At 46.2% G+C, this 72,089-nt stretch overlaps 1 protein-coding gene across 1 annotated transcript; it reads left to right on the plus strand.

Moving 5' to 3' along the window:
* The first annotated feature begins 30,642 nt into the window (after positions 1–30,642).
* Positions 30,643–42,179, plus strand: LOC144894317 (uncharacterized). The gene is made up of 2 exons (XM_078786918.1): positions 30,643–32,065; positions 42,106–42,179. The coding sequence occupies exons 1-2, from the start codon at positions 30,643–30,645 to the stop codon at positions 42,177–42,179; spliced, it is 1,497 nt and encodes a 498-aa protein (XP_078643044.1).
* Positions 42,180–72,089: the final 29,910 nt, after the last annotated feature.

The raw sequence follows: 72,089 nt of genomic DNA on the forward strand, positions 1-72,089 counted from the left end.
CGGCTCAGCTCTTGAAAGACAGTATCATAGAACCTAGCCGGTCGCCGTGGCGAGCCCAGGTCTTGGTGGTGCGAAGCGATGCACACCGCAGACGCATGGTAATCGACTATTCCCAAACGATTAACCGCTTTACACAGCTGGATGCCTACCCCCTTCCGGGGATGGACGCGCTGGTGCGACAGGTGGCCCAGTACTCGGTCTACAGCACTCTCGATCTCCATAGTGCGTACCATCAGATCCCCATCTCTAGGGCAGATCATCCTCGAAAGTGATGCCTCGGATTAGGCCATCGCGGCGACCCTCTCCCAAGGAGGGCGTCCAGTGGCTTTCTTTCCACGGACTCTTACCTCCGCTGAGCGGCGACATTCGTCTGTCGAAAAGGAAGCGTATGCGATCGTCGAGTCTATTCAGCGATGGCGCCCGTACTTACTCGGGCGATGTTTCCAAATCATCACGGACCAGCAAAGTGTTGCGTTCATGTACGACACATTACACGCCCAGCGCATTAAGAATGAGAAAATCACTCGCTGGCGAATAGAGCTTGCCGACTTTTGCTACACTATCAAATACCGCCTGGGGAAGGATAACCAGGCCGCCGACGCCTTATCGAGACCGGCTACCTGCGCGGGTATTGCCACTTTGGAGGGCCTACGCGTGCTGCATGCCACTGCAGGGCATCCGGGCATAACGTGTTTCGCTCATTTTGTGCTGCGTGGCAATCTACCATACTCGATTGACGATATCCACCATATCTGTCGCGACTGCGCTATATGCGCGGAAATCAAACCGCGTTTCTATAAGCCACCCATGGGGACTCTGGTTAGGGCTACGAGGCCGTGGGAATGCTTGGCGATGGATTTCAAGGGCCCATTGCCGGTGTCGAGTAACTCTCGCTATCTGCTCACTATCATCGATGAGTACTCGCGATTCCCCTTCGCTTATACGTGCATGGACATGACTGCTGCCACGGTAATGCGATGCTTACAGAACTTGTTCGCTATGTTCGGGTACCCGGCCTATGTGCATACCGACCGGGGTGCGGTCTTCTTGTCTCAGGAGGTGCAAAGCTGTCTGCTCCAAAATAACATCGCTTCTAGTTACACCACACCGTACAGACCCTAGGCGAATGGGCAGATCGAACGCTTCAACAGGATTATATGGAGGGCCGTGATGCTCCACCTCCGAACCCTCGGCCGGGGCCTCGATAAATGGGCTTGGTCGCTACCTGCGGCATTGAACTCGATCAGGGCTCTCCTGTGCATGGCCACCAACCAGACTCCCCACGAGCGACTTTTCCACCACCCCAGGAGCACGTGGTGTATACGGTCTTTACCCAGTTGGCTTGCTGAGCCCGGGCCAGCCTACCTCAAATGGGCGGTTCGCACGAGCAAGTACGACCCCTTAGTGGATAAAGTGCAGATACTCCAGGCTACTCCTGAGCATGCTCGTGTGATGACGGCTGATGGACGTGAGACCACTATTTCCGTACGTCATCTTGCCCCATGTGGGATCGCCGACCCTTGTAGAGAATCAGACGAACCGATCGAACCAATCTATGAGACTATGGACTCTTCTGACGCTCCCATCGCTGAAAGTCTGCCGACCCTCCCCTCGCCGCATCTACCCGTGCCCGAAAGCTTGGCGGTACCCCCTTCATCACCTGACTCTGGTAGCTCTTCCGACGCCGGGGTCTCTGGGATACGTGATGCCGTACCCGGGGAATTTCGGATGCATGCTGGCAGAGAAATTCGCCGCCCGGACCGGTACGGTTGGGTCGACTGATATCATGTTCCACACCCTGTTAATGCTGACGCTCGCTCGATTCTAGCCGCCCTGCAGTGTAATTCTAATGGTGGGGAGAATGTAGTGAAATCGTATTCGTACTAATGCTGAACCCAGGTGATGATCGTTGCTCGCTGACACCGCTAGGGGCACGGCTATAAGACCCGCTGCGGTCGTTGCTCAGGGGGACTTCTCCTGTGACATGTTACTCTAGTGGACTCTTTAACGGTACGCCTGCATAGAATATTAAACTTGCTTGCATTGAATGTTATGGATGAACACATGTGATGCCAAACCTTATTCCTATTGCATTTCGTGTATTACAGAATGATGTCATGGTCTTAATGGAATTAAACCACCAGATGGACTAAAGTTGTGGACCCGACTGGTTTTTCACAACAACAACAACATGCATTTTAAGGCCATTTTCCCTGCTAGAGCGGGGGTTAGCCTTGCGGTCCCCATGACAATCTTCTCCATTTTGCCCTATTTTCTGCATCTCCCCTGGTTAACAACCTTGCCCGCATTTCTTCTTCGACCATCTTCAGCCAAGTCTTTCTCTGTCTTCCCCGTCCTCTACTTCCTTCTACATTCATTTCCATCAATCTTCTCATCCAATCACTTTCATCCTTCCTCAACACATGACCAACCCATCTCAACCTGTTCCTCTTCACAACATCAATCACAGGCGCTATTCCCATCATCTTTCACAATTCATCATTTGTCTTCTTCTCTCTCAACGATACTCCACACATCCACCGAACCATTCACATTTCCACCCTTTCCAGCCTTCATTGCTGCTCTACGTTTATTACCCATGTCTTGCTCCCATAAATCATAACACTTCTCACACATGCAGCATACACCTTTCCCTTCAGCTTCAACGACACTCCCCTCCTCATCAGCACGCCACTCAGTTCCCGAAACTTCTTCCATGCACATCTCACTCTAGCAACCGTTGCCGAGTCTGATCCACCTTCTCCATTCAGCATGTCTCCGAGGTAGCAAAATGTTTTCACACCTTCCAGCTTCACGCCGTCTCCAAGATCCAACTCAACATTTCCTCCATCTGCAGCTCCCTCTGTGCACACCTTACATTTGAATGTAGCTGCCACACTGGTTAATGACCCTCTCAGACCACTGCATTTTTGATGAACCCACTCAGCGCACATTGTACATTGAAGGGAGTTCACTCCGACACACTTCCTGCACACAGCACATGGCCACTTCCCAGTTCTTTACACCTCACCACATGCTTTACCACTTTCCATCACCTTCATCTTCCCGATATTCACCTTCAGACCTTTTGTCTCCATACATTCCTTCCACTTGTTCATCTTTTCCTTCAGTCCATCCATACTTTTCGCAATCAACTTTACGTGCAACACCAACAGGTGAAAGCTGCTGATTTGCATGTCATAACCAGCTGTACCTAGGAGTGTCGCCAGAGGGAGCCTAAGGTGTGCTGAAAGTAGTTCGGAGGACAGAGAGATTGACGAGTGGACGCAGCGAACCATCTTAGGCAAGCAAGGATCACGTGCTGGGAGAGGAAGCATCTCCACATGTAGATCAGGGCTTTGGCCTCAGGTTCAGCATTGGTGAAGCTGTGTTGTCCAGGGAAGCGGTATAAAACAATATGGACACTGCTAGGACTATACTAGGATACTAGGACACAAACACATGGACACTGCGAGGACTTCCAGGAGACAAGTTGGTATTTGAAAAAACTGGATCTGGGGTGATTTATCGGGGGTAGAAAAGATCAAGGTTTTGGATGGGGGAAGATAAGAGATGGTGGTGAACAGCTGTTTTAAAGACCTGGAGGGATGAGTGGGATTGAAGAGATTGAGGGAGTTTGTTCCAGAGGCGGGAGAAAAGAGGAATGAAGGAGTGAAGGTGAGCAGAGAGCCTAGATTTTGCCAGTTTCACCAGAAGAGGGTTGCTGGCAGATCTTGTGCGACCTGTAGGAATATTTGGGGGACAGAGCACAGAGAGAGCTGGGGGAGCAAGGCCGGAGAGGAGTCGGTAGAAGACAGAAAGACTACCAACCTGCCTGCGGTGAGTGAGTGAAAAACATTCACAATCAGCTTCATCACGGGAGATTCCAATGATTCTGAAAGCTTTGGTTTCAACAGCGTGAAGGCGAGCTAGGTGTGAGGCAGGAGCACCGGCCCAGAGGGGGCAACAGTATTCCATAGAGCTGCGGATGAAAGCCTTGTTTGTGGTGAGGAGCTCAGGTGTGCCAAGGGAACAAGTTTTAATGATTGTTCAGAACAATTTGGGCCAAAGAGGAAGTACCTAATGCGTGGAAACGTGGATTATTCGTCAAAATACCAAAGAAAGGCAATCTTAGGGAATGTGGAAATTGGAGAGGAATTACTTCAACATCTGTTCCAAGTAAAGTATTTGTAAGAGTGCTGATAGACAGAATAAGAGATGGAGTTGACAACAAGTTGCGGGATGAGCAAGCAGACTTTAGGAGAGGTAGAGGCAGAGTGGAGCAAATCTTTATTCTGCGCAACATGATTGAACAGGTCGCAGAGTGGCAGGCAACCCTATACATTACTTTCGTGGACATTGAAAAAGCCTTTGACTCCGTGCATTGAGAAAGCCTTTGGAAGGCCATGGCTAATTATTGAATCCCTCGCAAAATTATCAGAATGGTACAGATCTTGTATGAGGATAGTGAGTGTGTAGCGCTGGAAGAGGGTGAGGAATCAGAGTGGTTCATGGTCAAAACAGGAGTGAATCAAGGAGATGTAATATCCGGTTTTATATTTTGCTCTTCGTAGACTAGATAATGAGAAAGACAACAGAAGGAAATAACACAGGGATAAAGTGGTAGGGGACAACCAACCTGGAGGACATGGACTTTTCTGATGGCGTTGCGCTTTTATCATCAAACTACCAACATATGCAAACGAAAGTAACAAAAATGAATCAATTCGCATCAAAAACAGGACTCAAAATAAACAAGAAGAAAACTGAGGTTTTGAGGATAAATAATAATAATAACAACAGAATTCAAATTGGAGACCAACATCTAAATTAAGTCGATAAGTACACTACCTAGGGGCCATCGTCAACAAACAAGGAGGAGGGAAAGAAGATATTGGGAAAACAATATTATGGTGGCGGCCATCTTGGAATTTGACGTGTCGAACCAATTTTCAAAAGCTTTCTTCCTTATGCCGAGAGACACTCACATACCAGATTAGAAGTTGGTACTTCGCTTATTTTCAAGATATTCAGCTCATAAGGTTCAGACATACATGGCATCAGACATACATGGCATCAGACATACATGGCGGCGGCCATCTTGGATTTTGACGTGGGTTGCACCCACACACCAAATTTGAATGCGGTCTTTCGCTTACGCACGCACGCCCGCACACACGCCCGCATGCACGCCCGCACACACACACACACACACACACACACACACACACACACACACACACACACACACACACACACACACACACACACGTAACTACACAAACAAACGGTAATTTTGGATGTCGAACCTAGCTAACCATTATTAATATTAAGCCCCCAAACCTCCTCCCTCCACCCCCCCAAATGGAGAGGTCAAACTATGCCTATGGTTGCCACACAACAACCGTTCGCTGGAGCAAAGGCTACCTTCGTGATCACCATCACATGTACTACTGAGTAGTTTTCCCCGACAAGCAGGGGCAGTATGACCGGACGTCAGGCACTTGTAGAATCAAGGGAGCCAGAATGTAAACACAAACTGGGAAGACAAATATTCCCAAAGAAATGTTCGACGGGATGGAAGGGCAGCTGAAGGACAGAACCACCGAGGAGGGACAACCTTAACCCCATCCCTGACCGTGGTAAGAAGCTGAGGGTCGACAACTCCACTGTCCGCTAAGTAGTTCTTAATTTCATCAATTTCCATGGACGGATCCACGTCATAGATTACTTCCAGGCTCACCCTCATCTACCTAGGAATTTGACACAAAAGCCTCGTCTCGCCAATGTGTGACCCTCTCAACACCTCGTCCAGACCCTCTCACCACCCCGTCCTGACCCTCTCAACACCCCCATCCCGACCCTCTCAACACCCCGTCCCGATCCTCTCAACACCTCGTACCCACCCTCTCAACACCCCGTCCCGACCCTCTGAACACATCGTACCCACCCTCTCAACATCTCGTCCCGACCCTCTAAACACCTTGTGCCGCAGAGCGCCGATTTGCATTAATTTCATAGATCGCCAGATCTCAACTTTTTAGTGCTCGAAATGTCACCGAATTTTTTTTTGATAAGTTCTGCCAACTTGAGAATAAGAAATGATTTGATTTTGGTGAAGATCTGGAGCCGGATCTGGATCTGGATCTGGATTTGAGCATTTTTCAGAGATTCTTCACCATTGAGAGATCGGACAAAAACCGATATGTAAAACGAGATGTGAGAAACTTGTGGACGGATTATAACAAAACTTGGTTCATGAGTTGGAGAAGAGATAAGAACAAGCGATTCGGTTTTGGTTCAAGTGGGATCCAGATCGGAGCTATTCGTGTCCGATCTAACAAATCAGAAACTGTTCACCTGGTGCAGGTGTGCTCTCTACCGAGTGCTGTTCTAATTGAGCTATGTTTCGCGTTTCATCTCCGCTCGGGTAGTTTTGTTACATCATCATCCTCGGGTAGTTTCGGTGCATCATCATCCTCGGGTAGTTTGGGTGCATCATCATCCTCGGGTAGCTGTTTGCATCATCATCCTCGGGACAGGAGTTCTGATTTTAAAAACCGTAACGTTCCGCCGAATTCACGGGTTATTCCATTTCCTAATGAACCTTCTTCTGTCATTGTACAATATATTATTATGTGCATTTGATAAACAATATCAATATGTATTAATAATAGCAATTATTGAATTTTAATGTGATTATTGTTGCATTTGTATACATTCAATGAGTTATTCATTATTCCACTTAACCTGCTTTTTTACCAATACCAACATCACCCCTTCATTTTATAATCGTCTCGTCCAGTTAAACATTAGTGAAAAACGTTTTTCAAATCGATTAATCACGTGACAATGCTTTCTTTCCTCGAGATTGAGCATTCCCTTTCGGCTGTGTTTATCACCACTCACAAGGTGATATTTTGTCGGTAAAGTGAGACTGAATTGAATTTGTGGGTAAATTCAATGACGTCATGCAATCAATGCACCCTCGGTCTCATCTCGAAACATTGTGGACAACGATCGGTCTCGCGATATCTCTAATCTCTCGTGATCTCGGGTTGCATTGGTTGCATGACGTCATTGAATTTGGGTCACCTTGGGCACGTGACCATTATGCACGTGCGACGTGCGTTAATCCGCCATTGCGGACCGAGCAGTGCTCATTCGCACGTGGTTCAATCCTAACACGGAAGCCGTCCCTGGTTCTTCTTTATCTTTACATTTTATTTTCGCACTTTAATATGGCGACGCATACAAATTGCTGACGTCACAAACAATCTTCTTACAAAGAGGAAGAAGACGATGTGCGTAAAGCGGAAGTATTCAATAACGATGAAGAACCTCTGGGTGATCTTGCAAACCTCGGAATGCAACTGTGATGAAGGTTCACGTGATCGGATCTCATCTGAAGAGGTTTGTTCGAAGATTATCATTTTATTATTAATACTGAGTGTAACGGCTGCCGACCACATTCGTTCGTGGCAGTCTAATTTTTGGGGGGTTTTGCCGTATCGGTGTTTGTGGCGGTGTAGCGGCTGTGTGTAGTTTTGTTATCGGTGGTTCACATCGTGCTTTTCATAACAGCAATTTGTATCTCGGTTTTGTAACGTCCACCACCACCATTAGGCTTCATAGTTAGTTATATCTTTTATCCTTTAACTAGCGAAGTCTTTAGGACATTTCATGTTGTGTCGAGCTGGAGCGCGCGCAATGGTCGAGCACATGAAACGGTGTGAAGACTGAAGAGGTTAAACATTGAAATCTGAAAAAGATTAACTGAGGATCCAAAGTTGGTATGTTATTTAAATTGTTTCTTTGATACATAATACATTCGCTGCTTAAACTGTAAGAAATTGATTTGGTGTGCATTTGCTGCTTTGTGAGGGAAATGCTTTGCAAACGGTTTGTATTTCGCCATTGCTGATTTATCGTGCAGAACGACAAACTGCTGCATGATTGTTTGTATTGAAGCCGAATGTCTGAACTGCAATTATGGAGATTAGTTAGTAATTTGCTGTTTCTTTCTCATGTTGTAGTTTCACGAAGCCAACGAATAAAACGCCTTCTGCACGAGACCCAAGGTTTCCTATAATCCTATTTGCACGGTGTTCCTCTTCTTCACAATTTCGAGCCCTCGCGGCTCCTCTTCTTCATAAGCTGAACCCCAGCGGTTGCACTCAGTGTGACGGTCGGTAGGTCACACAGACATTGTTATGGAACTGGACACTGCAGCGTCATGCTCCATATTTCAGAAAATATTTCATGATAAGTTGTCTGAATTTTGATTGTGCAATAACATAACTTTTCGTAGTTGTACGGTGTAATTGGTTATTTTTGTTGGTTGTACCACGTTACCAGTTACGGCATCGGGATAACTAGGCTTCCTGTGAGGTTCGCACTGGAAGCCTATTGTTTAGGGATGTTACAAAAAAAATTGTTATGAAAAAAACAAACTTGGAAATGTTAAATCCAGATAAAGTATGAAAATACCTTTAATACGGTACCAAAACCACATCCATATGTTAAAAATTAAGGAAACACTTCATATTCGGAAATTTGACACCACCTGTATTGATTAGCTATTAGACTAAAACAAAAGCTGTGATCAATGATTGCAAATTTTATGACTAAGTAATCATGGTTTCTTTAAAAATGAAGGTAATCAAATGAATTTTTCAGAAAATGTGAACTGAGGTTCGGCGAAGAGGGTAAGAAAAAATATATTCGGACAGACCAAAAATTTGCGTTTAATCGATCCAGAGTTATTGCCATTGAATCAACGAGAATATGTTGAAAATACCTTATAAATACCATGGAGGCCACAGTTTTGATGAGATATCCATGAAACTTGGCATGATTAGTTATGATGATAAGATCTTGGTGAGTTTTAAATTTTGACAATTGTTGCCGTACCATTCGAGTTATTGCCCTTGATTTAACAAAAATGCATCAAATATAGCCTTTAAACACTATAAAATCAACAGTTTTTCTTGGATTTTGATGAAACTTGGTATGATTAGATATGATAATAAGATCTTTGTGGAGTTTAAATTTTAGTAATCCTTGACATATGGTTCTGGAGTTATTGCCCTTTATTTGAAAAACAAAATGCATCCAATTCATACCTTTTTAACGCTGTGAAAGCAACAATACTGATGTCATTTTTATGAAACTTGGCATCATTATAATTTTTTTGCCATAAAAACAACAAGAGTTATTGCCCTTGACTTTTAACCAAACTTCAGTAGATTGTGGGTGCGATAAAGAACAAAAGCAACATTTTTGTTTTCGATTTTGATGAAACTTGCCTTTGTAACATTTCTTGACAGAATATCGGCTACTGTGAAAGTAAAAACTGCCAAAATTGAAATTGTAACAAAATGTACAGTTTATGGCTCACACTTGACTTTACTCGTTTCAGATATATACACAAATATATATTTGTCAGAACACAGAGTGAGATGTGCATAGAAGAAGTTTCGGGAACTGAGTGTTGTGCTGATGAGGAGGGGAGTGTCGTTGAAGCTGAAAGGAAAGGTGTATGCTGCATGTGTGAGAAGTGTTATGATTTATGGGAGCGAGACATGGGTAATGAACATAGAGCAGCAACGAAGGTTGGAAAGGGTGGAAATGCGAATTGTGCGGAGTATTGTTGAGAGAGAGGAAGACAAATGATGAATTGCGAAAAATGATGGGAATAGAGCCTGTGATTGATGTTGTGAAGAGGAACAGGTTGAGATGGTTTGGTCATGTGTTGAGGAAGGATGAAAGTGACTGGTTGAGAAGAGTGATGGAAATGAATGTAGAAGGAAGTAGAGGACGGGGAAGACCGAGAAAGACTTGGCTAAAGATGGTGGAAGAAGAAATGTGGGCAAGGGGGTTAACAAGGAGAGATGCAGAAAATAGGGCAAAATGGAGAAGATTGTCATGGGGACCGCAAGGCTAACCCCCGCTCTAACAGGGAAAATGGCCTTAAAATGCATGTTGTTGTTGTTGTTGTATTCTTAGCAAAACACTATGTCTTTAATGTGGTTATTTGTATGAGAGATGAATTAATACATATAAATAAGAATACAAAGAATATTATTATTAGTGGGGCGGCTTAGCCAAAATATTCAAAAGAATTGTGCATTTTGTGAAACAAGCACCAAATTTGGCAGAAATGTACATTAATATGTTGCGAACATTTTCAGATATTGGGCCACTTGAAATTCCGTAATTTTTTTTTTCAAGTTTTTTCAAATTTCGTTATTTCAAATTTTTCGGGTGACACCATCACAAATTCGGTCTTCGAGGCCGGCCGATAGGCAAAGTGTGACCGGAAGGGACGAGGTTCTCCTGACCACGTGGCCCTCGATCTGGGAAGCGAGAGGCGTTCCATTAGTGGACGCGCCCCTCACGCCCGACTTTTGGGCGGCCCCTGCAGGCCGTTTGTTTTGACGTTCCGTGACAGGCCCCGCACCCCCACCTCCAGGCCGACCGGAAGCTTGTGCTGAGTACATCATACCTGAACAACTCAGTGAGGCAGAACACAGCAGTGCACACCAGGGTGACCCCTTCAGTGCATAAACCAATTAACCTGTCCACTGCAGGGCATATAGAAATGAAGTTATTTTCTGCATATAATAATAATATAAGTTCAGTTCTATATAACAATTTCTGTTATCACCACTACCACTACAACTACCACTACTACAAGCTTTGTCTGGAATTTTGTGGGCTAACAGACAAACAGACATACAGACAAGCTGGGATCAAAACATTACCTCCTTCCACCATTGAGTGTAGAGGTAAACATCATGGAAATTATATCATGCCCTAGATTTAATTCATGCTTACCCGTGTATTTGCTTCACTGGTTCACAAGGTCTTTTGCATACATGTAATTCAGACTCTCGTCTTCATTGCTGACCACACAATGTTCGCAACATATTAATGTACATTTGTGCCAAATTTGGTGCTTGTATCACAAAATGCACAATTCTTTTGAATATTTGGGCTAAGCCGCCCCACTATATCGGCCGGCCTCGAAGACCGAAATTGTGACGGTGTCACCCGAAAAATTTGAAATTACGAAATTTGAAAAAATTGGAAAAAAAAAATTACGGAATTTCAAGTGGCCCAATATCTGAAAATGTTCGCAACATATTAATGTACATTTGTGCCAAATTTGGTGCTTGTATCACAAAATGCACAACAGGTTTGCTATGCTGCTACACTATATGAATTTAGACACACAGAATGGTTCTCATTGGGTTTGTATTCATAATAGTCAGGATAAATATTTTTTTGATAGTTATGGTATGCCACCACCTGTTGAGGTAATACAATTCTTACAGAATGGTGTTTATCAAACATTTCAAGTTCAAGAAATTAATTCTAAATGTTGTGGTCAATTATGTTTATATGTATTATTTCAACTCAATAATAATGAAAATTTTTATGATGTCATTTTTTATCTAATATAAATGACTTATGTTGGAAAAGATGGTTCTATCATTGGAGAATCCTTTCAGGATATTGATTTATCAAATTATTATACAAAGGCACAGGCTGAACGACAAAAATATAGTATAAGTAAAAATATTAATATGAAGAATACTTATAAATTAATCAATTATCCAAACCCTACAGATGCGAATGACTTAATTAGATTCAGTGATTTATCACAATATATATTTTTAAAGAAAACAGCACGTTTTGTTAAACAAGTAAAATTTACAACCACAACACCTGGTTATACTGACCATACACCTTTCCTCATTAAATTTAACTATCTGCTTACAATTGACTTGTATAAAGAAGGACATATAGTTAATATGCGAATTAATAAATTGACCCTGATTTAGGGTATAATTGTTCCTTTTCAATAAACTTAGAAGACCTACATGATTTTATTCAGTCTCGTAAAGAAGAATATTATCCGCTTGGCGAGGATAAGGATTTATGTGGAAGTACAATTAGTAAACAACAAATACATGATTTTAAGAAAAGAAAAATATATGATAGTATAGCGATGGTTAGCATGACAAAGAAGGAAGGTAATGAAATAAGGATAGAAAGCCGAGGAATACAAACCGATTTGGTAGTGGGAAGACGGGGTGGTATTACCTGTCATAATATTAATCTCACATATATTTCTGATACATAAATGGCAGGAAAAAGACTACAAGAGAATTATAATTTTTGTATTCAAGGATACCTACAAGAAAAGGGTGCTCGGTATTACATACCTTATGATTTGGAACATATACATGGGAATTTTGTCATAAAAAACTGGCCTTATACTGATATTGCTAAACCCACAAATAGAGACTTGTTTAAAATATTAAATAAAAATGAACTTCTCAAAGTTATGAAATATAAAACTCTTTTAGAAATCATCAACAAATCTTATTGGTATCCTATTATGAGAAAAATAATTATAGATGCAAGAATATCTCAAAATCCAGATGAGTATATGTATAATATTCTTTGGGGCTCAAACTCAAGGGTAGCAAGGGATGAGGAAGGAGTTGAAGAAGAGAAGGAGGAAAGAGAGAAAAAGGAGAAGGAGGAAAGGGAGAAAAAGGAGGAGGAAAGGGAGAAAAAGGAGAAGGAGGAAAGGGAGAAAAAGGAGAAGGGGGAAAGGGAGAAAAAGGAGAAGGAGGAGAGGGAGAAAAAGGAGAAGGAGGAGAGGGAGAAAAAGGAGAAGGAAGAGAGGGAGGAAAAATATAAAAAGATGGAAATCAGTGAGATTCGTAAAAGATTGAGTGTATTACAGCAAATAAATCAATCTCAATGCACCGAAGAGGAAAATAAAGAATTAACAACTCTTACTAAGATAATGATTTTAAAAATGGTTGAGATGAGTTCAGCGAGGAGATTTAAACGAGAAAGTGGGGATAAAGAAGAAGAAGAAGAAGACAAAGGTTATATAGTTGATGATGTTGGTGTTATTGACTTTAGTTAGTTTTATTTGTAAATAAATGGAGGAGAGAGTGAAGGCATTCCTTAGGATTCTTTATGTTTTAAAAATTAAGATAGAAATGTATATGTTAAAAACCAAAAAAGTTTTGATACTTTGTCGGAATTTTTCTGATAAATAAATATGAGTTATTGTCTCAAATGTAAAAAGAAAACTAAATCTAAAAATATCTCTTATGTTAAAGCTAAAAATAATAGAGTTTATCAAAAAGGAATATGTGAAGTGTGTGGCTCTAAAAAGTGCCAATTCATCTCTCCTAAAAGAGGAGGAGACATACAAAAGTTTCTGTCAGGAAGTAAATTCACAACAATTGGAATTCCTGGGGAACTACATCTACCTGGATATTCTTTCTGTGGTCCTGGAACAAACTTGGATAAAAGATTAGATGAGGCTGACAATCCTAAACCTTGGTCTAAACCTATAAATAGGGTGGATGAAGTGTGTATGAAGCATGATATTGCTTATGGTAATACCACTACATTGGATGAAAAACATGAAGCAGACAGAGAAATGTTATATAATTTGTCTGATACAAAATCCTACGTTGAGAGAGAAAGTTGATAGGTTTATTGTGAAAAAAATGATAAGTGCTAAATTGAAACTTGGTCTTGGTTATTCACCCTAAAAAAACTATTAGGCTCTAATGATGTCATCAAGACTGAGGAGCTTTTGGCTAATGAATTACACAAACCTATAATCACAAAGTTTAAAAGAAGGAAAGTTTATTCTAAATACACCGACCACATATGGTCCACTGATTTAATCGAACTAAATAATGATAAGGGATTCAGGTATGCTTTAACCGTTATTGACTTGAGGAGTAGATTTGCCTGGGTTGTTCCGTTGAAAAACAAAAAGTGTAATACTCTTATGTTAGCTTTCAGTGAAATATTTAGTAAAAGTAAAAGAAAACCAAAGAAGTTATGGACTGACGAGGGAACAGAGTTGTATAACAAAATATTTATGAAATTTCTGAAGGGGGAGGGTATTAAATTATACAGCACCTTTAATGAAGGAAAGGCAGTTGTTATTGAGCGTTTTAATCGTACTTTGAAAGAGAAATTATAGAAACAATTCACACAACTCGGTTCTCAACAATGGGTGTATTTAATCCAGAATATTGTTGATAATTACAATAATACAGTTCATTCATCAACAAAATCAAAACCATCGGAAACATTTACAAAATTAGAATATGAAAAGGAGATTAATTTGAGAAAACCCAAGTTCAAAGTTGGCGATATTGTCAGAATATACAGATGGAAAAGCCATTTTGAGAAAGGTTATACAAAAAAATGGACTAATGAATTATTCAAAATCGTTGATGTAATGGATACAGTCCCTTGGACTTACAAATTATATGATATTGTTGCGAATATGGAATTTGGCCTCCATATCCGCTTGTAAATATTCCCCTATTTTCTCCAATACTCCCCAACTTTCCCCAATCCCCCATTCCCTAGTCCCATTGCATGTAAATAACAATCAGTAGAGCCGACCTTCCCCTTATTCCCCCATTAAATGTCGTGCCCAGGTCCACCGCACCACACGTAGACAACTTTCGGACATCTTCCTAGTTATTCTTATTCTATGTCAGTTAAGGCCTCGTTTCCATTAATTATGACTCTTCGTTGCACCAGAATGTGATTATATGGCATCAGTAGTGAGTTTAGGACCTTTCCCATACCTCCTCCCATCTTCTTCCCCAAACAACAACAATAACAACAACTACAACAACAATTACAACAACAACAGAGGGGATGGCGGCGGAGCGGGGGAGGATGCGTCCTCACACCGGCTCGATTAGCTCCAGACCATGCGCTCCACGGGGTTACCCCGAAGGGGCTGGCTGTCAGCTCCTCGTCGGGGGCGGAGCCAGTAACCCCCCCCGCACGCACCCAATGAGAAGCAACGTGCCGATTCCACGAGGCGGAGCTAACGAGCCGAGGGCGTGTCACTCCCCGCCGGATATACGCGGCCACGCGCCGGATGTGACGTCGGATTCGCCCCCAGCTGGAGAAAGACGGACCTGCGAGCGCTGAAACAGATGCGCCTGAGTTTGGAGAGGCCTGAGAAAGAACGTCACCTCTGAGCGCTGCGACGAGACCTCCCCGCATCTCTGGACCGAACCGTGTACCCTGCTTTGAGCCAAGAGTGCACCTTGAGCCATCGCTATCTGCCTTTCCTAGCCATCAAACCCCGTGTGAGTCAGCGTTGTCCCGTTTATCTGTCGTCTGTCTAGGGTTAATATAAGAGTGTGTCTAAGTGCCTGTCTTTCTATGCTGTCCCTCTTGTAGTTGTAATCTAACCTTCCGCCTTAATATAACCTCCTCCGGAGGTCTTGAGAACTGAACCCCTGGTGTCGTATTGTGTCATTATAACCCAGCCAGGTGTCTTCTTTTTCTAATTGAGCCAGCGTAGCGCGACTTCGTCAACGTCGAGTATAGTCGGGTAATTTGTGCGGACACGACGGCCATTCCGCTCGGCCCACCTTAACATCAAAGTCGTGTCTGTAACAATTGGTGTCGAGGAGTGGAATTCGAACCCGGGACTAAATTTATTAGGCCCAAATTTTGGGAGGGAAAATCGATTCGGAGCGCGTACTGCGCTCGACGAAATTATAACGAAAAAAAAAATTGGATTTGTTTTACGAAACTCGAATTTTGCAAGTCGCGCTATGGCGGATCAAGACAGCTGGGGTCCGGTAAAGGAGAGTGAGGTAGGGTCGATCCAGGACCAAAATGAGGGACAGGAGGAGAGCGAAGCAGTGAGGGCGGCAGGTTCGCAAAATAGCGCCGTCACGCACGAAGAAGCGGGCGCGCAAAATGGCGCCTCGCTGGTCACCGTGCCCGCGACCGAAGTAGCGCCGCTGGGAAGATTGGAACTTTTTTTTATACAAATGACGGCCCTTATGGAAAAGAATAGTGAGCGATTGGAAAACCAAATGGGGGTAATGGGGAACCGGATGGATGCTCAGAGTGAGCAATTGGGGGTAATGAGGGACGAAGCGAGGGCTCAGAGTGAGCAAATGGGGGTAATGAGGGACGAAGCGAGGGGTACCAGTGAGGGGTTAGACAATAATTTTGAGGAGTTAGACAAGAAATTTGGGAAGATAGACAATAATTTTGAGGGGTTAGACAACGGGATAAAAGAGGTGAAACATGGGTTAACGGGGGTAGAAAATAGAATGGCTGCCCAGGAGAATCAGATAGAGGGAGTGAAAAATGGGTTAGAGGGGTTAGAAAACAGTATGGAAGGCAAATTGAGGGACATGAGGGACCAAGCGGAAAGGGAAGTTAAACAAATGGAGCAGCAGATAGAGGGGGTCAGAATGGGGGTAGAAACCAAACTGGATGCTCACAGGGAGGAAATGGAGCAGATGAGGGTGGCATCTGGGCAGGAGATGCAAGTGATGGGAGAGCAGATCAGAAGAGGAGTGAGTGAGGAGGTCGGAGGAGTGCGCGAGGAGGTGAGGCACTGTAAGGAGCACATGGAGAAGGAGGTGAGAAAGGGGACTGTAAAGTTACAAGGGGGCATAGAGGTCCTGACGCAGGAGGTGGAACAGCTGACGGAGGGACAAAAAGGACTAACGGAGCAGGTTCAAAGGAACACTGCGGTATTAGGAGGGTTGAAAGCGACACAAAACGACATAAAAAACGACTTAATAGCGACGAAGAGGGAATGTCAGATGGTACGTGAGGGACTGACAACGAGGTTGGACGAGGTGATAGAGGTAATGGAGACGAAGGACCGGCAGGTGAGGACGCACATGGAAACGGTCAAGGTAGCCTTGGAGGACGAGCTTGAGGAGACGTACCGGGGAATAAAAGAGGTGAAGCACAAATTAGAAGAAGTGGAAGAAGGGATGAGCGAAATTAAGAAGCGACGGAGAGGGGATAAGAAAGAGATAAAAGAGGAGATAAAAGAATTGGTCCAAAGTCTGTGTTTGGATCGTGATGATGTGCTCATTAACCGGATGAGGGATTCGCAGGTGATGGAGGAGAAGCGAAGAGGAAGAGGACCCGGTGTAAGTGGTGACCAATATGGTCGTGCGTATGATGCGCCAGGGGATTTAAGAAGCTTGGGGATTGGTTTGGATCCGGGTGTTCGTGAGAGGCCGTTGGTGAAGTGTGCGACAGGTCTGGTGTGCGAAAATGGAGGTGTGCAAGAAAGTCCGACTCTGGGGTGTGTGAGGAAAAAGTGCGTGCCAAGGAGTGAGTGTGCTGGCGAGAGTGAGTCGGTCATAGCGCGTGTGCGAGGGAGCACATGGAAGCGTGGTGTGGTGAGTGTTACAGAGGGTGTGACGGGAGAGTGTGCGCAGGAGTGTGCGCGAGAAAGGTGTGTGACGGACAGGTGCATGAGGAAAGAGTGCGCTGTCAGAAGTAAGGAAGAGTGTCCACCTGTGGTGAGTGTTACAGAGGGTGTGACAGGAGAGTGTGCGCGAGAAAGGTGTGTGACGGACAGGTGCATGAGGAAAGAGTGCGCTGTCAGAAGTAAGGAAGAGTGTCCACCTGTGGTGAGTGTTACAGAGGGTGTAACGGGAGAGTGTGCGCGAGAAAGGTGTGTGACGGACAGGTGCACGAGGAAAGAGTGCGCTGTCAAGAGTAAGGGTGAGTGCGCTGTCAGGAATGGAGGTGAAAGTAGTGAGAGTGACATGGAGCGTGAGTTAGTTGTGACAGGTGAGCGAGGATGTACACCTGGGATGGAAGGATGCACACCTGGAATGGTAGAGCGTGAGTGGGAATGCACGCTGGAGTTGGTGATGAGGCACGTGGTTGGGTGTGCGAATGAGGGCACACCTGTGATTGTCACAGAGGAGGTGACAGAGGAGGGGGTGCGAAGCGGTGTATTGGTGAGGTGTGCGAGCAACGAATGTGTGCCAAAGTGTTCGGTGGTCAGGTGTGTGACCAAGGCTGTGAGTGGAATGAGGGTACCTGGGTGTGTAAGGAAAGGTACGAGGAGCATGGGCACGGCTGGATGTGTGAGCAAGGAACGGGCTGCGGGATGTAAGCGTCCAGGTGAAGCATCGACGTTAGACGGGATAGAGTTTAGAGCGACTTTTAGCCGAAGCGGGCCCTCGGTGCGTGCTGGGCCTCGCTTTGAACGGCCGCGTCCGTGCTCCACTAGGCGGAGCGGGCAGCCCGATAGAAAGGGTCGTCATGGCGACCACCTTTTGTTGAGGCAGTCCGGCAGGTCGAGATCGGGACATGGGATGGCTCCACGCCGAGGTGGTGCGTGGGATCTCGGCCCGGGTAAGCCCCCGTCCCTGTCCCGAATGCCGGACGCATCCAGCCGCAGGCACAAAACAACCAGCATCCATTGCTTGGCTTTACGAAGCCGGGCTTTGGACAGGAATTGGCGCACCGAGAGGCAGTAGTGAGTAGACTGGGTGATGAGGTTAGTGTTTTGGACCCAAAATTAGAGAAAAACAAAATTTGATGATTGGCAAGGGATTGGCAGTAGTGATTGGCAGATGATGGGCAGTGATTGGCAAATTTTTAATTTGTTGAAATTTGATGTGCAAAATTGGTAGTGAGAGACCCCCGATGTGGTGGGATGGCATCCCTGCCACCCTTCCCATGGTGGGGCAAAGGAGCACTAGATTATGGGGTGTATGGCAGTGAAAACTAGCCCGGGTGGGTTAGGATATGGTGTGTAGGGATCTAGCGAAGATTGACATTAGGTGACTTTAAGTTTAGTTAGTGACTGATACCTGTAGTGGGGACGCAGGTAGATTAGTATGGATGATAATGACGTGGGAGCGCAATAGTTTAAAGGGACGACTGGGAAGCGCAAGTTTCAGAAGGGAGTAGTTAGCTGAGATGATGCTGTGTGTGTGAGGATTGAACAGGTGTGATTGCACAGGTGTGCAATTGGACAGGTGTGTGGAGCAGTGTATGAGTAGTGAGTGTTGTGGATCAGCGCGAATGCGCTTGGGGAGAGAAGGGTGCAGGTGGCACCAGGTGTGAGAGCACAGGTGTGCAGGTACAGGTGTGTGGAGAGAGTTGGAGTGAGTGGTACGGAGTGGTGTGCATGGTGCGAAGGTGTGGATGGGGGAAGAGTGGACCCCTTTCACGAGTACCCGGGGCGGGTAGTGTAAGTGTTAGGTAGAGGGTGCAGGTAAATTGTGGTTGGATATTGGCATTTGTGGTGCGGTTGCAGAATGGTGTTGTGAATGGGTGCATTAGTGTTGTGGAAATGGCTGGGCGTGTAGCCTGTTCGTGTGTGTAGTTGGTTGGGCACTCCACCACTGTGAGGATGTCGGCCAGGTGAGGCCGCAGGTGGGCTCTGGGAGCCGGTAGTTGTGAGTGGGTGCCTGAGGATCCCGGGTGTGGATCGGGCAGCCCAGGGCCAGAGAGGGCACGGAGTGGGGAGAGAGCCAGAGGGCCTTCCCCAGGTAGTTAGGTTAGGGTGAGGAGCAGGTAAGCTCGGAGGCAACTGCAGTGGTGGAGGTGTGCAGGTGGGTAGACCCACTGGGAGAGGTACACGCCACAGCCCAGAAATTGTACGAGGGCACCGGGAGATGAATCGGGGGAGTGAGACCCCAAATTGAAGAGCACCACAGTTTGGCCAATGGGAATTGGTTTTTAGAACCCATAGTGTAAGAGGGCCAATGGTTTGGCCGGAGAAAGACCCCGGGTAGTGTAAAGTTGTTAAAGTCATTTAGGAAATAGTTAGGATTGATGAGCCTGTCGCACCATACGCAGCCACTTACCTGTGGTGATGATGATGACTCCACACCTGTGTTTTCTTTGTTTTGTGCAGGAAATGAGATTGCTGTGGATTTGTGAGACGCATCACGACGTGGATGAGACATTGGGGTGATTCCATCTCTCCCTCCTTAGGAGGGACTGATGATGAATTGGTGATGGCAAATTTTGATGTGCAGTTGGAGATGGCAAATTTTGATGAGAGTTGAAAATGGCAAATTTGATTGGTTAGGAGGGAGAGAAGACGAATTTGGTTTATGGGAGGAACGGGGAAGACAGTAGGGATGTTTGTCGATTTGTAAAGTAGATGTTTATGGGTAGTGTTGTGTTTTGTGGATGCAGTAAGGGGTAAGGGAGGGGCCATGTAGGTTACCTGGTGGGGGGGGGGCGTACGATAGGAACGTACCTATCTCACCTGGTTCCCATGTGCCCCCAGTGTGCATCACCTTACATTGCGTGCACTTTTGCGCCCTTACCACCTTACTCACTTGTTTCTTCTTTTGTCTCCCACCTCCGAGGATCTGGCTTTGGGGTAGAGAGAGAGGAGAGAGAGGTGCTGGCTGCGCAGTTGTGGGCCTGCACTTTCGCTGTTTGCTGCCGGGATCGATACACCATATGGACCGCAATGTTTGTGGCCACCCACAATGGACCGCAGTTCGTTTGCGGCCAAGCACCACCCGGGGATGGACCTATGGGTCAACGTGGCACCTATGCCATAAAGGTGAACCACTGTTAATTAACACCAAGTGCACCACAAGAAGAGCAAGAGACACCTGCAGGGTTAGGGGTTGTCGCATTTATTTTTAATCATTGAACAATGGTGACTGCACCGATTGGTGGTGGGGTGGTGCTTTTGATGCTGGAAAAGGGTGCTCTGCACGTTATTAAAGGCCGTCGGCCACAGAGCACTCGTGGGTTGGTGTATCGATGTTGGCAAGCGCGCTCTCTCTCTATGCATAACATCTGCATGTGTCCCTCCAAAAACAGGTCCTGGATCGTAGTGTAAATAGCAGCGTAGTCTTGTAAATAATGCTCCCTACCGGCTGTATGTTTAGTTTGCGAATTCTTTCCGGATTCGGTTATCCTGTGGGTGTGTTTCTGTGAGGAGAAGGGTGCAACGTCGCAGGGGGACATATTTACTCATTTGTGAATATCTGTAAAACTGTCGCACTCAGGGTAGAGTTAATAGTAGAGGGAACTACATTGCGTGCCACACTAAAGTAGGTAAAAATTTATCGGGTCGGGACGCCCCGAGGGTAGAGAAGGGTGCAATGTTGCGAATATGGAATTTGGCCTCCATATCCGCTTGTAAATATTCCCCTATTTTCTCCAATACTCCCCAACTTTCCCCAATCCCCCATTCCCTAGTCCCATTGCATGTAAATAACAATCAGTAGAGCCGACCTTCCCCTTATTCCCCCATTAAATGTCGTGCCCAGGTCCACCGCACCACACGTAGACAACTTTCGGACATCTTCCTAGTTATTCTTATTCTATGTCAGTTAAGGCCTCGTTTCCATTAATTATGACTCTTCGTTGCACCAGAATGTGATTATATGGCATCAGTAGTGAGTTTAGGACCTTTCCCATACCTCCTCCCATCTTCTTCCCCAAACAACAACAATAACAACAACTACAACAACAATTACAACAACAACAGAGGGGATGGCGGCGGAGCGGGGGAGGATGCGTCCTCACACCGGCTCGATTAGCTCCAGACCATGCGCTCCACGGGGTTACCCCGAAGGGGCTGGCTGTCAGCTCCTCGTCGGGGGCGGAGCCAGTAACCCCCCCCGCACGCACCCAATGAGAAGCAACGTGCCGATTCCACGAGGCGGAGCTAACGAGCCGAGGGCGTGTCACTCCCCGCCGGATATACGCGGCCACGCGCCGGATGTGACGTCAGATTCGCCCCCAGCTGGAGAAAGACGGACCTGCGAGCGCTGAAACAGATGCGCCTGAGTTTGGAGAGGCCTGAGAAAGAACGTCACCTCTGAGCGCTGCGACGAGACCTCCCCGCATCTCTGGACCGAACCGTGTACCCTGCTTTGAGCCAAGAGTGCACCTTGAGCCATCGCTATCTGCCTTTCCTAGCCATCAAACCCCGTGTGAGTCAGCGTTGTCCCGTTTATCTGTCGTCTGTCTAGGGTTAATATAAGAGTGTGTCTAAGTGCCTGTCTTTCTATGCTGTCCCTCTTGTAGTTGTAATCTAACCTTCCGCCTTAATATAACCTCCTCCGGAGGTCTTGAGAACTGAACCCCTGGTGTCGTATTGTGTCATTATAACCCAGCCGGGTGTCTTCTTTTTCTAATTGAGCCAGCGTAGCGCGACTTCGTCAACGTCGAGTATAGTCGGGTAATTTGTGCGGACACGACGGCCATTCCGCTCGGCCCACCTTAACATCAAAGTCGTGTCTGTAACAATATGAATGGGGAAGAAATCTTGGGTTCATTTTACTCACAAGAATAGCAAAAAACACAAGTAAGCAGATAATACCCTTGAAAATAATAAATAAATAAATAAAATGTAATGGGGTTAGGGCTTTTAAGGGGCTACCGCCGCCTTTTTAATGAATATATAAATGATAGAACCAAGTATCAACCAGACTAAAGAGTGGAGGTGTAATCAACCTTGGTATATAAATGGAAAACATAATGAGTGTGAGAAATATCAGATCCGAGAGGTTGAGAGGATCACTGTTCAGAAGGTCCTCAAGACTGATAAACATATTAATTTGTTAAGTGGGATAATGGAGGGTGGGAAGAAAAATATTTTTGAGTGGAGTGAGAACTTTGATGGTTATCAACCGGATAATAAATATTATAATTTTAAAATGGTATGTGGATCGGGAGGAGGACAGACCAGGTCCCTCCGTGAAACATATCATTTTATAAACACACAGAGAAAGGTACTTAATGTAAAGTTTATCAATATCCTAGATGGGAATGAGTTCCATAAGAGAATGGAATTGTTTAAAAAGTTAGAAAATGATAACATATTTATAGGATCAATGAGGGATTTTGAATGTTGCGTGGTCCTTGGAGGTTAAGTAAGGACTCCCCCATTCACTTACATGTAAAAGGAGAAAGGGGTGTCGTGGTAATCAGGGGAAAAATGGACAGTTTGGGGAAAAGTCCCATCTAAATACATGGGTGTCCTGGAAGCCCCATTATCTCCCTACTGGTGTGTGATGAAGGTTGTGGTCAAGCTTCATTGAAATAGTGTCTGTAGTTTCAGAGGAAAAAGCAAATTACTATTTTGGGGGATCAAACCTGGATCCACTTTGACCCCTGGAAGACCTTAGACCTTGATTTATTTTTAATGCGGTGAACAAATGCGAAATTTGCATTTATGTTTATTTAAATGATACAATGGACTACAAAATGTAAATGTTTCATGATATTTGTTATATTATATCACCTTAATCAGTCAATATTGTTGAAATGAGATCAAATAGCTGTATGTTGAAATATGTTGAAAAAGTCAAAACTTTAGATGGGGTGTACTTACTTTTTCACGTGACTGTACATCCATAGCATTATCTCGACATTTGGAAATGTAGCAGCAACTTTCTTGTCCATCAACTGTTTGTAAAGGAAATGTTCTCTCCCTATGTTATCATCTTCGTATTCCAGTAAATGAGTGAAGAAGGCTGAAAACTGCACAAGGTCAACACCTAGTGTTTGATCAAGATCATCCTTGTACTCAGCAACCAATTTTGCTGCAGCTGCTTCGATTTCATCGCAGTCCAGTGAGTCCAGTCTATGCAAGAAACCGAAAAGAGAACAGGTGTTTTCATCAGCTTCCAATCGTTGCTCCAATGAACTAAAAAACTGATCAATTACTGGAAGAAAATTCTGAACTCGAAATTGTCAGACAGTGAGAGTGCAGCTTCTTCTGATCATCCATATGTGGAGGCCCCCTGGTTGTGGAGGCCCCCTGGTTGTGGAGGCCCCCTGGTTGTGGAGGCCCCTGGGCAACTGCCCAGCTTGCCCATTCATAAATCCGGCCCAGTCTCTATCTCTTTGCTGATGACTCCACTCTCTACCGCTCCATATCTCAACCCTGAGATCGCCAGGTGGCATCCTCTTCACTCTCTACGGACTTGGATAAAATCACAAACTGGTCAAACAAGTGGAACATGTCTTTTAATTCTGACAAATCTCTCACTCTCACAAAGTCTCTCCAAAAAGACCATCTGGAAAACTCTCCCATTTACTTTCTCAACAATCCTCTTGAAGAAGATCTGCCACTCAAGCTTTTGGGTCTCACAATCTGCCATGATCTTTCCTGGGAAAACCACTTTTCTAAGATGGCCTCCAAAGACTGTCGCCGACTGGGCATCCTCCATCGTGTGACGTCCTTCCTTGGCACCTTTGATCTCCTCACCACATACAAAGCTTTCATCCACAGCTTGATGGAGTACTGCTCTCCCTTCTGGGTTGGTGCTCCTTTCCTAAGACCTAGCTCGGTTTCACGCTGAAGAAACAAGAGCTTTCAGAATCATTGGAATCTCCCGCGATGAAGCTGATTCTGATGGCCTTTCACTCGCTCACCTCAGACTGGTGGTCTTTCTTTTGGTGGTCTTTCTGTCTTCTACCGTCTCCTATCTGGCCTAGGTCCCCCAGCACTGTCTGTGCTCTGTCCCCCAAATATTCCTTCAGGACGCACAAGGTCTGCCTGTAATCCTCTTCTGGTAAATCTGCCAAAATCAAGACTCTCTGCTCACCTTCACTCTTTCATTCCTTTTTTCTCCCGCATCTGGAACAAACGCCCACACTCTCTTCAATCCCACTCCTCCCTCCAGGTCTTTAAAACTGCTGTTCACCACCATTTCCCCAATCCAAAACTTTGATCTTTTCTACCCTCGTTAATACACCCAAAATCCACCTCTTTCAATCTCCGACTTAATTCCTGAAATGGCTGGTAGTGTCAATTTGTTTTATACGTTGTACCATCCCTTCCCTCCCCACCCCCAGCCCTCTCTCTTCCACAGATCTCTGGATGTCCCTGTTCTCTACTGTTCTTTTGCTTGTTTGATTCGCTCTCTCTCCCCCCATCTTGTCTCCCGCTCCCTTCATTATGTTTTATTTGATATGTTTTGCGTTTATTGTTCGCTCTTACACAAGCCTCGATCTTATATACAAAAAAAAAGTCAAGCTTAGGTGAGCAGGTCCTGGTGGCCTTACTTGAGATGGATATGGAGGAGCTCTTGGCCCAGGAAGCTGTATATGAATGTAACATTGTGGGAGAAGGACCAGAGGACCAGGAGGGGAAGCAGGAGAGGTGCGGATAGCGATTGAGGACCCAAGCCACCCCCCTCTCAAACCCTCCCTCCCTCCTCCCTCCCCCCCCCACCTCCCCCCTGCCCCCTCCCAACCTCCCACCCCCACCTCCCAACCAGCCCATGGAAAAGGCAGCACCAATAATAGAGAATAGTGGGACACCGTTGCCTTTGACTAGATAATGTTGTTGATTAGGCAACTAATGGCACAGGTGATGATTAAAATGCAGGAGGGACAAGGTGGCTGGCATTAGGCATGACATGCATGCAGGGCAGGTAGAGGTAAAGGCTGATATGAAGGTTATGGGCAATGAGATAGCCGCAACGCTCAAGGCTGTACTGAGAGAGGTGACTGAGCATGTGGATGGTGTCCGCAACGAGATGGGAGCAGGTGAGGCTAGAATGATGGAGATAATTGGGATAAAAGAAGAGGTTAATGGACTTAAACAGGGAGTACAATGACCTGTGAATGAGCAAAAAGAACTGAAGAAGCAAATCAGAAGTAATACAGGATCTAAGGGCAGCTCGAGAAATGCCCTTAGATTCTGTATTTGGACTTGAACAGCAGGAAGGATGTAAAAAGAGAAATGTTGGCAAGTAAGAAAATAATTTAAAATGGGACATAATGGCCAGACACAGAATATCAAATAAATGGGACGAAGGATTAGAGACGAAAGAATGGAAAATGAAAGAAATATTGGAAGACACTAAAGTCATCTCAAGCACACGAAGACAAGCGAGAGGGCAAAGAATGTTGAGGAGGAGATCATGGAATATGTAGAAACAATGTGTAAAGATCGGGATAACACATGGCAGGTGCAGGTGGAGAGGATATGAGCGATCAAAGCGGATCACGACGAGGTAAAGCTGTGTGAACTGGAGCAAATTCATGGTGTGAAAGGGTGTGTGCCGAGCTTGGGTGGAATAGAGAAGCCGGGGTTCCTTGGAGTGCCGAGCCTGAGAGTGATGGAGTGTGTGCCGTGAGCGTGCAGAGTGGAGTGCATGAACGAGCTAGGGTATGGGTCGTGCATCGATTCAGACGAGGGTAACCGTTAGCTTGATTGAGGGGAGGGGTGAGGTTACCGAGCGGGAAATATTTTAAATGTTAATATGTTCTTATCCTGTGTGCGGGGATTAAAAAGAACAGGTTTGTAATCCGTACCGGTCCAAGGGAGGGTACATTTCAAGGCACTCCATGTCACTGTGTGTTAACGGTCCGTGTCAGGCAAAACGCCCGTATGCAAATGATTGAAAAAAAAAATTAACAAGAAATGGTGTTCTGCTGAGTGTGCGCGGCACAAATGCTGCATCCGGCACAATTGGCAAATTCAGCTGCGGGATCTCCGTGGAAAGGCTCATATCTAAAGTTGTGTGTGAACTGTCATGGAGAGACCCATGTGTGTGAATGGAGTAAGATTGACTGTGGAGTGGATCGTGTGAACAAATGGTGTGCGTGAGAGGGCTGCTGCATCTAAGTTGTGTACGCTGGGCCATGAGGCGATTTGTGGATGTACCACGTTGTGTTTAAGTGGTGTGGTTGTGGTGAAGGGTATGGGGCTGCGCATATGTGTGTGACGTCTGTGGGGGTTCCGCAGCGCGAGGAGTGGATGTGGAGAACACATCCGGGTTCCCTTTTGGAATCCGCCGAATGTGAGTGCGAACATTTAAATTCATTGGCAGGTTCCAGGTGTGCCGCAGAACTTTCCCACAGAGGGGGAATTACATAGGATAGAACATTTAGTGCGGAAGCAGCTTAAAAGCTGGAACTCCAGAGCAATCGCTGCTGTTTGAACGTGTTGGGCACCCGAGGAGAAGATGCCTACCTGTTCATGCCATGGAAGGATCACCTGCCGAGATAAATTGTCTTTTTTTTTTCTTTTCTTTTTTTTGTATACTGAATCGAGGCTCGTGAAAGAGCTAACATTTACTTCACAAACAAATCAACCAGACAAACAAAATATATAAAAAGCGGGAGCGGAAAACAAGATGGGGAGAGAAGGTGAAGCACACAAACACAACATTTGAGAGCAGGGAGATGTGTGGAAGGGAGAGGGCTTGGGGGGAGGAGGCATGGGAAGGGGGGGGGGGTGGAGGGAGAAGTATAAAACACAAGGACACCAATGACTTCCAGGACAGAAGTTGGTATTTCAAAAAAGTGGAATTGGGATGAAATTAGCGGGGGTAGAAAAGATCAAGGTTTTGGATGGGGGAAGATAAGAGATGGTGGTGAACAGCTGTTTTAAAGACCTGGAGGGTGGAGTGGGATTGAAGAGAGTGAGGGAGTTTGTTCCAGAGGCGGGAGAAAAGAGGAAATGAAGGAGTGAAGGTGAGCAGAGAGTCTTGATTTTGGCGGTTTGACCATAAGAGGGTTGCAGGCAGATCTTGTGCGACCTGTAGGAATATTTGCGGGACAGAGCCCAGAGAGAGCTGGGGGGGGCAAGGCCAGAGAGGAGTCGGTAGAAGATGGAAAGACCACCAACCTGCCTGCGGTGCGTGAGTGAGAGGCCCTTGGAGTTAGCTTCATCGCGGGAGATTCCAATGATTCTGAATGCTTTGGATTCAACAGCATGAAGACGAGCTAGGTGTGAGGCAGGAGCACCAGCCCAGAGGGGAGAGCAGTATTCCATTGAGCTGCGGATGAAAGCCTTGTATGTGGTGAGGAGCTCAGGTGTGCCAAGGAAGGACTTCGCACGACGGAGGATGCCCAGTCGGCGACTGGCTTTGGAGGCCAGATTTGAAATGTGGTTTTCCCAGGAAAGATCATGGCAGATAGTGAGACCCAAAAGCTTGAGTGACAGAACTTCTTGGAGAGGATTATTCAGAAAGTGGATGGGAGGGTTGTCCAGTCGGTCTTTTCGGAGAGACATCGTAAGTGTGTGAGATTTGTCAGGATTGAAAGACATGTTCCACTTGTTTGCCCAGTCTGTGATTTTGTCCAGGTCTGCAGAGAGTGAGGAGGCAGCAGACTGCCGATCTGAGGGATGAAGAATGGAGCGACAGAGAGTAGAGTCATCAGCAAAGAGATACAGAGGATTTTCAAGAGAGTCAGAGAGATCATTGATGAAGACCAGAAAAAGGACAGGGCCTAGAACACTGCCTTGTGGAACTCCAGCCTGAACAGGAAGAGGAGATGAGAGAAACCCATTCAGGGCCACACGTTGACTACGACAAGAGAGGAAGTCCGCCAGCCATGCGTGGAGATTTCCATGGATACCAAAAGAGGAGAGTTTGGTGAGCAGAGCGGGGTGCCAGACCGTATCGAAGGCACGTGATATGTCAAGGGAGACTGCTCTAATTTCCTGTTTGGCATTGAGGACCTCCATCCATTGTTGAGAAAGCAGAAGCAGCATGTCCAGAGTAGAGTGTCCAGGTCTGAAACCAAATTGATGATCAGAGATCAAGCCATTGGAGAAGAGGAAAGATTTCATATCTGAAGCAATGATGGATTCCATGACTTTGCTGATAATTGGGAGAAGGCTGATTGGTCTGTAGTTGCTGGGATCTGTTTTTGCACCTTTTTTGTGCAAAGCGGTGATGTTGGCAGATTTCCAAGCAGATGGAAGATGACCTTGAGCAAAAGAGAGGGTGAAGAGAACAGAGAGAGGGAGTGAAAGAGCGGAAGAACAGGATTTTAGGACCCGTGGGCTGATGCCGTCAGGTCCAGTTGCAGAATCCGAGTCGGGGGTTGACAGAAACTTTTCCACCTTGTCAGGAGGAAAGGACACAGAGTCCAGGAGCAGCTGGGTACGACTGGGTACGGTGGGTACAGAGAGGGATGGGTTTGGGACACAAGATTTAGAGGCAAACACAGAGTTGAGGCATTCAGCTTTTTCGCGTGCGGAGTCAGCCGTGTGGCCATTTGAGGTGAGGGAGAGGATGGAGGGGGAACAAACACCAGAAAGAGATTTGACCAGACGCCACCAGGATTTGGAAGAGGGAGACAGATAAGAGAGTTCGGTCCTGAGAACAGAGAGATATTGTTTCCTGGCTCTCCTGAGCGTGGACACACACTTGTTTCGGGCTTTGTGAAAGGAAATGAGATTTCCTTCCGTTGGATTTGCTTTCTAGGAGTCTTGCCAGATTTGGCGGTCTCAATCGTTGTCAGTCGTTACTTAACATCCCGTTCGGCCGCGAAGCTAGTTCAGAGGTCGGGGAGAGTCTGAGAAATTCCAGAAAATGTTTTAAATAAATTTTCAATCTTTATTTCATGGAAATTGAATTAAATACTTAAACACTGCTGAATACAAATCGCCGCCTGGTTATTTCCACGAACCTTCAGTTTACCATGCTTCAACAGCACTTAACATCCGGAATTTTTTATTTTAAACAATATTTTACTTCATGGTTCTTTCACCTGTAACGATTTTCCGGGGAGCTTATGTGATGGTGCGTCATCAGTCGGTCCATCCGTCCATTTTTCCATAAACACTTGCAACTTTTTCTCCTTAACCACTGATTGAATTGTGATGAAACTTAGCACAAATTATACTTGTTTCGTTGTCACTAAAGTTTCTCACGGCATTAAAAAATTGGGTGTTCCGGGAGTCAAAGTGGGTCCACGTTTAATGCCCCCAAAATAGGAATTAGCTTTTGACTGAAATTACACACACTATTTTGATGACACTTGACCACAACCTTCACCACCCGTGCTGTACCAAAGTCTGTTCATGGCATTCAAAAAATCTGCCCCTTTGGGGTTGTGCAGGGGGCAGGGCCTGCCCTCCAAAATAGGTATTTGCTTTCTTCTCAGAAACTACACATCCAATTCCAATACAACTTGACAACAACATTCTGTTCATCACCCATGATGTACCAATATTTTTTCCCAGCATTTACAAAAATGGGGTCTAAGGTAGTCTATGGGGGTTGGGGGGTTGAGGGGTGGATGGAGGTTGATTTTTCTGTTGTTTGTTTAAAGTCTTATGATGACGTTTGTATGATTGTACATGCTGCCCTGTCCTCCAGCATCCATTCAAATTGGTTAAAAATGCCCTGATATGGTTTAAAATACTTTTAGTCAGTGTAGTATACTGCTTTATTCTACCAGCTGAGCGCCCAGGGGTATCGCCCCTCTGTTTATATTTAAATGGAAGTATACATTTCATGACGTAACATGTTCTATGATCTCTCCATATGGATCTCAGTCTTATTTCCCTCCAAACTACTGATGCTGATTTGTACACAGGTGATGTCTATCCTGCAAATGTGGAAGGCAGACAACACAACAATGATTCATCTGTCACAGAAGATTCAAAATGTGCTTCAGCAAAGAAAGGTTCAGATGATATTCACATGACAAACGGGAGTGCTGCCCGTTTTGCAACTGGTGAGTGGAAACGTAAAAAATTAACTTTGTAGAAGAGATATTTTGTGTTGAGAAAATATTAAATTTTTGGAAAAGTGTTAAATATTTTGCATTTTGATTTTGACAAAAAAAATAATTGTTGTGTTCTTTCTTTCTGTAGAACAATCCAGAAGTAATAAGGGACAAATAAGGTCCAGGCGCAGCTTGACAGTGAAGAAGAAGCCTTTTTTGAAGAAAAAATCACGAAATCAAGACTCACTTCCGATAAAATACAAGTGCATGTCTGGGCCTCACAACACCAAGATTAATATTAAATTGAACAAACACAAAAAGGTTGTAGAAAAGGGAATACGTTATAAGTGTAACGTGTGCGGAATGGATTTTGCTTCAATGAATAACATCAAAATACACATGAGGATTCATACAGGAAAACATCCGCACAAGTGCTCTGTCTGTGATAAAGGTTTCTTGACAAAAAGCAATTTGAAGAAACATATGAGGATCCATGCAGGAGAACATCCTCACAAATGCTCGATATGTGATAAAGGTTTCTCTCATAGCAGCAGTTTGAAATTACATATGAGGGTCCATTCAGGAGAGCGACCTTACAAATGCTCGATATGTAAGAAAGCTTTCTCTCGAAAAGACAGTTTGAAATTACATATGAGGATCCATACAGGAGAGCAACCTTACAAATGCTCGATATGTGATAAAGGTTTCTCTCGAAACAGCGATTTTAAATTACATATGAGGATCCATACAGGAGAGCAACCTTACAAATGCTCGATATGTGATAAAGCTTTCTCTCATAGCAGCAAGTTGAAATTACATATGAGGATCCACACAGGAGAGCAACCTTACAAATGCTCGATATGTGATAAAGGTTTCTCTCAAAACAGCCATTTGAAATTACATATGAGGTTCCATACAGGAGAGCAACCTTACAAATGCTCGATATGTGATAAAGGTTTCTCTCGAAAAGGCCATTTTAAATTACATATGAGGATCCATACAGGAGAGCAACCTTACAAATGCTCGATATGTGATAAAGGTTTCTCTCGAAAAAGCGATTTGAAATTACATATGAGGATCCATACAGGAGAGCAACCTTACAAATGCTCGATATGTGATAAAGCTTTCTCTCATAGCAGCAATTTGAAATTACATATGAGGATCCACACAGGAGAGCAACCTTACAAATGCTCGATATGTGATAAAGGTTTCTCTCAAAACAGCCATTTTAAATTACATATGAGGATCCACACAGGAGAGCAACCTTACAAATGCTCGATATGTGATAAATGTTTCTCTCAAAACAGCAATTTGAAATCACATATGAGGAACCATACAGGAGCGCAACCTTACAAATGCTCGATATGTGATAAAGGTTTCTCTCAAAACAGCCATTTGAAATTACATATGAGGATCCATACAGGAGAGCAACCTTACAAATGCTCGATATGTAATAAAGCTTTCTCTCGAAAAGACAGTTTGAAATTACATATGAGGATCCATACAGGAGGGCGACCTTACAAATGCTCGATATGTGATAAAGGTTTCTCTCAAAACAGCCATTTGAAATTACATATGAGGATCCATACAGGAGAGCAACCTTACAAATGCTCGATATGTAATAAAGCTTTCTCTCGAAAAGGCAGTTTGAAATCGCATATGAGGATCCATACAGGAGAGCAACCTTACAAATGCTCGATATGTGATAAAGGTTTCTCTCATAACGTCGGTTTGAAATCGCATATGAAAATCCATGCAGGAGAGCGTCCTCACAAATGCTCGATATGTGATAAAGGTTTCTCTCGAAAAGACAGTTTGAAATTACATATGAGGATCCATACAGGAGAGCTGAAATCTGTAATACCAGGGTATGAAAAATGAGATGAGGAGGATTTGGAAATTGAAGAAATCTGAAATTGTACCAGTGATTGTCAGAGCAACAGGGAATCCAGATGATCAAGAAAATCCCAAAGAAGTACTTATAAAGCATTCCGGGGAATATCATGACAAAGAATCTACAGGTGGAAGCTGTCAGAGGTTCAGTGAGGATTCTGAAACGAGCCCTTGGACCAAAGCTATGAGAACGAAGTTTCACAAACTGGTTAATGAAAAAGAATCCTTTACCGAAAAAGGAGGTGGAGATTTTGAGTTCTGGGAGAACTTCCTTCCACCTTCTAAATAAAACCGGTCTGTGGAGATAACAATCAACGAGAGCATCCATACAAATAGACCATGGGCCGAGTCCACTAATTCTGCTTGGTTTTCGAATTCCGTGGTCTACGATGAGAAGTATCTGCATATGTGCTTGATATGTTTAATAAGTGTATATGAACCATTAATGAAATGTTCCCATGTTCGAAATTTGCACATTAATGAGCAACGGTCAAAAACGAAGAGGAAGTTAAACTCCGTTGGTGAGGACTTCCTTTTCCCTAGCAACGGTTGCATAGATGCTTCTAAATCGAGATTTTGAGCATTGCAATCCTCTGATCATGCAAATGTATGATTTTGCAAATCATCTGATGCTATCGGATATTATTTTGTGGATTATTTCATGTACATAATTCCTATTGGTGTCGGTTGCTATGGTAAAAATATCCCTAGCAACCAATATTTCACAAACTGTTTATATGCATCAATTGATTCACTAAAAGTATAAATCTGCCCTGTATATTAGACTAGCCAGGCTCGAAACATACTGGTATACTTTGGGGACTCGTGATCCCACCCCACATCCCTATATTTATAACTTGGAATACAAAAATGAAGCATTAAAGAAACTATTTCAACACATATACTTTAATGGGTATTTATATTTTTGTAGTATCCCCATACTACCTTTCTCTCTTTTTGTCCTCTTAAGATATACAGATATACAGATATACAGACACACAGACACACAAAAACACACACATACTTTTACACACATAACACGTGCACATCCTTATCATTCTTTTTTATATTCCAAATGATCCTCATTCACTCTTCTTTCTTGTAAATATTTCCTGTTTCCTTCTCCTTTCTCTCCATTTAACACACACACACACACACACACACATGCACACACACACACACACATACACACACATATGCACACCCATGCAGACACACACATGCACTCATTTTAAAAGTCACATTTTTCAGAATCATAATTCATCCTCTCTCTATCTAACTCTCCTCCTCCCCTCCCCTCCCTCCTCTGTCTCTCATTCTCTCTCAAGCTGTGTGCATCCCTATCTGAAACAGCACTAAATAATGGCAAATCCACTCAAATATACCATTTATGTTCAGTTTATAAACGGCTCGTGTGTTTCACATATTCTCTTTGACATGCATATGATAGTGCGTATAACAAGTCTTGATGTAAACAAGTTTGTATGAGGACATCATAGTTAGTCTGAATCATTACACAAACATGCAACTCCTCCAATTCCTCTGACTATCGGCAAGTTGGTGCACATTAAGGACTGCACATATAATTTGGTTCAATAATAAATGAAAAAGGATCGATATTGTACTTGGCATGCATATTCATTGTAATTTTTCATTTGAAAATCCGTCCCGACAGGACAAAAGTTCACATTCTTAAACGACATTCGTTTTGTTTTACCCCGCAGTATAAACTGTTCTCGGCGAAAAGAAAACACAGGTATTGAAGGAACTGCGCTCCAACGCGAGTCAAAAGAATTGACGCGACCAAAGACGGAATTCGTCCGAGTTGCTTTATTGAAACAAAACAGCTCAGGTATTCTGACAAGCCCGTTTTTCGGGCAACAATATATATACACATTTATGTCTGGAAGTTTGCCCGGCAAAAGCTATACCGGGCATGCCCGGGTATCAAGGGCGAGCCTTGGAAAGGCGAGTCTGGACCTGCCCGGGCGTGTTTGGCTGCGGCCTGGCAAGTCGAGGCTGGGCGTGCCCGGGCGCTCTGGGCGAGCACTGGAAAGGCGATAGCGGGCATGCCCGGACGCTCTGGGCGAGCCCTGGAAAGGCGATAGTGGGCATGCCCGGACGCTCTGGGCGAGCCCTGGAAAGGCGATAGCGGGCATGCCCGGACGCTCTGGGCGAGCCCTGGAAAGGCGAGAGTGGGCATGCCCGGGAAAGACGAGACCGGGCGTGCCCGGGAGGTTCAGGCGTGCCCCGGGAACAGTGAGTCCGGGCATGCCCGGGAAAGGCGCTTCTGGCCGTGTTCTGGCCGGTGCAAGGCGATTATGTACATCCAGCGGTAACCGCTACACACGCCCCTCCAGAATCGACCTGCACCGGCAGGGTCAATTTAAGGGGGGTCCGGATGACCCGGCCGAAGCGACCCCTGGAGGGTCGTGGGGAGGGGTCTGACGTGGTGGTGGGTGGTCGAGTGGGGGGAACTGTGGACGGGGGGCGGCCTCACCACGGAGGAAGGGCCAACCGTGGTGGTCGGTCGACGTCCATGTGCGCCGGTTTGAGGCGTTCCACAGAAATCCGGTCCGGCCGGCTGCCGAAGTCGACGATGAAAGACTTGTCGCCCCGTCGCAGGACCCGGAAGGGCCCGTCGTACGGCGGCCGGAGTGGCCCCCGGTGCGCGTCATGATGCACAAAGACGTACTCTGCTGTGCGAAGCGCCAGGGGGACGTAGGACTGGGGGCCACCGTGGTGGGACGTCGGCACGGGGGCAAATCATCGGGCGGCCTCCTGGAGGTCCGAGCGCTGGCGAGCGGCGGACCAGGGACTGGTAGCGTCAGGCACGAATTCGCCCGGGACACGGAGTGGCTGGCCGTAGACGAGCTCGGCGGCGGATGCCTGGAGGTCTTCCTTGGGGGCCGTGCGAAGGCCCAAAAGGACCCACGGCAGCAAAGGCCCGAAGGCCCAAAAGGACCCATGAGTGCGGCCTTCATGGAGCGGTGAAACCGCTCGCACAACCCATTGGCTTGGGGGTGGTAAGCCGTGGTGCGGTGCAGCGTGACCCCCAACGAACGGGCGACCGCACCCCAAAGCTCAGACGTGAACTGTGGGCCGCAGTCGGACGAGATGTCCGCTGGTGCGCCGAAGCGCGTGACCCAGGTGGCGATGAACGCCTGCGCCACGTCAGCGGTGGTGGTGGAGGTGAGGGGCACGGCCTCCGGCCACCTGGTGGTCCTGTCCATCATGGTGAGCAGGTGGGTGAACCCCCGCGATGGGGGCAGGGGACCCACCAGGTCCACGTGGACATGGTCGAAACGCCATTCAGGCACGGCGAAAGGTGCCAGCGGGGCCTGGGTGTGGCGGTGGACCTTGGCTCGCTGGCAGGCCGTGCAGGCGTTGGCCCAGTCGCGGATGTTTCGTCGAAGGCCGTGCCAGACGAAACGCGCCGACACCAGCTTCTGAGAAGCTTTCCGGCCCGGGTGAGAAAGGCTGTGGATGGAGGCGAAGATGCGGCGCTGCCAGGAAACGGGCAGGATGGGGCGAGGCTGGCCCTGGGAGACGTCGCAGAGCAGGACGGTGCCCGCGAAGGGGATGTCGGCCAGGTGGAGGCCCGTGTCCGCCACGCGGAGTGCCTGCACCGAGGCGTCGGTGGTCTGGTCGGCCGCCATGAGCGTGAAGTCCACGCCGAAGTGGACCGCGTTCGCGCTGGCCCGCGAAAGGCAGTCGGCCACGGCGTTGTCTTTGCCGGCGACGTGCTGGATGTCCGTGATGAACTCCGACACGGCGGAGAGGTGGCGCTGCTGGTGGGCCGACCACGGCTCCATGACCTTAGCCATTGCGTAGACCAACGGCTTGTGGTCGACGAAAGCCGTGAACGGGCGGCCCTCCAGGAGGTGTCGGAAATGGCGAACGGCCAGGAATAGCCCGAGCAGCTCGTGGTCGAACGTGCTGTAGTTTAACTCGTTCGGCCGGAGTTGCCGGCTGAAAAAAGCGAGTGGCTGCCAAACCCCGTCCACCCATTGCTCATGGACGGCGCCCACCACGTAGTTGGAGGTGACCGTAGTGAGGGCGATGGGCGCGTTGAGCACCGGGTGAGCCAGCAGCGTTGCGTCGGCGAGGGCCCGTTTGGCACTGGCGAAGGCCGCGTCCATGGCCGCGGACCAAACAATGTCATGCTTGGCCGGCTTGCCCCGGAGGGCCTCGTAGAGGGGCCGCATGAGCTGAGCAGCGCGGGGCATGAATCGGTGATAAAAATTCACCATGCCGAGGAACTCTTGGAGGGCCTTGATGGAACGGGGACGCGGGAACGTGGTGATGGCCTCGACCTTGGTCGGCAGTGGCACGGCCCCGGTCTTGGTGATGCGGTGGCCCAAAAAGTCAACGGTCGTCGCGCCGAAGTGGCATTTGACTGGGTTGACAATTAAGCCGTGCTCGCTGAGGCGACCGAACAGTGTTCGGAGGTGGAGGAGGTGCTCGGCGCGGGACGTGCTGGCGACGAGGATGTCGTCCAGATAGACGAAAGAAACGGCAGGTGCAGCACGCCGTCCATCAAGCGCTGGAACGCCTGGGCCGCGTTCTTGAGGCCAAACGGCATCCGCAAAAATTCGAACAGGCCGAACGGCGTGATGACGGCCGTCTTCGGGACGTCGGCCACCCGGACAGGTACCTGATGGTAGCCCCGTATCAGGTCAATTTTCGAAAAGATGACCCGTCCCGCCAAACGGGCGGAAAAGTCCTGAATATGCGGGATCGGGTACCTGTCGGGGGTGGTAGCGTCATTGAGACGGCGGTAGTCGCCACACGGGCGCCATCCACCCCCCGGCTTTGGCACGATGTGCAGTGGCGAGGCCCACGCGCTATCGGAGCGCTGCACGATGCCGAGGTGCTCCAACGCGTCGAATTCGGCCTTTGCCACGGCGAGCTTGGCTGGGTCGAGGGGGCGGGCCCTGGCGTAGACCGGCGGGCCCGTAGTGGGTATGTGGTGCTCGATCCCGTGCCGCACCGCGACGGCCGAAAACGTCGGCCGCGTGAGGGCCGCAAATTCCACGAGCAGGCGAGCGAACTCGTTCGTTGCCGGGAGGGCGCACGCCAGTTCGGTCGGCGCGAAGCTGCTCATTGTGCACGCCAGGGAGCTGAAGGTCTCGGCGTGGACAAGGCGACGTCGTTTGACGTCGACCAGCAGCCCGTGCGCGCAGAGGAAGTCGGCGCCCAGCAAAGCCACGGGGACGCTGGCGGTAACAAAAGTCCATTGAAAGCGCTGGCTGCCGAAGCAGAGGGTGACGACGCGTGGGCCGAAAGTGCGTATGGCCGAGCCATTAGCAGCGACCAAAGAGGGGCCGCAAACTGCGTCCAGCCTGTCCTGCTCAGAGGCAGGTATGACGCTCAGTTGGGCGTCGCACAGGAAACGCCGTCCAGATGCTTTGTCCCAAATAAACAGCAAGTTGCCCGAGTGGCCGGCGCTCATGGCTGGGAATGAACGCCGGCCCGGCCGTTTCCCGACCTGCCGAAAGTGCACGGGGGCTGGCACGTCCGAGCCTTGTGTCTGAACCTGGCATGGTAATAACACCACGCCCGGTCAGGTGGAGGTCCCGGCCGTCGTGTCGGAAGCGGGCGGTGCGGCGTGGCGGCCGCCAGTTGCACCGGCAGTTCGGCCTCCAACCGCGCAGGGCGCTCGGGCATCGTGGGCGTTGTGTCGGACGGCGGCGGGCTCCAGGTAACCGCGCCGATGTGCTGGCCCACCGAGGAGATCTTATCGGCTTCCCTGGCGAGGGCGCGGGAATCAGTGATCAACGTGCCAGCCAGGGCGAGGCGTACCGGGTTAGGCAGCTGACGGAAGAACAGCTCCCGGAAAAGGAATGCCGGAGAGTGCTCGCCGAGCAACGAGAGCATATAGTCCATGCGCTCGGACGGGCGTGTGTCGCCGAGCTCGGGCAGGTCAAGCAGGCACCGTGCGCCTGCTGCCGGTGAGAGGGCGAATGCACCGAGGAGGAGCGTCTTCAGCGCGTCGTATTTGTCAGCAGCCGGCGGGTGCTGGAGGAGGCTCAAGGCGCGGGCTGCGGTGACGGAACCGAGCGCCGCCACAACATGGTGGAAGCGGGTGTCGTCCGCGGTGATGCCTCGCAGGGCGAACTGGGAGTCCGCCTGGGCGAACCAAACAGCCGCGTGAGCCTCCCAGAAGGTAGGCAGTTTAAGCGTCACTGCCGTATCCATGTCGGTAGGTCACCAATGAAGGAACTGCGCTCCAACGCGAGTCGAAAGAATTGACGCGACCAAAGACGGAATTCGTCCGAGTTGCTTTATTGAAACAAAACAGCTCAGGTATTCTGACAAGCCCGTTTTTCGGGCAACAATATTGTTACAGATGCGGCTTTAGATGTTATATTGACCGAGCGATGGTGTATTTAACCGCGTCCGAACAGTTACTCCCCGATTAGAACCCGATTCCACCCGACGTTGACCAGATCGCCCCACAGATATTCAATCGGGAAACCTCTAAAGCGACCGAAAGAGAATGAAAAATAATAAGAAGAAGAATACGGAGGAAGAACAGATTTATTATACACACACAAGCAATGGATGGAAGAAGCAGTAACACAGCGAATCGTTAACTTACACTATTCATTTTTACTTAACCCCAAGACAACGAGCAGGACAGGACGTTCACACTTACACAGGGGATATTGCAGGCAGGTAGGGCTTGAGGTGGATTGCTTGAGAGGGAGGCAAAGTCAGAGGCAGCAGCTCTCAATGCCTCGTGGTTTTGGCGGGAAAACCCTCCGTCGCGTATCCGCTGCGGTAGACGTCACGCGCTGGTTCGGCACACCTGCTCCTCTTCTTGTGGTGGAGCCATCTCCCTCCTTTCAGCGCATCTCTCCAAAGCTGGTTTACTTGCCGAGTAACTCTCCTCTTTGGCTTGGAGCATTTCGCATCTCACCGCTCCTCTTGGTGCCGCCTCTTTGCTCATCTCCCAGGTCATCTCCCAAGTCATCTCGTAAAGCAGTCCCTTACAGTCGCTTTTATCACCTCGGGCGAAATCAAGCCGCCGGCTCCGAGGGCACGCCTACCGGGTTGCTCACCGCGGTGCTGATTGGCTGTTAGGGCTGGTTCACTCCTTCCCTCTTATGACGAGGTGCAGACACGCCTTTCTTCTCCGACTCAAAGCACATGGGCAATGGCGGCCTGCGGGATTGAAAACAACTCCCCTTTTGAAAGGAACTTTGGAGAGCGGAGATGTTTGGGGAAATTGGAAGGGCCTACGCTTATTTTGTTTGATACAATGCAAAGTCAATCTCGTGGGAAACACATATTTAGCCTACATGGAATAAGGAAATACACTATTTAAAAGATATATCGTGACCTGCGTGTAAGTTTCATGGAATTAACTAGGAGGACGGCTGCGACCATTATTTTCATTAACAGGGTGTTACCATACTTTTGTAACGTTCACATTGTAACGTTTCCACATTCGTTACAATATATATACACATTTATGTCGGGAAGTTTGCCCGGCAAAAGCTATACCGGGCATGCCCGGGTATCAAGGGCGAGCCTTGGAAAGGCGAGTCTGGACCTGCCCGGGCGTGTTTGGCTGCGGCCTGGCAAGTCGAGGCTGGGCGTGCCCGGGCGCTCTGGGCGAGCACTGGAAAGGCGATAGCGGGCATGCCCGGATGCTCTGGGCGAGCCCTGGAAAGGCGAGAGCGGGCATGCCCGGGAAAGACGAGACCGGACGTGCCCGGGAGGTTCGGGCGTGCCCGGGAACAGTGAGTCCGGGCATGCCCGGGAAAGGCGCGTCTGGCCATGTTCTGGCCGGTGCAAGGCGATTATGTACATCCAGCGGTAACCGCTACAGTATAATCTTTTAACTATGAAATGCATAATTTCTCAGTCTTACATTCATCTGAAATACAAAATTTTGTATTCATTAATCTTTCATTTTCAAATGGAAATGACCCCATTCTATAGAAAGTGGCAAAACCTTTGTTGTAAAATGAAGAAAAAAGAACAAAAACGCAGAGATTTTTGTTGATACAATAACATAATGCATTCCTGTCAATCATATTTGTGCATTCAGTAGCAAAACATCAAAATAAATCAATGACTAATGGACTCAAGTTATAAAAACCCACAGAGTATAAGGAAATAATTAAGCATCTTCATCTGATTCCAGAGTGTCAAAATCTCCCTCAATCTCTGTCAAGTCAGGAACAGACGCCTGAATTGCACAGACTTTAAATGAACACAAATCAGTACAGGGAAGCTTGATGAGCAAACACAAGCACCGCTCTCGAGTACATTATGTCTTCTTGCAAGAGCAATGGGAAAGTTCCATTACACTTGATAGTGCTGGGGGAAGACCCAGCCAGTCTATGGTGAGCAAACCATTATCAATATCCCAACCATTGTTCTTTGGTGATGATATTTCTGGTTTGCTGATAAGGCACATTTTGTGAATGGCTGCTTGGGAGTTTGCTCGCTATATGTGCTTGTGCATGAAATCTCTGTTTGGAGGCAAGCTTTTCTCTCCACAGCTCCCAGTCTTGAACATTCTGCATCTTGCTTCATTGCCGTCATGACAGCCCTTCTGCCCATAGAGTTCACAGGTGTATGCTTCGATGTCTTCATGCAAGGATGGTGGTACTGTAAACGTCATGCCAAGCTTTTCAAATGTGGATCAGTGGTCTTTATTTGATGTGAAGATCTTTGCAGATTTTGGTTTACTATTACCATACAAAGCACTCATTGTGTCGCATCCAGTAAAACAATGAAATCCTATAAACGCAGAACAAACTTCTTTCCTGAAATGGTCAATTATGTGACAGACAACAATTGTGCGTGTATTACTTCCTCTGCCTGTGTGGAAGTAGACCTCTGCATCTATGTCCTTGCAAAATGCCACACATAGTACCAAGACATCGGTGTCTGGTCTGATCATGATGATGATGTGATCACTGTTACTTTCAGCGTATGAGGAGTGAAGTAGAAGTCTCGAATTGGCTTCTTGTGTTGAGAACAGACATGGGATTTGCAAAACTTCCTCATCATTGCCATGCTTTCCAATAGAATGACACTCAATGCAATGTCCAACAATAATTGTGATGTAATCAATCAGCTTCCCAGTCTTGCACCACTGTTTGAACAGAAACTGGAGCAGATTTTCCTTGTTGTCACCACAAGATCGAAACTTGGACCATTGTTTTGGAGTCCTCTGATCAGGAGAAAATATTTCACTGATCTGTGTCCCTCCCTCTGCTCATCTTCCTCTTTCAGCATTCTTTATGCTGCCAGACATGTATCTGTCTGGAACAAAGTGCACAACTTTGGATTTGTTCATCTCTGCCTGTTTCACAAGGACTTTCAACTTTTCATCAGCAAACTGTCCAAATGTTGGCTGTGGTTTGACGACTCTGATGAGTGCCATCGAATCCCATACCCACATTGATCCAAATTGCATCTCCTCAACTGATCCCTCCAGGAAGTTCATGAGTTTGTCTTTTTGGTTTTCACAGGAGAGCCATCATGGTTTGCCAGTGGTGCAGGAAATGGACCCAATGAATGAACCAGCATCTCTTTGATGTCAACCTTTCTCACTGAACCAACAACAATCAGCCTGCGGACAGATCCTGGTCAGTTATCAAGGCGATTTCTTTACCCTTCACTTTTGTTATGGTCGATTTATCTATATCCTTGAAAGTCTTCAGCTTCAGCTTCATCTTCGTCATGGTGTCATGAAAACCAACATAATTTGATTGAAGTCTTGTCTGGCAGAATGTTGTGAAGGCAACCTCACCTTTCTCCTTCGCTTCATGAAGGTCTGCAGCGACAGGTCTGATGCAAGCTGACCTGATGTGATGTAAAACAGCTTGTCTCATTCTAGTGAAGGATCAAAAGGGTTGACCATATTTTGAATTGTATCCATGATGTTCTGTATGTTCTTCTCATCAGGCCATTTTCGTGTTCTGTCTAAGTCAACATGGGCCCGACATGAAGTGTCACGACCAACCATCGCCATCTCCTGACAATTCCTCGTAATGGCAGTTCTTTCATATTTCAATAATGTGCACTGCACCCTTCTTGAGTGTGAATCCAGTCACTCCTCCTTTTGTCTTGGAGTCTCGGTTTGCAGTTTGCTCAATTATTTGGTCACAACCAATTTGAGCAAACCCATGCTTCTGTTGTGTTTGTGCAACAAAATTCCCAGCTTGAAACTCTGCATAGATGTCAGGGTGACTCTGTCTCAAGCAGCACATCTCAAACCAATACGATGTCAGATACCTTGCATTATTGATTCTGTCATATGAAAAGAACCAAGGTGGAATGGAACGGATGCTCGACAGGTGAAGGTTCCAACTGGCTTGCCTTGTAGCCCTGATGAATAGAAGCAAGTCATCAACCATTGGAATATATATGCTCCAGAAGTGGAACATCTCAATATTGAGGTTGTCCATGATGAATTCTCATAGCCACTGACAAGCTCCTGAAATTTCTTTGAGTTGACACGGTCGTCAAAGTCTTCAGCTGGGAATGCCTTCTGCAGGTGAATTGCAAGCTGGGAAGCGACATTTCTCTCCTCTCCTGATAGTTTCCAAGTATGACTGCCATCGAAGTCGTTGCAGTGCTTCACAAAGTAATTTGTGAGATCTTATGCTCCTGTTCTAATGATGGCCACTTATTACTCCCCCGACAGACCCACTAGCAATCACTTCAGACTCGGTGATAATGTCCTGTAAGCCAGCATCAGAATATCGCTTTCCAATAGTCATTAGGCACAACACCGGCAACAGCATCCATGTTGATGTCTGCTGCTGTGGGTGGCCAGATCAGCTGAGGATTGGCACAAGTTCCATCAGATATTTTGAGCCTTTGAATAAATGGCCTGGTCCATGACTACAACAATCTTACTGAGTCCCAACCCATCGGCTATGGCAAGGTTGCGGCATAGGATTGTGTACCCTGTGTTTGACCGAGTCGGACTGGCATCCATGACAGGTAAGTAGCCAATATTTGTTTGTGTTGGAATAGCACCTCTTTTAAACAAATTGTAGAAACCAGTCCATCCAGGTAAGAGAATTTCATTCGGACATGCCGTCTTTGTGAGAAAGTATGCGCTATCGATTTTCCGTGCAGTTTATTGGACATGGATATGGTTCTCCAAGTCCAGGTGGACATTCTCAGCATATTTCTGGGGCGCTTTCCTTTGCCCTCCACGATAGAATTCCATGTTGGTTGATGGTGGCTGCAGGGATCGTTTCGTCATTCTCTGCACAGATATTGCTTCATCAAGTGAGTCATCAGTGGATACCTGCCTTTGCATTATTATACCATTGGTATTGTGGGTGGTTCCTCTACGAGGTAGAGTTTCTTCACCGTCATCATTGTTATCCCATGCAATCGTTGCATGGATATTTGGCTGGATATTTGGAGGTATGAAATGCTCTCCTCGCTGAATCTGAAGTTGGGCCAGAGCTGTGTCGTGTTCAAGGACTTGGGAAATGGAAGTACAATGTCCCAGGCCATTCAACAGCCCGATAAGCTGAGCAGATCAATTTATGTGTCCAACCAATATAGCCAATGCAGAGTGCGTAGGCATGGGCCTCCTTCCATTGAATGCAATGTTCATTTTCTCCTGGAAAGTAGAAATAATCTTCTTACTTCTATCTTCACCAATGTTTACATGTGCAATTTATTGAAGAAGTTCATCGGATGCTCCTGGTGACCATACCATGAAGTTCAATGAATCATTACGCACAACTCTAGCAGCACTATCCATGTTGTTGTCTGCTGCTGTTGGTGGTCAGATCAGCTGAGGATTGGCACAAGTTGCAATGATACTCCTCTTCAGTGATTGTGCAGCATGGTAAAGATCTCTATAGTTATGCCCTGCATTCATATGAGATGTGGTTTCATCTTGGTTTGTGTCCGAGTCATCTGTCCCAATCCTTGCTCACATCGGAGGAGAGTGGGAGAGCAACCTCTTCTAACACCTCGTCTGTGGACAAATCTTCCACAATCACTAAATCACTCTCGTTGTTGTGAGATTATCTCAAAAACTTCAGAAATGGGTTTGTCTTTTGAAGTCTCTTCATTAGATTTAAGGATTTGTATCCAATATCTACCCCCTCTACCTCACATACCCATTTCTTAAATGAAGATAGTAATTTCTTCAAGCACAGCACCTCACCTTTCTTTGTTATTCTTTCTTCTATGACTGATACACAGAAGTATTTGTATTCTGCCTCATCGAGGTTTTTTTCAAGAACCTCTTCATTCTCTTTCCTATTCAGAAATCTTGTGCAGCTCTGGTAACAAGTTAAATGGTACCCAACTTCTAACGCTACAAGATCCTGTCCAAGTATATGCAATAAAATGCTCTCACCTTTGTGCAATTCTGCAGCATTCACCAGCTTACCCACTGTTTCTGTTTCACACTGGATAAGTTTTTCTTTCTTTCCTTTTTTGCTGAAGTGTTCGATGATGTACCTTTCTTTGCTGCAACTGATGCATTGGACTGGCAAAAGGTGAGAAGCCCTAGATGGTACAGCAAGTCAGTCAGGTCCTTTCTGTCAGAGAAGTTGAAACTTGGGTGCTACTTCCTCTCTCTGCTTAGCTTCTTGCTTCTGGATTTCAATGGTTGTAGCAGCTGCATTTGAAAAATAATTAAAGTAACAAAGTGAAAAGGGAGGAAATAGCATTGAGATCTAATCAATGAATAGCTTTATGTTGCAATATTTTAATTTCATAGATTCTATATGTATATTATAGAGGCCAAAACAATGTCATTAACATTGCGATCTAATCAATGAATAGCTTTATGTTACAATATTTTAATTTCATAGATTCTATATGGATATTATAGAGGCCAAAATAATGTTATTAATTTTGTGTTTCATTACGCATGATGACAAATAAAAAGCTTAACCAAGACATACAACATGTAAGTATCTCCACATCAACAAGTTAGTGCAGTGGTCATACGTACATCTGTTTATCAACACACAAGTGCTAAAACGCGGTGAAGTTTTCATCTGACGGGCAGTGAGTGGACCGATGCAATTTGTCATGTGCAGAACTGTAGACAAATTGGTTCCAATCTTGGTCTCGTCAGTGAAATGCACAAAACATGCACAGTGATATCCAACGGAGTTCGAAACAACATCGAGAAGATCTGGTGTCAAAACAAGCTCCAAATGTAAACGTTTAATTTTGTTTTGGTGGCAATTGTACTTTCTCTAGTTCCCAAGCTTTTCGACTCAGGAACACTTACACGAAAGTTTTGCAAACTGATGTCCGAAATAGAAATTAGATTTGGCTGCACATTGGTCCACAACGTGCATGCAGCACGCCGTGTTGCGATGTCCCAACAACGTGTTCATGCACCCACTGTACGATGACTGTGATTGGTTAATTTTGTGGAGCCTGTGTTACAACCGTCATAGTTGGTCGAGTAAGGCTTACAATGACGTCATTATTTCAGAAGAATTGCATGCTGCAAGGGTAATTGCATCATCGTTATTACCAGATTTTTGAAAAAATGTGCTGGTTTATAAAATGGGATTATTCATAAACGTTCTTCGAAATCTTCCAGCTGATTAAAATATTTTAAGTAAAGTACTTCTCTGACACAGACCGTGGAAAGTAAGAATTTGAGGGCGCGGCCCATGGCCTAAAATGTTATATTTGTGACGAGGATTTTATTTCGAAACGGAGCTTGACCTTCCATGGTGCAACCCACGCTGGAGCTATTACATAAAAGGTGCCACACTGGGTTGTTTGTGCCACCCTTGTAAACGATCCTCGGCAGTCGGCAAGGTATTCAGTGAACCAGTAAGGATCGTGAAAGCGTACATCCCTTTGGGCATCTACCTTGAAAGCACAACTCCTCAGAGTACCATCTGTAACCCCTGACAACCAGCCGGCATCCCAAACCCCTTGATGAAAGCCATACAGCTTGCTGTCACCAGAATGTCCACAGCAATGGCTGAAAACTGGAGTCAGAAGTCAACAAGAATCTCAAAATTGTAACCCCATCTGCATCCTCAAACAAAGTTTAAATAAAATGACAGCTTAAAAAAAATGTAAAACTTGTTAATTTGGTTCTTCATATTCTCATGATATAGAATTGTTGAAAAATTGATGCCAAAAACTTAAATGGAAACAGAACTTAATCTCTCAATCTGATCTTGGATCTCATCGTGTTCCTTTCAAGGTCTTCCTTCAGTTTCCAGTTTGTAATTCTTGTGTGTCTGTCCCTGCCATGTATCCAGCCAAGTTCCATTTGAGTTTTTTGATTGTGACCAGTGTTTAGGAATTTTGTTTTCTGCCTGATTTAGTTGTTTTTCTTGTCCCGTTTTGGTTTTGCTCATATGGCAACTTTCCATTGTTTGAACATCAATTTTTACTCGATCTTTGATGTAGTCCATGTTTCATTGCCATGTGTGATATGGGGAAAACACCCATGTTGTAAAATTGTTTATCAGAATAAGACTTCTACTTGTGTTTTCATGAAACTTGTATTTGTGAAGGGTTTCACAATAAAGAGAGGTCCTCAAAGCACAAATGCAGTGTCTGTGTGATTGTGAATATGTAATGGCACATTATGATCAATTATTAGTCATTTGAGAGTTTGGAGTTGTCCACATCCCGAAAAGAAATCCTGATTAAACCGAGAATTGGTCAACAAACCACAGGAAAGCCTTGCAGAGCACCTACCATCCTGACATGACCACTTCATGCCATCGATGATTGCTGCCAAGCAGCGCAGTTACACAGGTCCTAACGTTGAAGGCCACACAGCTGGTTGCTCCCACATTTTTCTCAACATCAATGATAATGCAATGTTAATGGAGGGAATATCTTTTAACACAGATGTGAAGAGTTGAAACGAACCACCCCCTCCCACAGACACACACACACACACACACACACACACACACACACACACACACACACACACAAAGGTTGAGATTCAAGTCGATGTGGCCAGGATATAACGAACAGTCTAAAATATATATATGTATATATATATTTTTAGAAACAGGAATCAAATTCCTGCGAGAGGCTAAGTGTGAAGAAATTCTAGCTCGGTGCGGGGCTCGAACCAGGAACCTCCATTGATTATGCGTCAACAGTCCACTGCGCTATTGAGCCAGCCGCAATCTCCACAGAACTTTTCCACATTCGAGAAGCGCGCTCAATAGCGTAGTGGACTGTTGACGCGTAATCAATGGAGGTTCCCGGTTCGAGCCCCGCATTGTCAGAATTTTTTCACACTTAGCCCCTCGCAGGAATTTGATTCCTGTTTCTAAAATTGTAGATGAATTTATCTTCAATGCATTTCTACTTATTCACACACACATACGCATGCATATACTTACGTTAACATTCGGGGTCTGCCTAGCAGGCATGTAAGACATCGGCCATTATAAAGCTCACTGTGTTAAGTGTGGAAAAGTTCTGAGGAGATTGCGGCTGTCTCAATAGCGCAGTGGACTGTTGACGCGTAAACAATGGAGGTTCCTGGTTCGAGCCCCGCATTGTCAGAATTTTTTCACACTTAGCCCCTCGCAGGAATTTGATTCCTGTTTCTAAATAAATAAATATATATATTCCGAAAACAGATCCTTGAAACTACAGACCAATGAGCCTGCTCCCAATCATCAGCAAGGTCATGGAATCCATCATCACTTCTGACATTAAATCGTTCTTCTTCTCCATTGGCTTAATCTTATATCATCAATGTGAATTCAGACCAGGCCACTCCACTCTGGACATGTTGTTCTGCTGTCTCAACAATGGATGGAGGTCCTCAATGCCAAACAGGAAATCAGAGCTGTCTTCCTCGACATATCACGTGCCTTCGATATGGTCTGGCACACAGCTCTGCTCACCAAAGTCTCCTCCTATGGTATCCATGGAAATCTCCACGCTTGGCTGGCGGACTTCCTCTCTGGTCGTAGTCAACGTGTGGCCCTGAATGGATTTCTCTCATCTGGATTTCATCATCAAACTGTCCAAATGTTGGCTGTGGTTTGACGACTCTGATGAGTGCCATCGAATCACATACCCACATTGAGCCAAATGGGATCTCCTCAACTGATCCCTCCAGGAAGTGCATGAGTTTGTCTTTGTTGGTTTTAACAGGAGAGCCATCATGGTTTGCCAGTGGTGCGGGAAATGGCCCCAATGAATGAACCAGCATCTCTGATGTCAACCTTTCTCACTGAACCAACAACAATCAGCCTGCGGACAGATCCTGGTCATCTATCAAGGCGATTTCTTTACCCTTCACTTTTGTTATGGTGTACTTATCTGTATCCTTGAATGTCTTCAGCTTCATCTTCGCCATGGTGTCATGAAAAGCAATTTAATTTGATTGAAGTCTCTTCTGGCAGAATGTTGTGAAGGAGAGGAGATCTCGTGGCGGAGATCTTGGAGAGAAGATCTCGCGAGATCATGGCGAGGTCACGTCTTTTCAAAGCTGTTCCATGCGCGCACGCTTTCGAAGCTAAGTGATCTTTCTCAATTGTGTTTTTGTCGAGACTGTATCTATCTTTCGGTGTATGTAACTATAGCGTATCTTTTGGAAAATTTCCGGTGCTAATTTTTTGTACATGTATACACAATCGTCGGTTAATGCGTATCGAGTATTCTGAGGCCTAGTACTAGTACTAGTAGGCTTAGGCTACCATACCATCCCCGACCTTGTGGTTTTGTTTTTCTCTCAGCGATTCATCGAATGCGCTGCAATTATTTTCGTTCTCTGTTTCGTCCCAGTCGTTCACCCCATTTGTCGACATACCTCCTTGTTTAATATCTCGACTCAAAAAAAAAAAAACCCAAAAAAATATTTCCTTCGCAGGTCTTATTCGTTTATTTGTTGTTCTTAATTGTTCGTTCGTTCTTCGTTCGCGATCACGCGATCACGTGGTTAGAAATTTATAATCTCTCCCCTGAACAACTATTTTCTCTCATATATTATAACACCCTTTTCTTCTTTTCCTACAAAAGGATGCTTTCGTCTTGCTCACCAAATCTCACTCACTCACTACAGGCAGGTTGGTGGTCTTGCCGTCTTCTACCGACTCCTCTCTGGCCTTGCCCCCCCAGCCCTCTCTGGGCTCTGTCCCCCAAATATTCCTACAGGTCGAACAAGATCTGCCTGCAACCCTCTTATGGTTAAACTGCCAAAATCAAGACTTTCTGCTCACCTTCACTCCTTCATTCCTCTTTTCTCCCGCCTCTGGAACAAACTCCCTCACTCTCTTCAATCCCACTCCACCCTCCAGGTCTTTAAAACAGCTGTTCACCACCATCTCTTATCCTCCCCCATCCAAAACCTTGATCTTTTCTACCCCCGCTAATTTCGGTCCCCTTGTGTTTTATACCTCTCCCCTCCCCCCGCCCCCCCATCCCCTCCCACGCCTCCTGCCCCCAAGCCCTCTCCCTCCCACACTTCTCCCTGCTCTCAAATGTTGTGGTTGTGTGCTTCCCCTTCTCTCCCCATCTTGTCTTCCGCTCCCTCTTTTTGTATATTTTGTTTGTCTGGTTGATTTGTTTGTGAAATAAATGTTAGCTTTCACGAGCCTCGATTCAGTATACATAAAAAAAAAAAAAAAAAAAAAGGCAACGTCACCTTTTTCCTTAGCTTCATGAAGGTTGCAGCGACAGGTCTGATGCAAGCTGACCTGATGTTATGTAAAACAGCTTGTCTCATTCTAGTGAAGGATCAAAAGGGTTGACCATATTTTGAATTGTATCCATGATGTTCTGTATGTTCTTCTCATCACGCTCTTTTTGTGTTCTGTCTAAGTCAACACGGGCCCGACATGAAGTGTCACGACCAACCATCGCCATCTCCTGACGATTTCTCATAATGGCAGTTCTTTCATATTTTAATAATGTCCATCTGTGCACTGCACCCTTCTTGAGTGTGAATCCAGTCACTCCTCCTTTTGTCTTGGAGTCTCGGTTTGCAGTTTGCTCAATTATTTGGTCACAACCAATTTGAGCAAACCCATGCTTCTGTTGTGTTTGTGCAACAAAATTCCCAGCTTGAAACTCTGCATAGATGTCAGGGTGACTCTGTCTCAAGCAGCACATCTCAAACCCATATGATGTCAGATACCTTGCATTATTGATTCTGTCATATGAAAAGAACCAAGGTGGAATGGAACGGATGCTCGACAGGTGAAGGTTCCAACTGGCTTCCCTTGTAGCCCTGATGAATAGAAGCAAGTCAACAACCATTGCAATATATATGCTCCAGAAGTGGAACGTCTCAATATTCAGGTTGTCCATGATGAAGTTCTCATAGCCACTGACAAGCTCCTGAAACTTCTTTGAGTTGACACGGTCGTCAAAGTCTTCAGCTCGGAATGCCTTCTGCAGGTGAATTGCAAGCTGGGAAGCGAAATTTCTCTCCTCTTCTGATACAGTATCCAAGTATGACTGCCATCGAAGTCGTTGCAGTGCTTCATAAAGTAATTTGTGAGACCGTATGCTCCTGTTCTAATGATGGCCACTTATTACTCCCCCGACAGACCCAGTAGCAATCACTTCAGACTCGATGAGTCAGACTCGATGTAAGCCAGCATCAGAATATCGCTTTCCAATACTTATTAGGCACAACAACATCTTCAATGACTCATTAGGCACAACAATGGCAGCATCATCCATGTTGATGTCTGCTGTTGTGGGTGGCCAGATCAGTTGAGGATTGGCACAAGTTCCATCGGATTTTTTGAGCCTTTGAATAAATGGCCTGGTCCATGACTACAACAATCTTACTGAGTCCCAAACCATCTGCTATGGCAAGGCTGCGGCATCGGATCGTGTACCCTGTGTTTAACTGAGTCAGACTGGCATCTATGACAGGTAAGTGGCCTATATTTGTTTGTGTTGGAAAAGCACCTCTTTTAAACAATGTGTTGAAACCAGTCCATCCAGGTAAGACAATTTCATTCGGGTTTGCTGTCTTTGTGAGAAAGTATGCACTATCGATTTTCCATGCAGATTATTGAACATGGATATGGTTCTCCAAGTCCAGTTGGACATTCTCAGCATATTTCCGGGGCGCTTTCCTTTGCCCTCCACGATAGAATTCCATGTTGGTTGATGGTGGCTGCAGGGATCGTTTCGTCATTCTCTGCGCAGATATTGCTTCATCAATTGAGTCATCAGTGGATACCTGCCTTTGAATTATTATACCATTGGTATTGTGGGTGGTTCCTCTGCCAGATATTTCTTCACCGTAGTCATTGTTATCCCGTGCAATCGTTGCATGGATATTTGGCTGGATATTTGGAGGTATAAAATGCTCTCCTCGCTGAATCTGAAGTTGGGCCAGAGGTGTATCGTGTTCAAGGACCTGGGAAATGGAAGTACAATGTCCCAGGCCATTCAACAGCCCGATAAGCTGAGCAGATCAACTTATGCGTCTCACTGACATAGCCAACGCAGAGTGCTTCGGCATGAGCCTCCTTCCATTGAATGCAATGTTCATTATATCCTGGCAAGTTGAAATAATCTTCTTACTTCTATCTTCACCGACGTTTACACGTGCAATTTATTGAGGAAGTTCATCGGACGCTCCTTTTGACCATGCCATGACCGTGCTCACATCAGAGGAGAGTGGGAGAGCAACCTCCTCTAACACCTCGTCTGTGGACAAATCTTCCACAATCACTAAATCCCTCTCGTTGTTGCGAGATTATCTCAAAAACTTCAGAAATGGGTTTGTCTTCTGAAGTCTATTCGTTAGATAAAAGGATTTGTATCCAATATCAACGCCCTCTACCTCACATACCCATTTCTTAAATGAAGATAGTAATTTCTTCAAGTGCAGCACTTCACGTTTCTTTGTTATTCTTTCTTCTATGACTGATACACAGAAGTATTTGTGTTCTGCCTCATCGAGGTTTTTTTCAAGACCCTCTTCATTCTCTTTCCGATTCAGAAATCTTGTGCAGCTCTGGTAACAAGTTAAATGGTACCTAACTTCTAACGCTACAAGATCCTGTCCAAGTATATGCAATAAAATGCTCTCATCTTTGTGCAATTCTGCAGCATTCACAAGCTTACCCACTGTTACTGTTTCACACTGGATAAGTTTTTGTTTCTTTCCTTTTTTGCTGAAGTGTTCGGTGATGTACCTTTCTTTGCTGCAAATGATGCATTGGACTGGCAAAAGGTGAGAAGCCCGAGATGGTACAGCATGTCAGTCAGGTCCTTTCTGCCGGAGAAGTTGAAACTCGGGTGCTACTTCCTCACTCTGCTTAGCTTCTTGCTTCTGGATTTCACTAGTTGTAGCAGCTGCATTTGAAAAATAATTAAAGCAACAAATTTGAAAATGGAGGAAATAGCATTGAGATCTAATTAATGAATAGCTTTATGTTACAATATTTTAATTTCATAGATTCTATATGTATGTTATAGAGGCCAAAACAGTCATTAATTTTTTGTTTCATTATGCATCATGATACAAATAAAAAGCTTAACCAAGACATACAACATGTAAGTATCTCTACATCAACAAGTTAGTGCAGTGGTCATACGTACGTCTGTTTATCAACACACAAGTGCTAAAACGTGGTGAAGTTTTCATCCGATGTGCAGTGAGTGGGCCTGTGCAATTTGTAGTGTGGAGGATTGTCGACAAATTGGTTCCAATCTTGGTCTTGTCAGTGAAACGCATAAAACATGCACAGTGACATCCAACGGAGTTAGGAACAACATCGCGAAGATCTGGTGCCAAAACAAGCTCCAAATGTAATCGTTTGATTTTGTTTTGGTGGCAATTGTACTTTCTCTAGTTCCCAAGCTTTTCCACTCGTGAACACTTACACGAAAGTTTTGCAAACTTATGTCCGAAATAGAAATTAGATTTGTCTGCACATTGGTCCACAACGTGCATGCAGCACACCATGTTACGATGTCCCAACAACGTGTTCATGCACACACTGTACGATGACTGTGATTGGTTAATTTTGTGGAACCTGTGTTACAACCGTCATAATTGGTCGAGTAAAGCTTACAATGACGTCATTATTTCAGAAGAATTGCCTGGTGCAAGGGTAATTGTATCGTCCTTATTACCTACACAGTACATTGAAAAAATGTGCTGGTTTTAAAAATGGGAACATTCATAATCATAAATGTTCTTAGAAATCTTCCAGCTGATTAAAATATTTTAAGTAAAGTACTTCTCTAACGCAGACTGTGGAAAGTAAGAATTTGAGGGCTTGGCCCATGGCCTAAAATGTTATATTTGTGACAAAGATTTTATTTCGAAACGTAGCTTGACCTTCCATGGTGCAACCCAAGCTGGAGCGATCACATAAAAGGTGCCACACTGGGTTGTTTGTGCCACCCTTGTAAGCGATCCTCAGCAGTCGGCAAGGCATTCAGTGAACCAGGAAGGAGAAAGCTATGGTGAAAGCGTACATCCCTTTGGGCATCGACCTTGAAAGCACAACTCCTCAGAGTACCATCTGTAAACCCTGACAACCAGCCGGCATCCCAAACCCCTTGATGAAAGCCATACATCTTGCTGTCACCAGAATGTCCACAGCAATGACTGCAAACGGGAGTCAGAAGGCAACAAGAATCTCAAAATTGTAACCCCATCTGCATCCTCAAACTAAGTTTAAATAAAATGACAGCTTTAAAAAAATGTAAAAGTTGTTAATTTGGTTCTTCATATTCTCATAATATAGAATTGTTGAATAATTGATGCCAAAAACTTAAATGGAAACAGAACTTAATCTCTCAATCTGATCTTGGATCTCATCGTGTTCCTTTCAAGGCCTTCCTTCAGTTTCCAGTTTGTAATTATTGTCTATGTCCTTGCCATGTATCCAGCCAAGTTCCATTTGAGTTTTTTGATTGTGACCAGTGTTTAGGAATTTTGTTTTCTGCCTGATTTTGTTGTTTTTCTTGTCCCGTTTTGGTTTTGCTCATATGGCAACTTTCCTTTGTTTGAACATCAATTTTTACTCGATCTTTGATGTAGTCCATGTTTCATTGCCATGTGTGATATGGGGAGAACACCCATTGTGATGAAATCGTCATCCAAGTTACGACACTGATGTTATTCTCCTCATGGCCGCTACGCGACCCTTTCGCGGTTCCTATATATATCAGCGCAGACAGGAGATGTAGATCCATCACCGCAATGTAACTCTATAGCTCCTCTGGGCTTCCATAGAAAGGTAACGATTCTGCTATATATATCATAAGCTCATTTATAGTCATACCACCTGTACGCACCTGTATTCACCTGTAATATTAATACAATGTTTATTGGTTTCTCTCTAGATGCTGTTGAGAACGAATTTCGATTAAACCTACCTTATGGGTCGATGTTGTATCTTGATTTCACAACACTTAATCGAAATTCCTCTCCTGACATCGCTCGGAATCAAGATAATGCCCACGCTCCTGCAATGCTCGCCTCGGAGAAGAATGCCCAGCGGAGGGCCCGTCGAGCTAGCTCCAGCTACGGAGCTCTGACTACTCTCGCCACCGGTCTGCCTCAAAAGGGCCGGATGCGATGGGGACCTCGCAAATCTTTTGCGGGACCGCGTCGTCAAAACGCTAACTGCTCTCCTGAGGCCCGAATGCCGGAGCAGGCATGACGGACTCCGGCAAGGCACCTGCTGAAGGAGGCCACTGGGAAATGTCCTGGGCCGCAACCCCGTCGGAACAACGTACCCGCTTGGAGCCGAAGGTACGAATCTAGCCTCGGTTGCTCGAAACGCTAAAGGCTCCGTCCGAAAGAATCATCCTAGATTTGCGTGCCTCGGCCCGAGATGAGATTCCCACGCGAGAGATCACGACTCCCATGTCGGCCATGCCTCCACACGGCCGGCACACTCCGACCACTCGCTACCCGGTGGAACCATCTCCTCCGCGCGAATCGCGCACTGCTCGTCGGAATCACGCCGTGCCTCTCACGACCGGCTCACTCCGACCACTCGCTACTCGGTGGAACCATCTCCTCTGCGCGAATCGCGCACTGCTCGTTGGAATCACGCCGTGCCTCACATGGACGGCTCACTCCGGCTGCTCGGTGAAATCACCTCCTCCACGCGAATCGGCGTGCACTGCACCCATCGCGTGCTAATACTCTGGGAGGCCCACGATTCCATTCTGATTCCGATCACCTCCTCGCCGCGAAGCCGCACGTTGCTCCCTTCGCGGGCCCTACTCGGTGAGGCCGGCCATTCCTATCGCTGCTCGCCGGAATCACCTCCTACGCACGAATCGTGCGCGCTGCACCCATCGCGGGCCCTCTCTGCGACGCTGGCGATTCCTATCGCTGCTCGGCGGAACCCCTCTTACGCGCGAATCACACGCCACACCGTCGCTGGATGGAATCCCTACTATGCACGATGCGCCAGTTGCGCGCGCCGCATCTTCGCTGGATGGACCCCTTCGCATGCGACTCCTCTCGCATGCCCTACTCTGTGAGGCCGGCGATTCTGATCGCGGCCGTCGAAATCCCACCTACATGTGGCTACTCAACGAGGCCGGCGAACTCCGCTGCCCGGAATCGCCTCAATGGAGGCTCGCTTGGCACCATGCGAGGACTCGTCGCAGCACGGATGAGTTTCTAAGGACGTCGAGCGGGACCTTCATAGCCTTTCACGACACTCGGGCTTATGCTTATGATGGTTGATCGTATACCATGTGTATTCTATAAGATGATCGTTCTTCTTCGTCCTTTGTTTTACCTGATTTGTTGTTCCTGATCTTCAAACGGCGTATTCGTTAAACACCTACGACCATTGTACACCGACTGCTTTCATTCCTTTTCCACACCCCGCGTTTCACCCAATTAATTTAATTTGATAAACTGTTGGATTGAATTAATGTGGTGTTGGTGTAGAGCAGGCTTGACGGACCAAATGGCCTCCTCTTCATCCTTCATGCTCAATGCACCTCAAACGAGACGCTACTTCAGGGCGTGATATGTATTCGATCCTCTGACCCGAAAACGAGACGCTACTTCAGGGCGTGATATGTATTCGCTCCTTTGACCTGACAGCAAAACAAACGAGACGCTACTTCAGGTCGTGCAGTCTATCGCTGCCAAGCATGCTCGCCCTCTCGACTCGGCGTGCTCGCCCCTCGACTCGGCGGGCTCACCCGTACTGGATCAACGGGCCGAGCTCAACTTTCGGTTTCCCTCGTACGCGGTGCGCCCTAGATATTACTTTCGCTCGTCGGCCGGGTTCGTATTCCGTATACCGATCTCGAGCTCGCTCGAATGCTGCTGCCCAATGGACGCGAGACTTAGGCCGTCAAACCCGCCCGCACGCGCCCGAACTAATTGATGACGTCATCGACTATATCACGCGTTTGCTTTACAGCGTCATTAACGTAATTGCGTGCTTCCCGCGATCTCATCGGGGATTCGTTTACATTTCCATGTACCTTGGTAAACTACGTACCAAATGTCCTTTACGTAAACGACGTAAACAACGTAACGCGGCGCTACCTCAGGGTCGCGCGCCAGTGCCGTTTAGGGAGTACACGGTGACCTCGTGAAATGGTGACATTGAGCGTCGCGCCCGACTCCCTTGTCACCTGCGCATGTAACGGGGGCACCATACTGCCTGCTCGCCCTTGACTCTGGGCTCGTTGTTTATCGGACAGAGCTCTTGGCTCGTACATTTCGAGACTGCGAGATGCCTCGTCTGATTCCATTTTCCCTCTGCCCCAGACTGACTGTGACTCAGCCTGACCCAGACTGTGAAGGTCGTCTGACTTTAGTATGCAGCGCGCTGCTGCAACCTCGGTGGGGGGGGGGGGGGGGGTGGGATTTGGAGCGCTTAACCAATGTTTCATCTACCTCGATAATGTTACGGTTTGTGGATATGTCCAAGGGATATGACCATGATGCTAATCTGCAGCGCTTCCTTGAGGTCGCGCTGGTATCACTTAACTATGCATGAGGATACGTGCAAATACTCCCTACGCATGATGGATAGATTTTCTGGGGTACACCGTGACCCATGGCTCTGTCACTCCGGGTAAGGAGCGTCTGCGACCTTTGCTCGACATGGCCCCTCTCTGTGATCGGGCCACCTCGCCCCTTGTGGGGGCCCAGGAGGTTATTGTTGCTCGCCCGGGTGCCGTCCGGTATAACGACTCCCACCTCGCCCCTTGTGGGGGCCCAGGATGGTGTCCATGGATGACTTTGTGTCTTTGAGTGAGTCTTTGTGTCTTTGAGCGAGACTTTGAGTCCATGGATGGTCGATCCGAGCCATTCCATGAAGGTGTTGAATGGATGGATTGGTCGGACATCCGTGGATGGACAGTCCATCCGGGGCGATGGCTGTCTTTGGGTCTCTGTGCCATTGCGTCTGTGGATGGTCGATCCATCCACGGTCCGGCTGGATCCGTGCCATGCAATGTTGGCGTTGAATGGATGGATCGGTCGGACATCCGGGGATGGCCAATCCATCCGGGACATCTAGCATGACAATCATCTCGACATCTAGACAATCCATCCAGGACAACGCTGGGACAAACATGGTTTGTCCAGCCGGGACTCTCTCTCGGTTTGCCGATCTTCTCCGATCCTCCGCGCGCGCTGTACAGCTGGACAGGATTGCCATATGCATCCCGGAGGTTCTGCACGCTTTGCTGGAGAGGCGCGTTTCGGTCGTTTTGTGCGTCGTCGTAATCAGCCATGCCGGTCGTCCAGGCAGCCTTCAGAGGCCGCTCGTGTCTCGTGCGATCGCTGCCAACGGTAGATTCGCGTGCCGAAACAAGAGTTTGTAATGCGTATGTACCCTTGGGAGCCAAGGCAGGTACAGACTTACTGTAATGGACTTACTGTAGTGCTTACTGTAATGGACTTACTGTAGTGGCCTCCTGTCATGTAATCTTACTTACTGTTACGGCTTACTGTAAAGAGGCTTACTGATTTACACATCTTCCACATCGCCACATCTTCCTGAAATGTGTTGCATTGCGACGAATGGACAGTCGCTCTTCGTCAAGGCACACCTTATGTAATGAGTTGCATATCGCAAAGGTACACCTTATCCATCTAGCTACTGTGCCGACTACCTCACTGTTCAACGAGGTACAAATTATCTAATCTAGCTACTGTGCCGACTACCCCACTGTAAGACTACTGCTACCCACGGGCTCATCGTCTTCTCCCAGGGATGAACACTGCTTGCTCGGTTCGATATCTTCTTGATTGGGACTTCCTCCTCGATACATCTATATCTGGGGATTGATTGCTAACCAGGCTAACAGGCTGAAATGCAGTAACCCTGCCATCGGGATTGATGGCCCCTGGACGTTCGACCGGCAGTGACATCATTCCGATGTATTTCGTTCTTTGCATTCCTATGTATCCCTCTGTATGTGTCTGCTGTTCTTCACCGCCTAGTTAGGTTCTAAGCGCGGGGAGAATGTGATGAAATCGTCATCCAAGTTACGACACTGATGTTATTCTCCTCATGGCCGCTACGCGACCCTTTCGCGGTTCCTATATATATCAGCGCAGACAGGAGATGTAGAGCCATCACCGCAATGTAACTCTATAGCTCCTCTGGGCTTCCATAGAAAGGTAACGATTCTGCTATATATATCATAAGCTCATTTATAGTCATACCACCTGTACGCACCTGTATTCACCTGTAATATTAATACAATGTTTATTGGTTTCTCTCTAGATGCTGTTGAGAACGAATTTCGATTAAACCTACCTTATGGGTCGATGTTGTATCTTGATTTCACAACACCCATGTTGTAAAATTGTTTATCAGAATAAGACTTCTACTTATGTTTTTCATAAAACTTGTATTTGTCAAGGGTTTCACAATAAAGAGAGGTCCTCAAAGCACAAATGCAGTGTCTGTGTGATTGTGAATATGTAATGGCACATTATTATCAATTTGTTAGTCATTTGAGAGTTTGGAGTTGTCCACATCCCGACGAAAAGTAATCCTGATTAAACCGAGAGTTGTTCACCAAACCACATGAATGCCTTGCAGAGCACTTACCATTATGACTTGACTGCACTTCATGCCATCGATGATTGCTGCCAAGCAGCAGAGTTATACAGGTCTCAATGTGAAGGCCACACAGCTGGTTGCTCCCACATTTTTCTCAACATCAATGGTAATGCAATGTTAATGGAGGGAATAGCTTTTATCACAGATGTGAAGAGTTGAAACGAACCCCTCCCCCCCCCCCCCACCCCCCACACACAAAAAAGGTTGAGATTCAAGTCGATATGGCCAGGATATAACGAACAGTCTAAAATATATATATACTAGCGGGGTCACCCGTGGGAATCCCACGGGCATGGATGTGTGTGACATTTCGACATATTGAGTTAGATGCTGCACCTGCACATTCAGTTATATAAAATGGTTACTGGCAATTGATCACATCCACAAATGATGTAATCCACACAATTTATGTACTTTACATAACGTTAATAGGAATACATGCCCGTGTAGATGGGAAATACAGTTTGTTTGAAATAAATCACAAATATCAGAAGAAAGTTTTTAAAATTTAGAACTATTCTCACTCAGAGTTAAACATCACCGTAATATTATGCGGTTGCTTCAACGTTTTCGGTGAATTATATGTCATCATTGTGAGATTTTTTTGGAAATTTTTTTTTTAAATGAGATTTTTATATTAACAAAAACGGCAAAAAAGCATCAGAACAGCTGTGAAACAGCATCAAAACAGCAGTGAAAAAGCATCAAAACACTATCAAAACAACAGTGGAAAGCGTCAAAACAGCAGTGAAAAAGCATCAAAACAGCAGTGAAAAAGCATCAGAACAGCAGTGAAAAAACAGCAGTGAAAAAGCATCAAAACAGCAGTGAGAAAGCATCAAAACAGCAGTAAAAAGCATCAAAACAGCAACAATGGTCCAGTGATTTTTCAATCACCGCAACTAAATGTGTCGGAGTAATTAACTATTTTCCTTCGTGCCCTCCTTTTGTTGCCTGAATGGTGTCACTGCAGGACCTCCGGGTAAACAACATTATGGGTGAAGATTCCACTGTGGCCATCAATTTTTCCCTGTTGGCCATTACTGACTACCTTTACCTTGACATCCTCAAATCGTTTAGCATGCGACAATGCAACATATAATTGGCCATGGCTGAAGACGGGTTCTGGTAAGTAAATCCCAACTTTGTGTAATGTTTGACCTTGACTCTTGTTTATTGAGAAAGAGAATGCCACACGAAATGGAAATTGATGGCGTTTGAGTACGAATGATAGTGTTGTATCGGAAGGTGCAATACTAATCCTGGGTATAAATGTGCATGTTCCTTTGTGACTGCCAGAAATTATTTCTCCATCTATTATGTTTGGCAACAATCTTTTAACAACCAATCTTGCACCATTGCACAGTCCCTGTTTCGGATCAAAGTTACGGAGTAACATGATGACAGCACCATCTTTGAGACGAAGTTTGTGCAATGGCATTCCAGAAGGAGTTAATTGATTTAGGAATTCCATAGGATAATTTAGTGCCTCCTCAGGGTCATCACAGACAATGGAATCAGCGCTGAAGTACGTCTTTTCTTCCCCAGGAAATGCATCCAGTATCTCATCGTTGATCACAAATGTGGATTCATTCTTTGGACACAACACGGCTCGTTGTGCCAGCGCATCATTGTTTGAATGGATTTCATTCAAATTACCGAAAACAGCCTCTGCTTAAAAATGTTGTCTTCTACACAGATATGATCAGGCAGTCGTATTAAATCTGAGTCAGGAATTGTTTCCACAGTCCCATTTCCAACCGACAGTAACCATTTTGAGAATTATTTGTCAGCATTAGCTCTCATGTTTGATTTTAAGTTCAGCTGTTTGAACTTTGGCCACAACTTGCTACGCTTGATGCATGTGGCGATGATTGCTGCAGGTGCACCGCGAGGTACAATGGGCAAAACCTGCCTGAAGTCCCCACCAAGAAGTAAGACCTTTCCACCAAAAGGAATGTTGTTGCTGGTTACATCCCAGAGACATCGATCAACAGCCGCTAAAGCATATGCTGGAGCCATAGGTACTTCATCCCAAATGAATTGGTTGGCCTTCCTTAGAGTATCTGCATCTTTACTCGTAGGTGATATGTTGCATGTGGAGTTTTCCAAAATGGGCACTGGCAATTTAAATCGATGGTGCAATGTACGGCCCCCTGCTAGCAATGTTGCTGCAATGCCCGAGTACGCCATTGGAAGAACCAAACGACACTGGCCTCGCAAGATGTGCAGAAGCGTATTATAGAGAAAGGTCTTGCCACTTCCGCTCGGTCCATCAACGAAAAACAACCGGTGTCTGGAGGTACTGGTAACTGAAATGCTTCCAAGGTCTGTCCATGTCTCAGGAGGAAGGACTGTATTTCTCGCAATGCCATGAAAATACTTTGTTCCAAGATATGGCCGCTGTGCACAAAATCTTCGCAAAGGTCGTTTTTATATTTTTCCCACAGTGCTGACGTGTCTGTTGGTGTGCAGAATATGCATAGGGTCACAAAAAGAGATCTCAATTGTTGTGGCATGGCAAAGATAACTGCATCAGCTAAGGACCTGTCCCATTCTGTATCATCTTCTGTTAAACGTAATTTCCTGGCTGCATCCTTGTATGTTTCACAAACTGCTCCATCTATGGTTCTGAGATCTTCAAATGATGTTTTACCAGGGCAGTGCAGCAGGAGTACACGAAGATGAAAGCGCTCAATGTCCATAGGGCTTGCCGAAACCATGCGTCCGATAACCTTGTTGCCGCCCCGGCATCGAAGTTTCCATGTCTTTCGTCCATCTTCAAATACGTAATATTTTGGAATGTCATGGTACAGATAACTTCGTGACTCAGGGTCTCTCTGGTTTAACTGAAACCAAGCTGTAAGTGTTGTACCCCTATGTCGTACAATGGCTTCTTCCTCGTTGCCATCCCTGAACACAACAGTCTGCAATTCAGGTAAGTGTACCGCAAGTCTGGTGATGGAATGGGACTGTTTGTGCATTTCAAATTCCATCAATCTCCATGCTGCCTCTGGGGCACTGACATATCTGCAGTCCAAATAGGTCTTTATTTCGTCCACCTCCACTCTCCCGCGCTCTCGAATTTCGATGCTGGCACAGTCATGTCCCTTGTACACATATTTAAATAAGTACTTTATACTCTTTATGCTTGCGCAAACCTCAATGTTGATGTGTGCTCTGTACTTCTTCAGTAAATAAGCATTGAATGGGACCACATATTGGCAATCAACATCGGTTCCATGAACGGTTATGGTGGGTCCATTTGGGGGACGCTTGTAAAGGGCATAGCCATCTATGCTCGCAAGTGTCTCTGCAGCATACGCTTTTGGAAAGCCTTTACTGCACACTCCATCTTTCACACAAATCGAATGGCGATTTAAAGTGCCACACGGACCATGTATCATGTGAGACTTCACCAAGGAATGGATCTCTGGTGACTCATTTGAATTAGGAATTTGTGCGGAAACAATTCTGTCAATGTCTTTGGCGGTACAAATTTTATCTTCTTGGCACAGCATGAGTAATATGTGGGCATGCGGTAGGCCACGCTTCTGATACTCGACGACGTAGAGAAATGCACGTACTTTGCCCAACACGTGCTTCTTCGTTATATCGTCGATTAACTCTTTTAATTTCAGATGAAACACGCGTGCCACTAAATCTGGTCTGCCTTCAGCTCGTTGGTGTTGTCCGATGTTTTCTTGTATCTCTGTCCATTTTGGATTCCACGTCAACGTGATGAAAAGATCTGGTTTTCCGAATTTGCGAACAATGGCCATAGCATCTTGGTAGTTCTGCTGCATAGCTCTTGGACTCCCTGCAAAACTCGACGGCAAAATGACGATACGACCGACAGGACGTTGGTTATCAGCAGCAACGTTCTGGACGTGGTCCAGTAGTCCTCTGTATTCCATGGCTCTAAGGGTTTCCTGATTTTGTTTGAAGTATTGCAGTCGATTTGCTTCTGCCTTGCAATATCCGTCGACAACATACTGCTGGAACAATTTCCCCGAAGAATGGATAGTGCTGAATTCATTTCGAATAGCCAGTCGGTAGGCATAGAATTCACGATGAGTTACCTTGTTTCGAACCGCAGTCTGTCGCTGGTGAGGCATGTTTATCATCCATCCAGGCTCACCATGTGGAAAGAGAATGGGATATGTCATGGGATCAATGTGAGAGGAAAGTGGAGAGAGATTGTGTAAGCCCTGGTCATGCAAATGAACCTGGAAATCCCTGTTTGCAGGTGGTTCACCATCTTGTCCACTAACGAAGACAGCAGCAATTTCATCAGCAGTTGGTATTGTTACAGACGCGGTTAGATGTTATAGACCGAGCGGTTTGGTATGACCACGTCTGTACAAGTTACCCGATTATACTCGACGTTGACGAAGTCGCGCCACGCTAGCTCAATGAAGGAAAGGAAAAGACGAACGGCTGGATTATAATGACACACGACACCAAGGTTTCAATTCTCAAGACCTCCGGAGGAGGTTATATTCGTACGGAAGGTTAGATTACAGGGACGAGAGGTACATCATAGAAAGACAGGCACTTAGACACACTCTTATATTAAAACCCCGGACAGAGGACAGACAAATGGGACAACGGCTGACTCACACGGGGATTGATGGCAAGGAAAGCGGGTATCGATGGCTCAAGGTGCACTCTTGGCTCAGGGCAGAATCAACCCGGTCCGGTCCAGAGATGCGGGGAGGTAACAGCGCTCGGAGGTGGCGTCTGGTTCTCTTCAAGCTGAGGCGCATCTCACGTCACGTCCGGTAAGTGGCCGCGTATATCCGGCGGGGAGTGACACGCCCTCGGCTCGTTAGCTCCGCCCTAGAGAGATTCGGCCCGCCCTTCTGATTGGGTGCGGGGGGGTTACCAGGCTCCGCCCTTGACGAGGAGCTGACAGCCAGCCCCTCCGTGGTAACCCCGTGGAGCGCGTGGTCAATGGCGGCTAACCGAGCCGGTGTGAGGACGCATCCTCCCCCGCGCCGCCGCGCCGCCCCCATCTCCTCTGTTGTTGTTGTAGTTGGTTGGGGAAGAAGATGGAAGGTATGGGAAAGGTCCTAAACTCACTACTGATGCCATATAATCACATTCTGGTGCAACGAAGAGTCAGAATTAATGGAAACGAGTCCTTAACTGACATAGACTAAGAATAACTAGGAAGATGTCCTATAGTTGTCTACGTGTGATGCGGTGAACCTGGGCACGACATTTAATGGGGGAAAAAGGGGAAGGTCGGTTCTACAGAGTGTTATTTACATGCAATGGGACTAGGGAATGGGGGATTGGGGATAGTTGGGGAGTATTGGGGAAATAGGGGAATATTTACAAGCGGATATGGAGGCCAAATTCCATATTCGCAACAGTATGTTGTAATGTCTTTGGTCGTCTGCACACAGTCGACGAAAATGCATTTTCAAGGTAGAAGGGAGGCGATCTTCAAGGACAGCTTTCCTGATTTCTTCCTGTTCATGCTCGAACATAGTCTTGTAACATGTGACATAAGGATTAACGTCAGATAGTATGTTGTGCAGTTCTGCCATCAATTCTTGCAAACATCTGTGATTCTCAGGTCGATTCATACGTTCCTTTGTAGCTTGAGCTGTATCCAAAATAAATAATTGTGCAAATTGTGCTTGTTCATGTACATGTGATGGATGTAATGGACCACAGCGATGGTAAATTTGACCGTGGATTTTGAAACAGTACGGTCCATTTCCTGGAGGAGATGAGATCTGGGCACCCATTGATGCAAAAGCTAATGCCGAATTGTAATTCCGGATATTGTCTCGGAAGTTGCGACATTTTCCATCCTCACCCTGATAAAGTTGTTGAAGTCGAGCAGGTACGGCAAATAGTGGAGGCAATTTAACTTTTCCCTTGGAACAACACAGTGTAAATCCATCCCCTTGTCCTGTTGATTCATTTGTGAAATGGTGTGCAGAACAGTACACACATGGTGACATCATTGGACCGCATTTATGCTCTTGAACAATATTATCGGATACTTCGGCCGGATTCATTATGGCTGCGGTTGTATATGTTTGCTGAGCACTCCAACGTCGTTGTTGCTCAGCATGCCGTGCGAATCTGTGTTGACGTTCATCGACGGTCTCGTTCTCACACCTCATCGTTGTTGCAGCAGCATCCTGTGCGAGTCTGTGTTCATGTTCCTCGACTGTCTCGTTCTCCCTCCTCATCATTGTTGCAGCAGCATCCTGTGCGAGTCTGTGTTCATGTTCCTCGACTGTCTCGTTCTCCCTCCTCATCGTTGTTGCAGCAGCATCCTGTGCGAGTCTGTGTTCACGTTCCTCGACTGTCTCGTTCTCCCTCCTCATCGTTGTTGCAGCAGCATCCTGTGCGAGTCTGTGTTCACGTTCGTCGAGGGTCTCGTTCTCCCTCCTCATCGTTGTTGCAGCAGCATCCTGTGCGAGTCTGTGTTCACGTTCGTCGAGGGTCTCGTTCTCCCTCCTCATCGTTGTTGCAGCAGCATCCTGTACGAGTCTGTGTTCACGTTCCTCAACTGTCTCGTTCTCCTGTCTCATTCGTTTTCTTGCTGCAACCTGTTCAAGTCTGCATTGACGTTTGTCGACGGACTCGTTCTCCCGTCTCATTCGTTTTCTGGCTGCATCATGTTCAAGTCTGCATTGACGTTCGACGACGGACTCGTTCGCCCTTCTCATTCGTTTTCTTGCTGCATACTGTTCAGGTCTGCGTTCTTCATCGACTGTGTCATTCATTTTGGAAATGGAAGTTTCCACGCAACGCATGAATTGTCACGAGTCAAGAGGAAGTGTCTCGAAAGTGTATCAAGTTCAAGTGTATCAAGAGGCAGTGTATCATCAAATGACAAATAAATTACATTGTGAAAATTAAACATTTCAAATAAACCTATTTAAAGTGTATGCGCAAATAACTAATAAATAAAAAAACGAAGAAATATCTCTCGGTAATTTCCTGAACCATATTTTACTTCCAGCTAATAATGTTGAATGAAATAAAAACGAATAAATATATGTCGTTTTGTGACGACTGTCATCAAAGGTAAACGGTGAATTCACTCGGTTTATTCGGTTCGGCTCGGTTCACTCGGTTTAAAGAAAAAGCGATAATGTAGAAATGTTGCCGTCTGTGTCATGTTGGGCGGTGATATATTTCCTGAACCATATTTTACTTCCGGCTAATAATGTTGAATGAAATAAAAACGAAGGAATATATGTCGTTTTGTGACGACTGTCATCAAAGGTAAACGGTGAATTCACTCGGTTTATTCGGTTCGGCTCGGTTCATTCTGTTTTAAGAAAAAGCGATTATGTCGAAATGTTGCCGTCTGTGTCATGTTGGGCGGTGTATGATACTTGTTGGCTGTTGGGCGGTGATATATTTCCTGAACCATATTTTACTTCTGGCTAATAATGTTGAATGAAATAAAAACGAATAAATATATGTCGTTTTGTGACGACTGTCATCAAAGGTAAACGGTGAATTCACTCGGTTTATTCGGTTCGGCTCGGTTCATTCTGTTTTAAGAAAAAGCGATTATGTCGAAATGTTGCCGTCTGTGTCATGTTGGGCGGTGTATAATACTTGTTGGCTGTTGGGCGGTGATATGGTGTATTTTTTAAAATATATCTCTGCGTTTTCCCGCGATGCTGACACCGAGTCTAAAACCATGATGGTGAGTTATATTGGAGATAAAGGCGTGAGAGAGACTCAATGGCCTTGAAGTTACAGGCGTTTGAGAATTCATTTCGTTCTATAAACGGCAAGTTTCATTGGATTTTCTTCCCGTTTTTTTTCAACCGAGTCTAAAACTATGTTAGCGACTGTGAAAAATGAAATGATATATCGAATTTGATTTGAAATAAAACTGGGAGAGAGAGCAAGACACCACGGGCCTACAAAACAGGCGTCAAAGCTATGCGAGTTAATAAAATGGTGGATATTTGTTTATAATTATATGAAGCCACTCCCAGAATGGGTGGAGCTACTCTGCAAACCGAGTAAGCCACACCCCGGACAGACACCCAACAGACAGACAGATAGATCATCTACGGCTATTATAATATAGATTCCAAAAACAGATCCTTGAAACTACAGACCAACGAGCCTGCTCCCAATCATCAGCAAGGTCATGGAATCCATCATCACTTCTGACATTAAATCCTTCTTCTTCTCCATTGGCTTAATCTCATATCATCAATGTGGATTCAGACTGGGCCACTCTACTCTGGACATGTTGCTTCTGCTGTCTCAACAATGGATGGAGGTCCTCAATGCCAAACAAGAAATCAGAGCTGTCTACCTCGACATATCACGTCCCTTCGATACGGTCTGGCACCCAGCTCTGCTCACCAAATTATCCTCGCTTGACTTGCGGACTTCCTCTCTGGTCGTAGTCAACGTGTGGCCCTGAATTGATTTCTCTCATCGCCATTTGGTTCTGGCTGGAGTTCCCCAATATAGTGTTCTGGGCCCTGTGCTTTTTCTCGTCTTCATCAATGATCTCTCCGACTCTCTGGAAAATCCTCTCTATCTCTTTGCTGATGACTCCACTCTCTGCTGCTCCATTCCTCATCCCTCAGATCGGCAGCCTGCAGCCTCCTCACTCTCTGCAGACCTGGACAAAATCACAGACTGGTCAAACAAGTGGAACATGTCTTTCAATCCTGACAAATCTCACACTCTTACAATGTCTCTCTGAAAAGACCGACTGTAAAACCCTCCCATCTACTTTCTCAACAATCCTCTCCAAGAAGTTCTGTCGCTCAAGCTTTTGGGTCTCACTTTCTGTCATGATCTTTCTTTGGAAAACCACATTTCCAAGCTGGCCTCCAAAGCCAGTCGCCGACTGGGTATCCTCCGTCGTGCGAAGTCCTTCCTTGGCACACCTGAACTCCTCACCACATACAAGGCTTTCATCCGCAGATCAATGGAATACTGTTCCCCAATCTGGCCCGGTGCTCCTGCCTCACACCTTGCTCGGCTTCACGCTGTTGAAGCCAAAGCTTTCAGAATCATTGGAATCCCTGCGATGAAGCTAACTCCGAGGGCCTTTCACTCACTCACCACACGCAGGTTGGTGGTCTTTCTGTCTTCTACCGACTCCTCTCCGGCCTTGCTCCCCCAGCTCTCTCTGTGCTCTGTCCTCCAAATATTCCTGCAGGCCGCACAAGATCTGCCAGCAACCCTGTTATGGTTAAACTGCCAAAATCTAGGCTCTCTGCTCAACTTCACTCTTTCATTCCCCCTTTTCTCCCGCCTCTGGAACAAACTCCCCCCACTCCCTTCAATCCCACTCCTCCCTCCAGGTCTTTAAAACAGTTGTTCACCACCATCTTTTATCTTCCCCCACCCAGAACCTTAATCTTTTCTACCCCCGCTAATTCACCCCAGATACACTTTTTCGAAATTCCAACTTCTTTCCTGGAAGTCATTTCAGTGTCCATATGTTTTATACCTTTCCCACCTCCCCCCAAGCCCTCTCCCTCCCAAAGCTCTCTCGATGTCCCTGCTCTCAAATGTTGTGTTTGTGTCCTTCCCCCTCTCTCCCCATCTTGTCTACCGCTCCCCTTGTTTTGTGTTTTATGTGTCGGTTTGCGTCGGTTTGACTTTTTGTGTGATTAATGTTAGCTCTTTCATGAGCGTCGATGTTGTATACAAAAAGAAAATTCACGCTGTAAAGTCCAACAGTAGTCGCCCATCATGTTTGGATTGAATCGGCCTTGATATCGAGTCTCCATGATGGCAATTTCCTGGTGAAACCTTTCCCCCATGTTCATCACTGACATCGCCAAGATTTTGTGGAAAGAAGTCCAGATGAGAATTGAAGAAATGTATCTTAAGTGACATTCGAGCACCGAGTGCCTGGTAACTCTTCAACATCTTGTCCACAAGCTCTTCATAATTTGGTGCTCAAAAATTTCCAAGGTAATTGTTGGCAAGAGCCACAAAGCTATCCCAAGCAAGGCTTTCCAGCTCAGATAGTCTTGTTACAAAGTCCTGATTGGTGAGTACAAGAGAAATTTCGGCTGTGGCTGATATTCCTATGGTATGCTGGTTCTCAAAAACTGGATGTGGTCGTGAAAATTGTATATCATAATCGAAATCTACAGGTTCATGTTCGTTCGAATCACCTTAATATATACGAGAACCATAAAACTTTTAAAATGTTGTTGACCAGTTATTGTTGTTGTTTTTGGAGGTGGTTGCATGGCGGGCCTTGTAGATGTAAAAAAACGTAGGGGAAAAATCACTGGAGAAAAACCTCGCTCCAAACTTCTGGGGCGGGTAGAAAATGTCAGACATCACACAAATAATCTACCTTAACGACGAGCTTTAAATCTACCTTGATAAAAAAAATCTCCATTGATCAACAAACGTTAACCACAATTCAATAACGTTTGTACAGCCTCCTTCTAAAGACTGCGTTCTCTGGTGGATGCCACAATACCCAACGTTACCTGCAGAGCCATCCCAATTTACGTAATCCAAATTCCCGTGGGCCCTGTCCTTCTGGTACAGTTTAATGACATGGATCGGTGGACCTTCCCCCACACACTCACACATAAACCCCAATAATCAAAAGCATTCATTCCAACCTTGCAAATCCATGGTTTAAATGTTATTACACATGTGTGATCCTCAATTAGGCAGCGGGGAGGTACCAAACAACCAAGATGGTGGGGATGCTTCAGGCTGTGGTGCCCGAAGTCCAAAAACAAGTCACCCGACACGACCTTTTCACCCAGCCCCCTTCCCCCCTTTATCTATTCGGTCCTTGACAACCAAACAGCACCCTCGCTATACCTCCCACCGAGGAGGGTCTCCGCACCATCTAGGCTCTCTTAGCCTATCCTGGGTCGCCAAGGGTCTCCCTGCCATTGGTCGCCAAAACAGACCCCCTCCATTGGGTCCCCATTTCCAGACACCACTGGCTGCCAGCGACAAATGACCTTGGGGTGGGGGTGGCACAGTCACTGCTCCTCCAGAGCTTGATTTATTCATGCTGACACACACACACCTTCCCCACCCACAAAATCCAACACGTCATTCCCTCCCCCGCTGCCATTCAATTCTCAAACACTGGTTGTGCAAAAATGGTGGTTGTGTTCATAACTGCCATGGCCTGCGGCCCTGCATCCATCTTATAATCCACATTCACTCTCCAAACACAACTCAACCATAGACACAAAACAAACATAAACGCAACAAGACAATTCTGGTTTCCAAACCGATTTACCAACCATTGGGTCACCCTCACCTGCTCCCATCCGAATTACCAATGTCCCAATTTCTGAGAAAGAATCGAACACTTGGGACAGTAAACATCAAGGACAGTAAACCTTACCTTAAGTGCAGGTCGTCGCAGGTTGGTCGGGTCCAAGAGTATCATCCACCACTCCTAATTTCCCTTTTTCCCATTGGGTCAATCAATTTTCCCCAAATTTCTCCCTTTTGTCCTGCTGACCTGGCAAGCATGTGGATCCGTATCCTCCGGTGACCTCTACTACACTACTACATTTGGCTACGACAGCTCCGCCCCTTACCGTGCAAGGGCTATCGGATAAGTTGAACAGCCAAACCGCCAACATAGGCCCACAAGTGTCCACGGGGATCCGACCCACCATTAATCATTTGGCCCCCTGTGAGGACAATGTCTCCACTAGCCCAAGCTGACCAAAGTGGTGAGCACCTGTTGCCAACTCCACCATTACAACGGCTTCGGACCTGGGGGGCACGGTCACAGTGTGTGCCATGCCCAGCCATGCCCCCTGCGCCTCCTAGTCATCCCCCATTCCAACCAATTGCAGCCTCTCAGTACCCAACCACATGTGACCTCGCCTAAGGTCTAGTTGACAGTCGTGTTCTACCAGGAAACTCAATCCCAGAAGACATTGGTCACACACCTCGGCCACCGAAGCCACCACATTGACCTCCAGACTGCCAAACTTTATGGCCACAACCCCACAACCCAATAATGGAGCAATCGCTCCCTTCGCCAGTTGGAGACTGGGTCCTGCTACCCTATATATTTTGTCCCAACTTCCAACACTTTGGTCTAACACACCTGGATCAATAATGGTGCCACTGTGCAGTGTCCACCATGGCCTCACAAAGACAAGAGATGGTGGTGATCAGCTGTTTTAAAGACCCGGGGGGAGGAGAGGGATTGAAGAGAGTGTGGGAGTTTGTGGGATATTTTGGGGATAAAGCACAGACAGCGCAGGGGGAGCTAGGCCAGAGAAGAGTCGGTAGAAGAGAGAAACACCACCAACCTGCCTGCGGTGAGAGAGAGAAAGGCCCACAGAATCAGCTTCATCGTGGGAGGTACCAATGATTCTGAATGCTTTGGTTTCAACCGCGTGAAGCCGAGCAAGGTGTGAGGACCCAAAAGTAATTGGAGCGTGCCCAGACCCCAAATACCCTGAAGACCCAAAACACCCAAAAGACCCAAAACACGACAAATATCCAAAACACCCTGAATATCCCGAAGACCCTTAAATACCCAGAAGAACCAAAATATTTCAAAGACTCTTAAAGACTCAGAGGAAACAAAAGCCCCTGAAGACACCGAAGACCCAAAAGACCCCAAAGTCCCCAAAAGAACCCAAAGACCCAAAATACCCTTAAAGGCTCAGAGGATCCAAAAGACCCTGAAGACCCAAAACACCATGAAGACCCAAAAGACACTGAAATGGTCAAAGATGCCTATCTCTCTGAAACGATGCGTGATGATGGGCGCGGAGCGCACTGAGTCACGCTAGTCTTGCTAATAGGCATCAATTTACAGTTGTAAAAATCTCTAATTCTTCATTGAGACCAATCAGTGACGGAGTTCTTCAAGGATATATACTTGGGCCTCTTCTTTACCTT

Source organism: Myxine glutinosa, chromosome 1 (genome assembly GCF_964187855.1).
Source record: "Myxine glutinosa chromosome 1, kmMyxGlut1.1, whole genome shotgun sequence".
NCBI lineage: Eukaryota > Metazoa > Chordata > Myxini > Myxiniformes > Myxinidae > Myxine > Myxine glutinosa.

Coding starts and splice junctions, on each gene's coding strand:
- LOC144894317 (XM_078786918.1), top strand. CDS start 30,643: ATGGATTTTGCTTCAATGAATAACATCAAAATACACATGAGGATTCAT. Junction 32,066..42,105: donor TCCTCACAAATGCTCGATAT/GTGATAAAGGTT, acceptor TCTTCTCATCAG/GCCATTTTCGTGTTCTGTCT.